We start from the raw sequence: 72,089 nt of genomic DNA, 5'->3' as shown, positions 1-72,089 counted from the left end.
GCGTCGGGATGGCCTCGGCGTCTGACTCCGAGTCATCGGGGAGGGTAATTTTGTCCCTCTTGGACGCTTCGGCTTCCAGGTCATCAGAGGCCGCCCTCTTTTTGCCCTTGCGGGAAGGATCTTCTTATTTCTCCTCCTCCTCCTCGTCGTCATCACCTTCGTGAGAGGACTGGGCATCAGCGTCTCCGAACACTTTGTCCGAAGTGCCATCCTCTCTTTTCTTCTTCTTGTCCTTCTTTGCCTGGTATGGTGTCGGGACCAGCATCCTCACTAGAAGGGGATTGGCTGCATCTTCGGAGAGCGGAGCCGGACACCGGATCTGCTTTGCCTTTTTAATCCAGACCTGTTTGGGGATGGACTGCTTAGCACCTCGGATTAACAAAGCCTATTGGTGTTCGGAGTTTTTAGAATTTACCTCGAAGGACGGATGGTTGCAGTTGAGGCCGGTGTCGTCGGAAGACCTTGGCCACGATTTCTGCTTCTTAAAAAGCAGTTTCCAGATCCCCTTATGCGTTGTGCCGTAGAACCGTTGTAGGATCCGCGGCCCTTCCGGATTGAACTCCCACATCTTGAGGGGACACCTCTGGCGGGGAAGTGCTCGGCGGATCAACATCACTTGGATTACGTCGACAAGGGTAACGCCCTTTGCTGTCATGCTCTTGACGCGTTTTGCAGCAATAGCACCTCAGGGACCGACCCCCAGTCCAGACCCTTGTCGGTCCAGGATGTAAGCCTTAGCGGGGGTCCGGATCTAAAGGCTGGCGCAGCTGCCCACTTGGAGTCGCGGGGTTCTGTGATATAAACCACTCCTGTTGCCATATTTTGGCGGTGTCCACAAAGACTCCCTTTGGCCAATTGACTTTGGGAGCTTGCTCACCATGGCGCCACCACAGTCCCCGTGTTGCCCATTGACCACCTTTGGTTTCACATTAAAAATCTTGAGCCACAAGCGTAAGTGTGGAGGGACACGGAGGAAGGCTTCACACACGACGATAAACGTCGAGATGTGAAGGAATAAATTTGGGGCCAGATCGTGAAAATCCAGCCCATAGAACATGAGAGCCCTTACAAAGGGGTGCAGGGCAAATCCGAGTCCATGGAGGAAGTGGGGGATAAACACCACCCTCTCACCGGGCTCCGGAGTGGGGATGACCTGCGCCGGATCAGGAAGCATGTGCTTGATTTTTGCGGTCAAATACCGCGCTTCCCGCAGCTCCTTGATGTTTTCCTCCATGACGGAGGAGGACACCCACTTGCCTTGAGAGCCGGCCATGGTCGGAGGAGTTATCAAGGAGAGAAAAGCTTGGAGTTTTGGGCGTTGGAGCTCGGGGACGGAGAGGCAGAGAGAATGAGGCATGGGGTGGAAGAGATGGGTTCTATCCACTTATATGGATTGCGAATATCAAGAGTCCCCCCCTCGAGCCTTAAAACTCGCCTGTTCCCAAGGGATCACGCAAACCGCGCGGTTAGGTTGCCAAAACTCGTATTGATGAGAATCATGTAATAAGGGGGCACGATCTCTGCTTTGACAAGACGTGTCGCCGGAGGTTGTGTCTCGAAACGCGAAACGGGAGGCTAAAAATGGTTTGAAATAATAAAATGACCGGACATAACGTCTCACCAGTAAAATCTTTAGAGGACAGAACTTATCCGTATTTTGCCCTTGTGATTCGCAGGTATGATTGTTGTACAAGGTCGGATACAATACTGACGATCAATTACTTTTAAGAATTTGGAGGAGGAACCCGCCTTGCAATGCTGAAGACAATCTGTGTGCCGGACACATCATCATTGAAGACTAGTTCAGGGGCTACTGAGGGAGTCCAGGATTATGGGGTCCTCGGGCGTCCAGGCTGCGTGATGTGGGCCGGACAGATGGTCCATGAAGATACAAGATAGAAGGCCTTCCCTCGTGTCCGGATGGGACTCTCCTTGGCGTGGAAGGTAAGCTTAGCATGCGGATATGAAGATTCCTTTCTCTATAAACTGACTCTGTACAAACCCTAGCCCCCTCCGATGTCTATATAAACTGGAGGGTTTAGTCCGTATGGGCAATCATAATCATATAGGCTAGACATCTAGGGTTTAGCCATTATGATCTCGTGGTAGATCAACTCTTGTAACCTCTATACTCATCAAAGTCAATCAAGCAGGAAATAGGGTATTACCTCCATCAAGAGGGCCCGAACCTGGGTAAACATCATGTCCCCTGTCTCCTGTTACCATCGATCCTTAGACACACAGCTCGGGACCCCCTACCCGAGATCTGTCGGTTTTGACACCGACAGTGATATACATTGTTGTATGAGATGATCATGTTTTGTAATATTGACAACCGGCAGGAGCCTTAGGGTTGTCTCTTAATTATTGTATGAAATGTAAGAGCCATGTAATTGCTTTACTTTATCGCTATGCATTAGCAATAGTTGGCGAGATGACCCCGATGCAACGATGGAGACCAAGATGTCGAGCCAGTGACGATGGAGATCATGGCGTTGCTTTGGAGATGGAGATCAAAAGCACAAGATGATGATGGCCATATCATGCCACATATTTTGATTGCATGTGAAGTTTATCCTTTATGCATCTTATTTTACTTAGAACAGTGGTAGCATTATAAGATGATCCCTTCACTTAATTTCAAGATAAAAGCGTTCTCCCTGAGTATGCACCATTGCCAAAGTTCATAGTTTTGAAGCACCTCGTGATGATCGGGTGTGATAGACTCTACGTTCACATACAACAGGTGTAAGACAGTTTTGCACATGCAGAATACTTGGGTTAAACTTGACGAGCCTAGCATGTGCAGACATGGTCTCGGAACATTGGAGATCAAAAGGTCGAACATGAGTCATATAGTAGATATGATAAACATAGAGATGTTCACCGTTGATGACTACCCCATCTCACGTGATGATCAGACATGGGTTAGTTGATTTGGATCATGTATCACTTAGATAACCTCAGGGATGTTTATTTAAGTGGGAGTTCGTTAGTAATTTGATTAAGCGAACTTAATTTATCATGAACTTAGTCTTAATAGTTTTGCATATCTATGTTGTAGATCAATGGCCCGTACTACCGTTCCCTTGAATTTTTGATACGTTCCTTAATGGATGCCAAAATTGTATTCCTTAATGGATTTCTTAAAGAAGAGTTGTATATGATGCAACCAAAAGGTTTTGTTGATCCTAAAGGTGCTAACAAAGTGTACAAGCTCCATCAATCCATCTATGGACGGGTGCAAGCATCTCGGAGTTGGAATATACGCTTTTATGAGGTGATCAAAGCATATGGTTTTATAAAAACTTATGGTGAAGCCTGTATTTACAAGAAAGTGAGTGGGAGCTCTGTGGCATTTCTGATATTATATGTGGATGACATATTGTTGATTGGAAATGATATAGAATTTATGGATAGCGTAAAAGGATATTGAATATGAATTTTCCAATGAAAGACCTCGGTGAAGCTGCTTATGTATTGGGCATCAATATCTATCGGGATAGATCGAGACGCTTAATAGGACTTTCACAAAGCACATACCTTGAATAAGTTCTGAAGAAGTTCAAAATGGACCAGTCAAAGAAAGGATTCTTTCATGTATTGCAACGTGTGAAGTTGAGTAAGACTCAAAGCCTGACCACGGCAGAAGATAGAGAGAGAATGAAAGTCATTCCCTATGCCTCAACCATAGGTTCTATAAAGTATGCCATGTTGTGTACCAAACCTGTTGTGTGCCTTGCCATGAGTTTGGCAAAGGGGGTACAATAGTGATCCAGGAGTGGATCACTGGACAGTGGTCAAAATTATCCTTAGTTACCTAAGAGGACTAAGGAAATGTTTCTCGGTTATGGAGGTGATAAAGAGTCCATCGTGAAGGGTTACGTAGATGCAAGCTTTGACACTGATCTAGATGACTTTGAGTCTCAATCTGGATACGTATTGAAAGTGGGAGCAATTATCTATAGTAGCTCCACGCAAAGCATTGAAGACATAGAAATTTGCAAAATACATATAGATCTGAATATGGCAGACCCATTGACTAAACCTCTCTCACAAGCAAAACATGATCACACCTTAGAACTCATTGGGTGTTAATCACATGGTGGTGTGAACTAGATTATTGACTCTAGTAAACTCTTAGGGTGTTAATCACATGGCGATGTGAACTATGGGTGTTAATCACATGGCGATGTCAACTAGATTATTGACTCTAGTGCAAGTGGGAGACTGATGGAAATATGCCCTAGAGGCAATAATAAAGTTGTTGTTATTATATTTCCTTATTCATGATAAAGGTTTATTATTCATGCTAGAATCGTATTGATCAAAAACTTAAATACATGTGTGGATACATAAACAAATATTGTGTCCCTAGTAAGCCTCTACTAGACTAGCTCGTTGATCAAACATGGTTAAGGTTTCCTAACCATAGACATGTGTTGATAATGGGATCACATCATTAGGAGAATGATGTGATGGACAAGACCCATCTGTTAGCTTAGCATATGATCGTTCGGTTTATTGTTATTGCTTTCTTAATATCAAATACATATTCCTTCGACTATGAGAACATGCAACTCCCGGATACCGGAGGAATACCATGTGTGCTATCAAACGTCACAACATAACTGGGCGATCATAAAGATGCTCTACAGGTATCCCCGAAGGTGTCTGTTGAGTTGGCATGGATCGAGATTAGGATTTGTCACTCCGTGTACCGGAGAGGTATCTCTGGGCCCTCTCGGTAATACACATCACAATAAGCTAGCAAGCAAAGTGACTAAGGAGTTAGTTATGATATGGTGTATTACGGAATGAGTAAAGAGACTTGTCGGTAACGAGATTGAACTAGGTATGAAGATACTGACGATTGAATCTCGGGCAAGTAGCATACCGACAAACAAAGGAAATTATGTATGTTGTCATAAAGGTTTGACAAATAAAGATCTTCGAAGAATATGTAGGAACCAACATGGGCATTTAGGTCCTGCTATATGTTATTGACCGGAGAAGTGTCTCGACCATGTTTACATCATTCTCGAACCCGTAGGGTCCGCACGCTTAACGTTTGTTGACGATATAGTATTATATGAGTTATCTATGTTGGCGACCAAATGTTGTTTGGAGTCCCGACTAAGATCACAGACATGACGAGGAGCTCCGGAATGGTCCGAAGGTAAAGATTGATATATGGGAAAATAGTGTTTGGCTTTCGGAAGGGTTCCGAAATTCACCTAAAGGGGTTTCAGATGTTTCTCGAAATGTTTGGGTACGAGAACACTTTATTTGGGCCAAGGGGTAAATCCCACGAGGCTTTTGGAGAGTGCAAAAGGAAGTTTTGCGGAGGCCAGGGGCCAGACGCCAGGAACCCTGGCGTCTAGTCCTAGAGTCCGAGGACTCTTGCCTTTCGGGTAAAACCGACTTTCAGGAGGCTTTTACTCCATGTTTTAACCCCAGGGCTCGACATATAAATAGAGGGGTAGGGCTAGCATCCAAGACACATCAAGATTCACCAAGCTGTGTGCCGGCAACCCCGTCCCCTCTAGTTTATCCTCCGTCATAGTTTCCATTGTGCTTGGCAAAGCCCTGCGGAGATTGTTCTTCGCCACCATCGTCACCATGTCGTCGTTCTGCCGAAACTCATCTACTACTTCGCCTCTCTTGTTGGACCGAGAAAGTGAGGACGTCATCGAGCTGAACGTGTGCTGAACGCGGAGGTGTCGTACATTCGGTACTTGATCGGGACTGGTCGTGAAGGTGTACGACTACATCAATCGTGCTGATAAACGCTTCCGCTTAGCGATCTTCAAGGGTATGAAGATGCTCTCCCCCTCTCGTAGCTATGCATCTCCATGGATAGATCTTGCGTGTGCGTAGCGATCTTCAAGGGTATGAAGATGCTCTCCCCATCTCGTAGCTATGCATCTCCATGGATAGATCTTGCGTGTGCGTAGAATTTTTTTTGTTTTCCATGCAACGTTCCCCAACAGAGGTCGCTAGATTGGGAGGCGCTGGGCTTCCATTGGTGTTGCGCGAAGGGGGACGAGGCTTGGGCACTCTAGTGAGTGTGTCTGTGCGGGAGTGTCGGCGTGAGGGGATCGAGAGAGGGTGGAGATGGGATCGGGGCTAGGTTAAGAAAGGGTGCGGCTGGGCCTAGCTGGACCTAGTGGCTGCCTAGGGTGGCTACGGCTTAGGTGCAAAGGGGCAGCTATGCTAGCCCTTTCTTTTCTCTTCTTTCATTTACGGAAAAAATAGAAAGAAAGAGAAATAGAGAAAAGAAAAGGAATTGGGCATGGGGTTTATTTCCTTGGTTTCACATAAATGAGCTTGACCCAAGAAAATAGAAGTGGGCATGTGTATGAAGTTTGAATTCAAACTCATTTGAATTAAATTCAAATGGGTTTGAATAAGAAGTGGGTGTTTGGAAGGTCCCAAAAATGTTCAGATTTTTTGTGGGACTTCGAGGAATGGAGAAATATTATTGACAAGGTTTGGAGGTCAAACTTGAAGTAGAAAAATATAGGGGATTATTTGCAAGTGTGTTCAAGGGTGATTCCATGGAATATTTTATGATAACCCTCTAATGATATTGGGAGACTTTTTATATGTTGTAAAGAGAAATCACCATGTGCATCTCCCTCGATTTAAATGGATTGAAGATCCATACAATTTATTTATTTGAATTTTAGTTGGGTTGCAAAATTAATGGCATGATGACGTGATGCAATGCAAAATAAAAAAACAAACAATATAATAGCAATCATGGAAAGAATCGGTCTCGGGCTGTCACAATTCTCCCCCACTTACAAGAGATCTCGCCCCAAGATCTAGGAATGAAAACGGAGAGAAGAGGTAAACAAAGTTGCTTCTGTGACAAACGAGTGAAACCATAAACCTTGAGAGGTTGAGCAACTTGAAAGGAGGGTACATAACAAGGACAAACGAAGTTGAAAATTCTCCTGTATGGAACAAAAATAAGGAACAACAATGATGCGGAGCATCCTACAGTGATCCCCATGGAACCTCCGTCTCCCCAAGTTCCAAGTGGACCGATGAGACGAGCATGTGCAAGAGCTCTCGAGACCTAGGTCACATCTCTAGTTATTGACATCCCGTATGACCCACATGAGACATGGCTAATACCTCAATCCGGATTGCTATGTGTGCTTAGGTACCAAGAAGACTCTCTCGGAGATACTCGGAATCACAGACAAGCCCCAAGTATAAGGATGAAGGAGCACAATGAGAGGAACCACTCCAACAGCCTAGTAGCCGAAGGAGCTACATGGCCGGGACATCCGGCTGAACCCTACAACACCGAAGCCAGAGCCAGCCCGGACACAGGACCCAAACATCCGGCTCGTCCCAAAGGCCCGGACATCCGACCCCTGTCTACGCACAGTGAACGGCCCAAAGGCCCATGTACCCATCCAACTCATCCCAACTTGTACTAGCACTGTATATAGACTACCCCCTCACCCATCTAGGGTTAGCAAAGGTTAGAGATCATTTGAGATAGAGCTTTGCTCATCCACTTACCCCTACTCCCATGGAGTTCAAGACCTCCATGTGAGAAGATCCCCCAAGTGGATTCAAGACCTCTTCATGGGAAGATCCTCGTAGGATTCAAGACCTCTCTCCTTCAAGGATTGGGATGAACTAGCTACCCATTGTATCCTCTTGTGTTGACTTTGGATCTTGTATCTCCCCTAGCTGTATGTGGATTTAGCACATGCTTGACTTGGATCTTGTTGTTTGAGTGTTTTTCCCTCATCTTCTTGTGTTCATCGCGGGATCCCCTCCATTTCATGAAAGATCAGCCCAACTCCACATCATCTTGGTATCATGACCCAGGTTTATCATGATTTTGGGGCCCCCACCATCATTTTTCTAGCCAAATTTTGCTTTGTTTTGTCCCAATTTCGAAAATCACCACAAATAGCCATACCAAAAAAATTGTGATATGTTGGTTGCATGATGTTTTGTTGGTTTTGATCCATGGATTTTGCTGTGTTTTGAGTGCATCTAGCCTTCCTACACCTTTTCCCCAATTTCCATCCACGAAATTCGTGTAATTTTGCTCGAATTTTTCTTTTCCACGAGTTCATCCATGGATCAGAGACCCCAGACGCCTAGCCTGTGTCCCCGGACATCCGGCCCGACGCCCGGACATCCGGCGCCTGGCAGCCATGACCGCCTCCACCACCACCATTTTCACAAAAAAAATTGCCAATTTTGACTGGGTTTCCACCAACTCTTCCGCAAACCACCACCGCTTTCCGCCAGCACCATCGTGTTTCCACTTCCGTTGCAAATTTTGACACGTTTTACCATCTGAGAACTTGAGTTGCGATTTCTATTTCCTAACGTGTTTCGGCTACTTAGGGAAGGTAACCTCGACAACATCACTTTTGCCACGAATTCGTCATCGGCAACGACCACTTCACCATTTTTACACCCCAACCGTAAGCAAGGACAGTAACCTCGACAACATCACTTGTACATCTCCTTTGCCATTGCATTGTTAAACTCGATCCCATTTTGCGTCACTTCCCTATCGAGACTAGCCATTTGAGTATTGCGGGCAACGCTACTTGTGCACATTAGTGATACTTGTTCTGCATAGCTATCATAGCATGCATATATCTTCGTATCATCTCTTGTGTCATACATTTTTCCCACATATACGCGAGTGCTATCCTGGTTTGATCATTTCGCATAACTCGAAATAACAAAAAAAACTTTTAAGCAAAGAGAAAACAAAGAGCTTGTAAGCAGTAGCCATAGCATCGCCACGTTGCATATCAAATTGCCATATTCGATCATCTTGGATCATTGTGAGAGAATCACCGGGAATCATACATAAATACCATACTTGGGATAGAAGTCGTTGCGTTTTGTTTCTCATAGGTTGTGCACAAGTGTCGTATCTTGCCTATTGAGCAATCGTGCTAGCGTCTCTCTAGCATTGTGCAACACGAGCGTTTTCCATGGATTCCACATTTTGAGCTCATTTCTTGGTTCCATGATCCCATTTATCCGTGTGTGTGTTTCCGTGTGCCAAATATTGCTATTGGTCTACGTGTTTCGCTTGCAAATTTGTGAATCTCTTTCAACATTATTGAATCTTGCTAATAATTGCATAAATTTTGTGCCCCCATCCTCGCCAAGCTACTCCAAAATCTTTAATTGTGTAGGTGTGAGATTGACAAGATCTGGTACCAATTGTGCTAATTCCATAATACCATATTGAGTGATCATTGATCCATCTTCAACATCGGATAAGGTACATTTGGTCTAGTTCTTTCCTTTCTTCCACTCACATATTTGCTTGAGATGATGGATAGACCAAGCATTTCTACCAACCCGCTATTCAACGAGCAAGAAGAGGAGCTGAACAACTATGTCACCAAGAATCAACTATTCAGCGCACATAGAGCTTTCCATCAAGAGAATGAAGCTTTGGGCGACCGCATCGACCAACTCGCCACCGAATTGCGACAATCTGAATGACGGACATAGGACTACCTTGATGACAAGTTATCGTCAAAAATGGAAGACTTCCATTCCTTGATGTTCAACCGCTCTTCTACAACATTGTCATCATCAAGACTGCGCCACTCGATCCGACACTCTTCGAACACTTCTTCGGATACAAGTCTTCCTCGAGCTTGTGCATCGTCGTCGAGACCATGAAGATCATCAAGATCCACAAAACCCATTTCATGGCAATGGTTTACAAGACCGCTTGAGGAACATGGGCGACATCATCGCCAAGCAAATGATCCCATGGAACAAGAGCAAGCTCAACGACGCCAACAACAACAAGAAGAAAACCAAGATGGTGACGCTCTTCGACAAGAGCAACAACGCCATGAGGAACAAGCCCTTGAAGCCCAACGTGCTCTATGTGAACTAACCCACACTGTCAATGAGCGCAATTGCCATGTGAAAGGGCATTTCCCTACTTTATGTTTTGGATGATGATGACAACCCTTTGTGGTCTAATCGTGTGCTATATGTTTCAGGTTCTCGATGCTTATGCCTTCATCGGATTGCTATTCTCTCTTATAGGAAAAGATCGAAGATGGTGTCCCCTATGCTTTTTATCTCTTTGGTCGTAGGGAACCCGTACTATCAAGAGGGAATCCTCATTAGAAAGAACTGGGGGAATCTTTTCACGTACACCTTCATCACCCCTCCTTTGTCTTTCTCAGGTGTGAGAGAGAGAGAGTTTTCCTTGTCTCTTCCCTTATCTATTTCTGCTCACTGTTTCTGCCCAGTGGTTGTACCGCTCTCTGGAGCGGTTGTTGTCGGGGAACGTTGCAGAAAACAAAAATTTTCCTACTCGTTACACCAAGATCCATCTAGGAGTTCATCTAGCAACGAGTCATCGGATGCATCTACATACCTTTGTAGATCGCGCACGGAAGCGTTCAAAGAACGGTGATGATGTAGTCGAACATGACGTGATCCAAATCACCGATGACCAAGCGCCGAACGGACGGCACCTCCGTGTTCAACACACGTACGGGACAGGAGACGTCTCCTCCTTCTTGATCCAGCAAGGGGAAAGGAGAGGTTGACGAAGATCCAGCAGCACGACGGCGTGGTGGTGGATGCAGGGCGTCACAGTAGCAGGGCTTCGCCTATACTATGAGGGAGAGATGTAACGGGGAGAGAGGGAGGCGCCAGGGGCTGGGGTGTGAAGTCCCTCCTCTCCCCACTATATATAGGGGTGCTAGGGGGGGGCGCCGGCCCTAGTAGATGGAATCTACTAGGGGGGCGGCGGCCTAGGGTGGGGGGCTTGCCCCCCAAGCAAGGGGGCGCCCCCTTTAGGGTTTCCCCTCAACCCTAGCCGCATGGGCCCTAGGGGGGTTGGCGCCCCAGCCCACTATGGGCTGGGTTCCCTCCCACTTCAGCCCATGGGGCCCTCCGGGATAGGTGGCCCCACCCGGTGGACCCCCGGGACCCTTCCGGTGGTCCCGGTACAATACCGGCGACCCCGAAACTTGTCCCGATGGCCGAAACAGCACTTCCTATATATAATTCTTTACCTCCGGACCATTCCGGGACTCCTCGTGACGTCCGGGATCTCATCCGGGACTCCGAACAACATTCGGGTTACTGCATATACATATCTTCACAACCCTAGCGTCACCGAACCTTAAGTGTGTAGACCCTACGGGTTCGGGAGACAAGCAGACATGACCGAGACGACTCTCCGGTCAATAACCAACAGCGGGATCTGGATACCCATGTTGGCTCCCACATGCTCCACGATGATCTCATCGGATGAACCACGATGTCGAGGATTCAATCAACCCCGTATGCAATTCCCTTTGTCAATCGATATGTTACTTGCCCGAGATTCGATCGTCGGTATCCCAATACCTTGTTCAATCTCGTTACCGGCAAGTCACTTTACTCGTACCGTAATGCATGATCCCGTGACCAGACACTTGGTCACTTTGAGCTCATTATGATGATGCATTACCGAGTGGGCCCAGCGATACCTCTCCGTCATACGGAGTGACAAATCCCAGTCTTGATCCATGTCAACCCAACAGACACTTTCGGAGATACCCGTAGTCTACCTTTATAGTCACCCAGTTACGTTGTGACGTTTGGTATACCCAAAGCATTCTTACGGTATCCAGGAGTTACACGATCTCATGGTCTAAGGAAAAAATACTTGACATTGGAAAAACTCTAGCAAACGAACTATACGATCTCATGCTATGTTTAGGATTGGGTCTTGTCCATCACATCATTCTCCTAATGATGTGATCTCGTTATCAATGACATCCAATGTCCATAGTCAGGAAACCATGACTATCTGTTGATCAACGAGGTAGTCAACTAGAGGCTTACTAGGGACATGTTGGTGTCTGTTATTCACACATGTATTACGATTTCCGGATAACACAATTATAGCATGAATAAAGACAATTATCATGAACAAGGAAATATAATAATAATGCTTTTATTATTGCCTCTAGGGCATATTTCCAATAGTTGTACCGCTGGGTCTTGCCGCTCATCAGCTTTGCTCGAGCGGTTGTACCACTGCCTCCAGGCGGTGGTACCGCCACCATGCTCTGCAAAAGCTAGGATGGTGGTTCCGGCCATGCACCGCTCAAGTACCGCTCGCGCTTCTGGTTTGATGCGGTTCTTGGGAGGTAGTGGCCCGGTTGGTCCGGTCGTTCCTCGATGACCGGTACCACCGGTGGTCCGAGCGATTCTTCCGCTCGGAACTTAGCCGCTCAAGAGCTCAAGGCCATGCGGTTGTTCCGGCCAGGCACCGCCCAAGTACCGGTCAAGCTTCTGTTTTGATGCGGTGGTTGTGCGGTGGCTAGGCGGTTAGTCTGGTTATTTTTCTTAGCCGGTACTACCACCTGCAGGTCTGGTTGTACCGCTTGGTAGGGTTCTGCAGATACACCGTGAGTCCCGGTTGTACCGGGACGAGGACCGGTTGTACCGCTGCAGTGCAAAAAACACAGTAACGGCTGGAATTTAGGGTTGCTATATAAGGGAGCTTCTCCCACCTACCACTACCACCTTTGACCTCTCTCACTCCACCATTAATGCACTTCAAGATCTCTTGCCCGATCTCTCTCTCTAGCCACTCAAACTTGTTGATTTGCTAGGGATTGAAGGAGGAGACCTAGATCTACACTTCCACCAAAGGATATTTGCTTCCCCCATACTCTCTTGTGTGGATTTTGTTACTCTTGGGTGTTTGAGCACCCTAGACGGTTGAGGTCACCTCGGAGCCATATTCCATTGTGGTGAAGCTTCGTGGTTTTGTTGGGAGCCTCCAATTAAGTTGTGGAGAGAGCCCCAACCTTGTTTGTAAAGGTTCGGTCACCGCCTTCAAGGGCACCAATAGTGGAATCACGGCATCTCGCATTGTGTGAGGGCGTGAGGAGAATACGGTGGCCCTAGTGGCTTCTTGGGGAGCATTGTGCCTCCACACCGCTCCAACGGAGACGTACTTCCTCTCAAAGGGAAGGAACTTCGGCAACACATCCTCGTCTCCACCGTCTCCACTCTTGGTTATCTCGTGCCTTTATTTGAGCAAGCTTATTTGTTTCATATCTCTTGCTTGCTTGTGTTCCTATCCTTGTTGCATCATATAGGTTGCTCACCTAGTTGCATATCTAGACAACCTACTTTGATGCAAAGTTTAAATTGTTAAAGAAAAGCTAAAAATTGTTAGTTGCCTATTCACCCCCCCCCCCCTCTAGTCAACCATATTGATCCTTTCACCATGTGCGTGAGCAAGAAGAGGTACTCCAACGAGAGCGACAAGAAGAAGTCACACGCATCGAGGAGCGCCAAGAAATGAGGAACCATGCAAGAATTCCACAACCTAAACGTCAAGCTAATCAAGCGGAGCACGAGGAGCAAGCAGTTGAAGACCCTCAACCGCGGCAATAGCGTCATCGCCATTGATCCAAACACAACAAAGAGCAACGCTACGGCAAGCTCAATTTCAACATGCCTAAGTTCTCCGGAATGAACGATCCCAAAGACTACCTCTCATGGGCACTGAAGGTCGACTAGATATTCCGTCTTCACAATTGGGTGACAAAGGTCCAAATCCAACAAAGGAGGATACATGATAGCTTGTTCATCCCATTCTGTGAGAAAAGAGGTGTTGAATCCACTAGGGGATTCCCACAAGGGGGTCTTGAATCCACTTGGGGGATCTTCTCCTAGGAGGTCTTGGTCTCCAATGGAGTAGGGGTCCAAGTTGATGAACAAGGCTCTATCTCCAAAATGAGCTATCACAATGCTAACCCTAATTTGTGGACGGAGTTGGAGTATATATAGTCTAGGGGGCGAAGGGGTACATGGGCCTCGGCCCAAGTCACACACGTAGGTGGAGTCTGGATGATCCAGATGGTGGTCTGGATGATCCGAGCTTTGGGAGTCCGGATGATCCGGGCGACCGTCCGGAGGCATCGTGTTGTAGGGAGTCCGGATATTCGGGTCGGCGTCCGGACGTCTGGGCTGGTCCAGATGATCTGGGGTTCGGATATCCAGCTTTGCTTGGAGGCTTGCTATAGTCTTCGGGATCAGTGTCTGGATCATCCGGACCAGGGGCCGAATCGTCTGGGCGTCGTCCTTATCATCCGGGCGCCAGTTCAGATCATTCGGGCAAGCTCTGTCTTGCTCCGTTTCTTCTCCGTCTTCGCGTATGACTTTCTCCCTCGATCGTACTTGCTCCTTAGCTTCTCCATGGCTAAGTCCTTGGTACCTGAGTATGCAAAGTGTCTCCTCTTGAGGTAGTATCCATGCCTCATGTGTTTCAAAGAGGAATTGCGAGAGGAGAGATGTCGCCTCGGTCTCGAGAGCTCTTGCACGTGCACGTGTCATAGGTCCACTTGCCACTTGGTGAGACGACGGTAGGTCCATGGGGATGGCCCTGGGATGCTCCGCATCAAAGTCCATTGAAGAATACTATAAAGAAATGGAGATTGTAATGATATGAGCCAATGTCATGAAGATGAGGAGCAAACGATGGCACGTTTCTTGAATGGACTAAACCATCCCATCAAGAAAATCATGGGTTTCCAACTGTACAAAAAGCTCCTCAAGTTAGTGTACCAGGCTACCAAGGCGGGGCGACAAGTGCAAGATGACCTCAAGTACGCCAAGTATTCTTCTGAAACCTATGGTTCATACACTCAAGCTTCAACGACTACGATGCCTTCTACCTTGACTAAAGCTTCTCCAAGCAATGATGAAAAGTCTAGTTACAAGAAACCTTCTACACCTTCGAGTCATCATTCTACTACAAGCAACTATAAGCCAAGAGCTTCATCATCAACTACTCCAAATGATGAGACCGTCAAGGCGAGTTCCATCAAGTGCTTCACATGCCAAGGCCGAGGCCACAAGACATTTGAGTGACCAACTCGGCGCACCATGATCGCCAACGACGACGGCACCTACGACTGTATGAGTGAAGAAAAAATGGAAGTGCTTGAGCACATTGCCATGCACCGTCAAGTAAATGAGGTCGAAGACGCTCAAGTCTTTTGTGATAATGATTCGAGCCCTGCTCTAGTTGTCACCAGGGTCTTGACACTCCAACAGCAACAAGATGAAGATCAGCGTATCATATCTTCCGTACCAAAGCGGGCATCAATGGACGCTCCGTCAAGGTCATCATCGACATCGAAAGTTGCCACAACTTGGCAAGCGAAAAGCTATGTACCAAGCTACAATTGGTCAAGAAGAAGCACCCTCACCCATACAAGGTCCAATGGCTTAGCGACTCGAGCACCATTCAAGTGGAGCACACCATTCATGTGTCCTTCAAGATTGGCGCGTGCATAGACACATTGGAGTGTGATGTGGTTCCCATGTCTGTATGCCACCTTCTCCTAGGAAGACCTTGTGATTAGGACATCAATACCATTGTTACACCCACAGCCCCTGCTTCTATACATACTGGACCAATTACTAGAGCTCGCGCACGCCAATTGAATTACCAGGTACTTTCGTTTCTTGGTAACGATTCTAATGTTCATGAGAATATGATGCTGCCTAAATTTGATACATTTGTTTTGCTTACAAATGAAGGGCCAAGCTTGGACAAGAAAGATGAACCTTGGAGCAAGTTCAAGCATGGAGATGATGGCATGCGCAAGGGGAACAAGAACGGAGTTACAAGTGATGATTCCAGGACTTTGAAGCCACCATAATGAGTGCATGAAGCTTTGGACGAAATATACAAGATGCCACTACATAAATTTCATCCAGAGGCTATTCTAGGTGTTGTGTCACCTTATTATTGTGCCAGGCCCATATAATTTCGAAATACCTGATTATAGGTTGTTTTTAGAGTCTGTATGTGTGGGAAACAAGAGTTAGGGTTGGTTTCGGACCCCTCCTCCAAGGGCCACGAAATTTCCCCCTCTTCCTCCATATATACAGCCCTTAGGGCATTGTTTAGACTTTGGGTTTTGTTTAGATTAAAAAAGTTCGCCATAGCTGCAACTTCGCGTACTTCGTTTATGTTCAACGACCAGACCAGGACGTCACAGAACCCCACCTTTATATGCTCTTGTTCCATGCTCTTGAGTGGGCCTATTCTAATCATGAATCTTTGAAACATATTAAAAGTCAAGCCAAAATGAATCGTAGACATGCTAAATTGGTTGAATTCATAGACTTTTCCTTATGTTATTAAACACAAGAAGGGTAAAGAAAATGTTATAGCTGATGCATTGTCTCGTCGCTATACTATGCTTTCACAACTTGACTTTAAAATATTTGGTTTGGAGACCATCAAAGATCAATATGTGCATGATGCTGATTTTAGAGATGTAATGCAGAATTGTAAAGAAGGAAGAACATGGAACAAGTTCGTCATTAATGATGGATTTGTGTTCTATGCTAACAAGCTATGCATTCCAGATAGCTCCATTCATCTTTTGTTGTTGCGGGAGGCGCATGGAGGAGGATTAATGGGACATTTTGGCATGAAGAAAATGGAGGATATACTTGCTACACATTTCTTTTGGCCAAAGATGAGACGGGATGTTGAGCGCTTTGTTGCTCGCTGCACTACATGTCAAAAAGCTAAGTCACGACTCAATCCTCATGGTTTATATATGTGTAACGCCCTCGATGTGGCTATATCTCCCACGTGTCGAAGCACGACTTAGAGGCATAACCGCATTGAAAGCAATGTCGCAAGTGAGGTAATCTTCACAACAAGCCATGTAATACATTAAGGGAAAAGGATACATAGTTGGCTTACAATCGCCACTTCACACAATTACATGAATAAAGCATTACATCAACCAGATACAATCAAGTTCCGACTACGGAACCAAAATAAAATAAGACTACCCCAAATGCTACACAGATCCCCGATCGACCCCAACTGGGCTCCACTACTGATCAACTAGAACGAAACAACACAAAGGATAAGATCTTCATCGAGCTCCTCCTTGAGCTTGGTTGCGTCACATGCTCGATAACATCGGCACCTGCAAACTGGTTTTGGAAGTATCTATGAGTCACGGGGACTCAGCAATCTCACACCCTTGTGATCAAGACTATTTAAGCTTATAGGAAGGGTAAAAGGTATGAGGTGGAGCTGCAGCAAGCGACTAACATATATGGTGGCTAACATACGCAAAAGAGAGCGAGAAGAGAAGGCAAAGCACGTTCGAGAAATATATGATCAAGAAGTGATCCTAGAACAACCTACGTCAAGCATAACTCCAACACCGTGTTCACTTCCCGGACACCGCCGGAAAGAGACCATCACGGTTACACACGCGGTTGATGCATTTCAATTAAGATCAACTTCAGGTTTTCTACAACCAGACATTAACAAATTCCCATCTGCCCATAACCGCGGGCACGGCTTTCGAAAGTTCAAATCCCTGCAAGGGAGTCCCAACTTAGCCCATCACAAGCTCTCACGGTCAACGAAGGATATTCCTTCTCCCAAGACAATCCGATCAGACTCGGCATCCCGGTTACAAGACATCCTCGACAATGGTAAAACAAGACCAGCAAAGCCACCCAGATGTGCCAACAAATCCCGATAGGAGCTGCACATATCTCGTTCTCAGGGCACACCGGATGAGCTAGACGTCGGGTGGGCCAGCCCAGAGTTGCCCCTGGTAGCTCCGGACATTGCTCAGTTGGACCAACACTTAGAGAAGCACTGGCCCGAGGGAGTTAAATAAAGATGACCCTTGAGCCGGCTGATCCAAGGGAAAGAAAAGGCTAGGTGGCAAATGGTAAAACCAATGTTGGGCCTTGCTGGAGGAGTTTTATTCAAGGCGAACTGTCAAGGGGTTCCCATTATAACCCAACCGTGTAAGGAACGCAAAAATCCGAGAACATAACACCGATATGACGGAAACTAGGGCGGCAAGAGTGGAACAAAACACCAGGCATAAGGCCGAGCCTTCCACCATTTACCAAGTATATAGATGCATTAATTAAATCAGAGATATTGTGATATCCCAACAAAATATCCATGTTCCAACAAGGAACAAGCTCCAATCTTCACCTGCAACTAACAACGTTATAAGAGGGGCTGAGCAAAGCGGTAACATAGCCAAACAATGGTTTGCTAGGACAAGGTGGGTTAGAGGCTTGGCTTAGCAATATGGGAGGCATGATAAGCAAGTGGTAGGTATCGTAGCATAGGCATAGCAATAGAGCGAGCATCTAGCAAGCAAAGATAGAAGTGATTTGAAGGGTATGGTCATCTTGCCTGAAATCCCGCAAGGAAGAAGAACGAGTCCATGAAGAAGACAAACGAACGTAGTCGAACGGGTCCTCACAACGCGACGTTATCGGAACCAACCCGAAGAAGTAACATCGGAAAGAAGCACACAACATAGTAAACAACCAACACACGAACATGGTATGATATGCGGGATGTGGTATGCGGTGCATATGCATGATTTGGAAATGAATGATTGAACCTGGCCTCAACATGGAAATCCAAGAGTGCCACTGGAAAGAGGAGGTGATTTCGGTTGAAATCGATATAAAGATCACCGGAATTGGATGCATGGCATGGAAATGGCAAGCAAAACAAATATGGCACCGGTCTGCGATAAACAGCAAGTAGCCTCCTAAATGCATCAAGATAAATATGCTACTGCACTCAAACATGGCAACAAAATACATGGCAGGGATCCACTCAAGATGCTTGACAAAAGATGCACACTGAGCTACGGCTAATTCACTCGTTAACAGGTTCAAACAAGCATGGCAAAAGTGCAAATGATAACAGGTTTCAGACTTAGTGAAATAAGCAGGATATCAGGAATTTCTCATCACGAAGCAATGTTTAGAGCACGATAACTACAAACTAAAAGAACATATCATGGCAAAGAAAGGCATGGCATGAAGCTACTCAAAGCATATAACAAAAGTCCCTTAGTGACCTTGAGCCAAAAGGGATCAGAAAATACAATTGCAAGCATGTGAACATAGCAAAAACATAAACAGATTCAGACTTAGTGAAAAACCGGAGCATGCAAAACAGATTAACAAGTAGACATGTTTACGAGCTCGATGCACTCACTACGAGGCATTGCATGATAATATAAGCATACACCCAGCAAGAAGACATGGCATATAAACTAGACATGGCAAGAAAAACAATATAGCATGCACGGATCAATAGCAACAACCTTGGCAAAATTGCTAAACATGTTAACAATCTGCCAGGAACATTTTATAGCAAAAGTAGAGCTCGATTGACTCAAGCTAGGGTGCTCCATAAATGAAAACAAATACATGGATGGATAGATCACCACAAAATTAACAAAACATCCTTACCGATCATCCTCAAAATAGGCACGGATCACTAGGAAACAACATGAACATATGGCATAACAACAAAATCAGGACAAGGACTTAGTGAAATTCTAAGTCCCTGAAATCAGTATCAACGATTACGCTACTTTGCATGCTTGTGCTAGTCACCACAAAGATCAAAAAAATACATGGCATACACCTCTGTAAAGATGGCATGGCATATAACAAAACACATGTAGAGCTCAGGGTCATAGCATGCACACGTTAATCATGGCAAAAATGACAAAAGGCCATTTGCTGAAACAGATCTGACATAATCATCACATAGCCCTTTTCCAACAGCATTTCGGGCATCAAGATGAGCTCAAATGAAAATGATGCAATGATATGAAATGATGTACTCGTCGAGACGAACATTCTGATATGCTACACGCACGAATCGGAGCAACGGTTGATGAGTTGTAATATGACGAAGAATGCACAAAAAAACTGGAATCTCAAGACTTAGCCGTTTCCAGAAAAAAACAGATGAGCGCTAAATAGGTAAAACACGCACAGGGCAAGGGGTTTGAGGGTCTCGCTCACCATGGGCTCGGCCCAGTCGAGAAAGAGGCTAGGCAGAGGCGGGCCGGAGCGAAGGGGCCGGACGGGATGCGGTGCCCCACGCGGCCCACGAGGTCAAGGCGCGTTCGTCGTCCTACCGATCCCGCCTGGATCGGGGCAAAGGCGGCGGCACCGGCGAAGCGGGACGAGGCGGCGCGGTGGTGGAACTGGCAGATCCGGTGGGGGCAAGCCGGATCCGGGCAGCGGCGCATGGCGAGGACACGCACGGGGCGACGACCCGCTCGGAGGAGGCCGACGCGGTGGTGCGCGAAGGGCGGCGGGGCCAGGTGAGCGATGGCGGCGAGGTGCAGATCGCCGGCAGTGAGCTGCGTGGTGGCGCGAGGAGGCGGCGAAGGAGAGAGTCGGGCGACGCTCGGGGCAGGGCTCCTGCGGTGCGCGGCGACGGCGAGATGGGCCGGGAGGGCCCGACCCGGGCCGCGGCGGCGCGGTGAAGTGGGCGCGGGCGGCGGCGAATCAGAGGATGCCACATGGCGGCGGATGGCGGAGCGGACGTGTCCGTCGGCGGGATTTGTGTCCGGCGCGCGAGGAGAGGGAGGGGGCTAGGGTTAGACCGCGAAATTTGGAGAGGGGCACATATTTATAGGTAGAGGGAGCTAGGAGAGTCCAAATGAGGTGCGGTTTTCGGCCACGCGATCATGATCGAACAACCGAGATGATGGAAGGGGTTTAGGTGGGTTTTGGGCCAGTTTGGAGGGGTGTTGGGCTGCGACACAAACGAGGCCTTTTTGGTCCCTCGGTTAACCGTTGGAGTATCAAACGAAGTCCAAATGGCACGAAACTTGACAGGCGGTCTACCGGTAGTAAACCAAGGCCACATAACAAGTCTTGGTACAATCCGAAAACGTTTAAGCCCCACACACGAAAAGAGGTAAAAGGGGACACCGGGTGACATAGGAGCGCCGGATAGCAAAACGGACAACGGGGAAAATGCTCGGATGCATGAGAAGAACATGTATGCAAATGAAATGCACATGATGACATGATATGAAATGCATGACACGCAAGAAATGACACGGCAACAACAGCAAAAAACTGGAGGACAACTGGCACATCGGTCTCGGGGCGTTACAATATGCCTTTGCCTGTACCTAGTGTTCCATGGGAGGATATATCTATGGACTTTGTTTTGGGTTTACCTCGAACAAAGAAGGGGAGGGATAGCATATTTGTTGTCGTGGGTAGATTCTCGAAAATGGCACACTTTATACCATGTCATAAAAGCGATGATGCTGCTAATGTTGCTGGTTTGTTCTTTCGTGAAATTATTCGCTTGCATGGTGTGCCAAATACTATTGTTTCAGGTCATGATACTAAATTTCTTAGCCACTTTTGGAGATGTTTATGGGCTAAGTTGGGGACTAAACTACTTTTTAGTACTACATGTCATCCCCAAACTGATGAAAAAACTGAAGTAGTCAATAGAACATTATCTACTATGCTTAGGGCTGTTTTGAAGAATAATAAGAAAATGTGGGAAGAATGCTTGCCTCATATTGAATTTGCTTATAATCGTTCATTGCATTCTACTACTAAGATGTGCCCTTTTCAAATTGTGTATGGTTTCCTACCTCGTGCACCTATTGATTTGTTGCCTTTTCCATCTTCGGAGAAGGTTAATTTTGATGCTAAAGAACGTGCTGAACTGATTTTAAAAATGCATGAGTTAACTAAGGAAAACATTGATCGTATGAATGTTAAATATAAACTTGCTAGAGATAAGGGTAGAAAACATGTTGTGTTTGCACCTGGAGATCTTGTTTGGTTACATTTGCGTAAGGATAGATTTCCTAATTTGCACAAATCAAAGCTAATGCCACGTGCTGATGGTCCTTTTAAGGTGTTAGAGAAAATAAATGATAATGCATATAAACTTGAGTTGCTTGCAGATTTGGGGTTAGTCCCACTTTTAACATTGCAGATTTGAAGCCTTATTTGGGTGAGGAAGGTGAGCTTCCGTCGAGGACGACTTCATTTCCAGAAGGGGAGGATGATGAGGACATCAATACCATTGTTACACCCATAGCCCCTGCTGCTATACGTATTGTACCAATTACTAGAGCTCGCGCACGCCAATTGAATTACCAGGTACTTTCGTTTCTTGGTAACGAATGTAATGTTCACGAGAATATGATGCTGTCTAAATTCGATACATTTGTTTTACTTACAAATGAAGGGCCAAGCTTGGACAAGAAAGATGAACCTTGGAGCAAGTCCAAGCATGGAGATGATGGCATGCGCAAGGGGAACAAGAACGGAGTTACAAGTGATGATTCCAGGACTTTGAAGCCACCATAATGAGTGCATGAAGCCTTGGACGAAATATACAAGATGCCACTACATAAATTTCATCCAGAGGCTATTCTAGGTATTGCGTCACCTTATTATTGTGCCAGGCCCATGTAATTTTGAAATACTTGATTATAGGCTGTTTTTTAGAGTCCGTATGTGTGGGGAAACAAGAGTTAGGGTTGGTTTAGGACCCCTCCTCCAAGGGCCATGAAATTTCCCCCTCTTCCTCCATATATACAGCCCTTAGGGCATCGTTTAGACTTTGGGTTTTGTTTAGATTAGAAGTTCGTCATAGCTGCAACGTCGCGTACTTCTTTGTGTTCAACGACCAGACCAAGATGTCACAGAACCCCACCTTCATTAAGAAAGCTTTCCTCTTATATTCGCAATATCCAGATTGCAATTTTAGTTTCTTGCTTGTTCTTCGTTTGCTTGCAGGAAATAGACCTTCGTGGTCAGGTTGATCGTGCTCCGGTGTGGTCAATAACCCCTCGAAGTTGGTTTAGCGATTGCTTAGGCACGACGTCCTCGCACGATCGTAATCGGATCGTCAAAGTCTACTCCACCAAAAACGATAGCCACCATATCATCGAAAGACGGGACACCTTCGCCTCTATCACCTTGGCAATTCGACCGTGGTGTCATCCAGAACGGATGGACCAATCAATATAGCTTCAAGATGAAGGGCAAGGAGTACGTGCTCCGGCCCATGTCAAGTCAAGTGATCATTGATAAGCAAGCTTCAAACCATCATGGAGAGAATAGTGAGTGAGTGAACCACCCAAAAGAGAGTGAGTGCCACAAGCCAAAATTGAGCGACTCCACGATGAACGATAATAAAAACTTAGTGCTTTTTAGCCACCAAAAGAGACATGAGGGATGTGAGTGAGAGTCCATCGAGTGTTCTTTGCTTTGTACTTGTGTGCAAAGATGAAGCAGTGAGGACTAATACTTCACGACATCTACCTTTGGTGTTGTCTTGTTTATTGCAGGAATTCAAGGACATATTTCCGGATGAGCTACCTCCCGGGCTTCCTCCACTTCGTGGAATCAAAAACCGCATCGACCTCATTCCCGGTGCACCTTCACCGAACAAGGCACCATACCACGTTGACCCCGATGAGACAAAAGAGATCCAACGGCAAGTCCAACATCTCATGGAGAATGGGTATGTATGCGAGAGCGTAAGTCCATGTGTCGTTTCAGTTATTCTTGTGCCTTAAAAAGATGGTAGTTATTGCATGTGTTCCGATTGTCGTCCCATAAATGATATCACCGTTCATTATGGAGACTCCATTCTACACCTTGATGATATGTTAGATGAACTTAGCGGAGCCACCATTTTCTCAAAAATTTACCTTGAAAGTGGCTACTATCAAATTCTCATTCAAGAGGGTGATGAATGTAAAATGGCTTTCAAACCTAAATTTGGCTTATATGAATGGTTAGTCATGCCTATGGGCTTATCGGAAGCACCTAGCACTTTTATGTGTGTGATGCATTAGGTTCTTCGCAAATATATTGGTATATGTGTTGTGATATACTTTGATGGCATACTTGTGTTTAGCGAATCTCTTGAAGATTATGTCATACATCTTAGGGATGTCTTGCAAGTTCTTAGAAACAAGCGACTTTATGCTAACATGGAAAAGCCCACTTTTGGTATTGACAAGCTTATTCTTACGATTTGTTGTTTCCTCTAAGGGTGTTCAAGTTGATGAGTCTAAAATTGAAGATATTAAAACTTGGTCACAACCAACCAATTTGAAATAAGTGCATAGTTTCCTTGGCCTAGCCGGTTTCTATCGCCGATTCATTAAGGACTTTAGCGATGTTGCATCACCATTACATGCATTGAGTAAGAATAATGCACCATTTGTTTCGAGACCTTCCCAAGACACATCATTCCATGAGCTTAAAAGATTGCTTACGCATGTTCCATTGCTTGCATAACCCAACTTTGATAAAAAAAATTGAAGTGCATTGTGACACTACTGGTAATGGCATGGGTGGCGTGTTAATGCAAGAGAAGCGCCCAATCGCATAGTTTAGCAGGAAACTTTCCGGAGCACAACATAATTACCCCATTTATGACAAGAAGTTATATGCCTTAGTGAGACTCTTGCATGTGAGGGAACATTATCTTCGCCCTCGTGAATTTGTCATCCATACGGATCGTGAGATGCTTAAATACCTTAAGGGCCAAACAAAATTGAATAAGTGACATTGCCAAATGGAGTGAGTTCATTGAGTCATTTCCTTATGTGATCAAGTACACCAAAGGTAAGGAAAATGTTGTGACGGACACTCTTTCCCGCAAATGCATGCTTGTAATTCAACTTGAATTGATCTCAAAAAAAATCTCAACTTGAATTGAATGTCATAGGTTTGAGCACATTAAAAACTTGTATGCGCATGATGTTTCATTTGCAACTCCTTATGCTAAGTGCCAAGCAAAACAATTTTGGCAGCGATATTATCTCAAAGATGGCTACCTTATACGGACTAACAAGCTTTGCACACCCAAGTCTTCTCTTCTATGTTGCTTTTGCAAGAAGCTCGTGGTGGAGAATTAATGGGACACTTCAACTGCAACAAGACTTATGCCACGCTCTCGAACAACTACTTGTGGCCCAAGATGCTTCGCGACGTCCGACACTACACCAACCGATGCTCTACATGTCACAAAGCTGAGTCTACCGCTCAATCACATGGTCTCAATATGCCACTTCCCATTCCATATCACCCATGGGAAAGACATTATTATGGATTTTGTGCTTACTTTGCCACGAACTCAAAACGGCAAAGACTCGGTATTTGTTGTTGTGGGCTGTTTCTCTAAGATAGCACACTTTATCCCGTGCAACAAGATTGATGATGTTTCACATGTTGCAAATCTCTTTTATAGGGAAATCCTGAGATTGCATAGAGTGCCCAAAACAATTATGTCAGACCACGACATCAAGTTCCTAAGCTACTTTTGGAAGATACTATGGGCCAAGTTCGGAATCAAGCTACTCTTCTCATCAGCATACCATCCACAAATCAACGGCCAAACAAAGGGCACCAACCGTTATCTACTCTCCTCCGCATGTTAATCAAGAAGAACATCAAGGAGTGGGAGGAAATACTTACCCATCGCCGAGTACGCCTACAATCAAGCAAGACACTCTACTACCAGCAAGTCCCCCTTCGAGGTCGTCTACGGATTCAACTTGTTGTCCCCATTGGACATCCTACCGCTTCCACTACATGAGCACATCAACATGGGCGCGAGTGCACCAGCAAGCTATCTCAAAAAGATGCATGAAGATACAAGACACATCATCGAGCGCCAAATACAACGACTCGCGACCAAGATCAACATCACCAAGCACCCCATGCTATTCAACCCCGGAGATCTTGTGTGGCTACACCTCTAAAAAGACCGCTTCCCCAATGAACGAAGGTCCAAACTACTACCTCCAGCCGATGGACCGTTCAAGGTGGTAGCACTACAACAACAACGCCTACAAGATCGACATACCGCGCGACAAGTATAACATGAGCGACATATTCAATGTCAAGTATCTATCTCCCTTCCATGGTGATGAGGTTTTCGATCCGAGGTCGGATCTTTCCCAATGGGAGGGGTGATCCGAAGCATTCTACGGTTATCCCCATGGACCTGCCTCCGTCTCTCCAAGTGCCAAGTGAACCGATGACACAAGCATATGCAAGAGCTCTCGAGACCAAGGCGACATCTCTCATTAGTGACATTCCATATGACCCACATGAGACATTGCTACTACCTCAATCCGGAATGCTATGTGTGCTTAGGTACCAAGAAGACCCTCTGGAAGATGATCGGAATCATGAACAAGCCCCAAGTACAAGGATGGAGCACAATGAGAGGAACCGCTGCAAATCCTCATCTGCTCCGCTTCTGAATCTAATCAGAAAATATGAAATAGGATACAGTACAACGATTATCCATCTGAAGCCTGTCTGGTTTCACCCCTACATGTCAAACTCCGTTTATAAACCTATAATATGCATAAAGGTGGTCAAGTATATATCATAATGCAATAGGATAAATGATAGGATTCACGTGAACCCGCGTGGAGCCAAAGTCATGGTGATGACCCGGGTGCTCCGCAGGGGGTGTTCTGCTTGTTGGAGATCTTCGGTTAGCCATTTCCACACCCATTGCTTGTCACCTTCATCTCATGGTCTATTTTGCGAGAAACTCCAAATGTATTTTAACTTCAAACGCAGAGTTTGGGATTCCTTAATCAATGATGCCTTGTTTCAAAATAAAACTAAGACAACAACACTTTTTCTTATACCTTTGAGAAATTGGTCATTTCAGTACGATCTCCGAGAGAAAGAGGCTAGATCAAAATCGACATGTTCTCAGGACATACACGAAATCAATATGCCAGACTACCCTTTAAAAAAATGTAAGCCAGACTAAATTGATTCCCACTAATCTGCTTCCCATTTTTGGACTGTTATCAACGTCTCACCTTCACCTTGGTTCAGGTTTGGTCTGATTCAAAAACTGTCTGAAACAGATCTGAGCAGAGATTTCAGGAGCTTCCTCAACATAGGCAGATGGCTTCAAACAAAAAAATCAAGAATTATTTTGGTGAGGAAGACTTTTTTCTTTTTTTGATAACTTTATTTCCTCTTTATTAACTACGCCCTCTGTCCCATAATGTAAGACATACACTGATGTCCAGAAACGTCTTACATTATGAGACGGAGGGAGTAGTAACCAGGTTTACACCTTTGATCAATAGAGGAAGTAGCTCATTAGGCATCTTCAGTCCACTCCTCACAAAACGACGATCCAGCTATTTTGGCTAATTCATGCACAACAACATTAGCTTCTCTCAGACAACTAGTATTCCATGAGCCTAAAGAGTGATAATTTTGAACTTTGACCAAGTAAAATCGTGAGACAATGCTGCATTAATAGTAAAAAATTGCTGGACGGCATAACAAGTGACTACCCAATGCGCCCAACATCAGTCTAGTTCTTGGTTGACGCAGCCTGGGCAAGGTGAGATTGGATTCTATTTGTGAAGTAGGCCTCGAGCCTGCATGATCAAAATGAACAAAAGCAATTAACACAAGAAGCTGGGTGCTGAGATCTAAAAGCTAACGATGTTCTCAAACCCAGCTAGCTGAGGACATTACTGAGTATACCAACTTGAAAGATGCACAGAAAACGAATAAAGCAGGAACAACTATGTAAACGACCATTAGTGTGTGGTTTCAAACTCCGCCAGAAGGAATATTCAGATAACATAAATACCCCTGACAGGCAGGGTGATCACTGGACATGCAGCGACAACTATATTAGTTACTCACCGGGTGGAGCATTTGAAATAGATCGTATCAGGAGAGTTGTAGGTTCTCGCATTAATGAACATTCTCTTTAAGTCGGCTACAAACATCTCTAAGGTCACATAATACTGCTCCGACTCGACTCTTCTGGACATTGTCTTCAAATCTGCAGGCAAGCTTGTGCTCAGCAGCTGATCAACTTAAACTAGCACGATACAGATCTTTCAGATGGTGGATGACACAAGAAAATAGAGCCAATAAATCATTTAAGCTCACCAATAGGATCTTTGATAATATCATAATAATCTGGAACATCACGTGAATCCACCGGCTCTTTGAATGGCCAAGCATCGGCATGATCGACCAAACTCTGCAATACTGGCAATCCTTGTTAAAAATGACAGGCTATTTGATATATCTCTTTAATTTTACACCAGTATGCACTGGCTCTTTCCAGATTTGCCATCTCTTTGCTATTAAATGGGAGTTGACGGTGGTTCGTCCACACACACCTCCCTGTTTCCTTTTATCTTGCTAAAAAAATCTCAAACAAAAATTAACAAGCTAACTTATCACTTCCTAAAAAATCACTCACGAAACCAAGCACAAACAAATGCCACATGCAGAACCCAGAAAAAAAAAAGCAATGGCAAGCAAACCCAGAGTAGTATGAGTATGTCTCCCTCTGATCCTTGTGTCTACTTGGCACTGATCTTGATCATTCAATCATTGTGGTGAGCTCATGGAAACAGACTCGCCCTAATCCCTTCATTAGGATGTCTGCGAGCTGGTCCTTGGTGCCAACAAAATCAGTAGAGATGCTCCCATTCTCCACGCAATCGCGGATGAAACGATACCGGACGTCGATATGCTTGCTCTGCTCATGGAAAACTGGGTTCTTGCTGAGCGCCAGTGCGGACATGTCCATCTTCAGCTTGAAGGTGTCCGCTTTCTCCCCCTTCAGATCACCGAGCAACCGTGCTAGCCAAATGGCTTGGGTTGCCACCGTTGCTGCAGCGACACACTCTGCTTCACAGCAAGATGCAGCCACAACTCGCTACCTGGCTGATTGCCGGCTTATCAGCCTGCCGGCACTCTTCCTCGTGTCAACTCGCTACCTGGCTGATTGCCAGCTTATCAGCCAGTCAGCACTCCTCCTTGTGTCGACGTCGCCGGTGTGGTCATTGTCTGAATATCCAACTAGTTTTGCCTCCTGTGAACCACGTGGGTAGGAGAGACCATAGTCGCTACCTGGCTGATTGCCAGCTTATCAGCCTGTCGGCACCTGGGAGCTTTTGGATCTATCAACGCATGGTAGATCCAAAAGCTCCCAGGTGCCATTCCGCTGCACGGCGTTCATTTCTTCCTTCATGGCTGCACGCCATGCTGCGTCGCGCTCAGCCTCGTCAAAGGAGCTCGGCTCTCCTTCACACACAAGCTAGAGCGTGTCGTCGACAAGCTCAACTGTACAACAAGGGTGCTGCCGATCGCCTTGTCAATGCCCCGATAGCGCAGCAGTGTGTCATCATGAGTTGTGTCCAACCGCTCGTTGTCATCAGGTGGCGGTGACATGAACTCAAGCTGCGTTGCCTGTGGAGATTGGCTTGATGTTGTTGGCAGCGATGCTGGAGATGGCTGTGCAGCAGGAGATGGTGCAGGGACAGGGGAAGGTGCCCCCCCTGCAGCTGCACTTGGTGTGGAAGGAGCAGCTTGCTGGATCTTCATGATGATGAAGTCACTGCACGGCCATCCAATCCCAGCTGGCCTCTTCATCAAAGATGACATCACAAGTGATATATGGACACGCTTGTTCGTATGTGCAGTAGCCCTTGACGCGCTTGTCGTAGCCGATGAAGACCATGGCGGAGCTGCGATCATCGGGCTTGCGAAGCTGAGGGCGTGCGTCCTTGACGTACACCACACACCCAAAGGTGCGCAGGTGCTGGACTGCAGGCTTCCTCCCGTGGCTGTCATGCCAGCCATACTTTTGGACGGGCTCGATTCAGCAGGAAAACCGCAGTTGTGACCGCCTCCCCCCAAAATTTTGCTGGCAACTTCCTTTGTTTCAACAGGGCATGAGCAGTGGCAAGGACAGTCTGATTCCGGCATTCCACATTCTGCTGTGGGGAAAAGGGCAACATGAACTGACGTTGCACACTTTGCTCCTCACAATGGTGTGCAAACTCCAACGAGGTGAATTCGCCGCCACTGTGGTGCGGAAGACATGGAATGGCCGTCCACACTCTGCTTCAGCCACCGCTTGGACTCGCTGAATTGAAGCAACGGTGTGCAGTCATCAACCAGCAGCAGGAAATAGCGACGACCGCCATCGGTTGCAGGGCTGATAGGTGCGGAAGATATGGAATGGCCGTCCACACTCTGCTTCAGCCACCGCTTGGACTCGCTGAATTGAAACAATGGTGCAGTCATCAACCAGCAGCAGGAAATAGCGACGACCGCCATCGGTTGCAGGGCTGATAGGCCCACACACGTTTCCATGGACGAGTTCGAGGCCTCCTTCAGCCCTGAAGTTAGCCTTCTTGGGAAAGGGAGTGTGCCGAAGCTTGCCGGTTAGTGCGGAGCATCCTAGGGTCATTACCATGGCTTTGGCTCCATCACCAAGGGACACACGCATTGCATATACTAAAAGATGAAACTTATCCTTTTTGCGTGTTTACTTGTTCCCTGTGAGGATGGTATACTACTTGACCCTCCTTCGTGCATCTATAGGTTTGAGCAGAGCTTCAGACATGACGAGGACGACTACAAGCAGAAGAGTTCACCTACACCATCCGCGAGGGAAGCTTGGAAGCGGAGACGAAAAAAAGTAGAGGAAGAAGTGTTGCCGATGCTACAGTAGACGGACGTCCGGACAGCAACTCGGACTGTTCGGACGTCCAGCTTGAGGAGACCGCAACATAAGTCTCGTTTTCGGTTATGCCAGGCGTCCACCTTGCTACCCGGACGTCCAACCCCTGGAGCCTGTGCCGAGCAAGTCGCAGGCAAGACGAGCATCAGCCTCCGGACGTCCAGCCAGCTACCCGACCGGTCCAGTCGAAGCCCGAAAATCTGACCATGAACCTCGACGTCCAGCCAGCAGGCATGCAGAATTTGGGAAAAGCCCATTGCACCTATATATACCTCCTCCCCTCCTTCATTTTAGGGTTAGCAAAGCATGTTAGAACTACTTGAGAGAGCTTTGCCCATCTACCCTTCTCTACTAGAGACCAAGGCCTCCATTGGGAGAAGAATCCCAAGGGATTACCAAGACCTCAATCTCACCTAGAGATTTGGGGAACATTTATCTCTCAAGATCTCACTTCTTAGAGATTTGTGAAGAACTACCTAGTTATCATTAGAAGGGGAGCCTTGGCGCAGTGGTCAAGCTGCTGCCTTGTGACCATGAGGTCGCGGGTTCAAGTCCTGGAAACAGCCTTTTGCAGAAATGTAGGGAAAGGCTGCGTACAATAGACCCAAAGTGGTTCGACCCTTCCCCGGACCCTGCGCAAACAGGAGCTACGTGCACTGGGTTGCCCTTTTTTTACCTAGTTATCTTTACTTTCCTTTCTTGTTGTTGAATGCTTGAGATCCACCAGTTTGCCTTGTGATTTGAGTACTTTTGTGTGGATCTTCTCCAACAGAGTGTTTTTCTCTTGTACTTCCCAAATTCCCCTTGTGTTCATGTAATTCCTCAAATCCACCTCCAATTCGTGAAGATCAGGCAAACCTAGGACTTAGTCCTACATCAGTGGTGATGCAGGCATTGCAGAGCTGGCCAATATGCTCAAGCTCCGGCAGCCCACACCATTTTGTTGCGAGACATGCGTCTCAGCGTGTGGAAGGAGATGTGGCCAAACCTATCGTGCCATCGCCAGGCCACGACATCGTGGCGTGCGGCAAGGCACATAGGGTGAGTGATGTTGAAGTGCACCACATATAGTCGGTTGCGTTCACGTGGCACCGAGGCAAGAAGACGCTCTTGCTTGTCCCAGATATGAAGGATTTCTCACTTGATGTGGATGGCAGCGCTGTTTTCGTCTAGCTACCGCAGGCTCACGATGTTGCGGAGCCTGGGAATGTAGTAGACACACGTCAGGACCTTGTGCACGCCTAGCTCACTGGTTTTAAAGCGTCGCTTAAGCGTCAAAGCGCTCCCAGGAGATGAGGCGTCGACCTCGCCTTAGACAGGTCAGTAAAGCGCCCGCTTTAGGTGTTTCGTCCAGATCATCCGCTTAGGCGTCCTTGCTCGCTTTAGGCTAGGCCCGCAGGGTTCAGGCGGAAAACCTGCCTCGTGAAGGAACACACGGGCAGGAAAGATCCCTTGCGCACGAATCTAATCTAAACAAACAGAACGAGAGGGCTCTCTCCTCTCTGGACTTTTCGCGGCGATGGGCGAGAGCAGATCGCCATATCCCCCATCTCCAGAAGGCAGCAGCTTCTCTGGCAGCTCATCCCTCCATCTCCAGCAGGCAGCAGCTTGTTCCTCTCCAACAAGCAGCAAGGGTATGGATCCCCCCTCTTCCTCCTCTCATGCACTTCTAGTTGTGCTGCCTGCTTTGTTATGCAACTCTGCTCAGTGCTCAGTGCTCACTGCCTCTCTTGTATTAGATGAGTAGGATGCTTGTGACTTAGTGGATGGTTAGATTGATTAGAATAATGCATGATGGGCTCTCCGATTGATTAGAATAATGATGCATGGTGGGATGGGTATATATATGGTGGGATGGTGATTAGAATAATGATGCATGGTTAGTGATTAGTTTACTGGCTAATGATGTGCTGCTTTCATGGGACACCTATCAATGCACGCTGATTAGTGAGCAAACAATCATTGCTTGTTTGCTGATGCCATGTTGCACGGCAGCCAAAAAACCCTGCCATGGCTGTAGGCTGTTTGATTGTTTTGGTTGGTTACTTAATATTCTTTTGTGTTTGGTTGTTTGCTGCAGTAGAAGTGTAGCAACATGGCTGCAAATGGAGGGGCTGATGGGGGGATGAGCCCAGCCACGGTTCAATGAAAGATCAAGCACGGAAGCCACTACGGTCAAATGATCCAGGGTGGAAATATGGATATTGGCATGCTCCTCCCCATCAGAAAAGTGTCGTGTGCAATCTTTGTGGCAAGATAACCACTTGATGGAACAAGAGGCACAAGGAGCATCTTGCTGGCTTAAGTGGAGATGTGATTGGTTGTCCTAAGGCTACCACACTAGTCAGGAGAGAGATGGCAGAATATTTGGAGCAGAACAGGAGGATCAAGGGGGTAGATGTAGGAGGTTGAGGAGGTGAATGCAGATGGAACAATGTCCCCAATACCAGGCCAAGCTCAGGGACAGCAGCCAAGAACAAGAGAGCATTTGTTGCCAACATGCAAGGAAGAGGCAAGAAGTCTACCGCTGCTTCCACCAATAGTTTAAAACCAATTGTTGCCGTGATTTGAAGAACACCTGAGGATCTTGTAGATGAAAGACACTCAGGGTGTTCTCAAAGCACCATGGAGTCCTGCACAAAGACTAAAGAAGAGAGGCACTATGTGAATATGCAGTGGGCATTGTTCTTCTATGGGTGTGGCATTCCATTCAATGCTGCAAGCAGTAGACAGTTTGAGGTTGCAATTGAAACCTCCTGTCAATACGGTTCAGGTTACAGGCTTCCTAGTGGCTATGAGCTGAGAGACCCATTGTTTAATGATTGTGTCAAGGAAACGAGTACTACTTTAAGGAAGCAGCATGAGGCAGCATGGAAACAATATGGATGCGCCCTCATGTCAGATGGCTGGTCAGATAGAAGGGGCCGCCCTTTGATTAACTTCCTTGTTAACAGTCCGGAGGGCACTTTCTTCTTGGGAGTCGATTGATGCCTCAAGTGAATCACATGATGCTCAAATGATCGCTGATTTGCTAGACAACAGAATTGAGGAAGTTGGGAAAGATAATGCCGTGCAAGTTGTCACCGACAATGGTGCTAACTACAAGGCAGCTGGCCACCTTTTAGAGTCGAGGATCTCTGCACTATATTGGAGTCCTTGTGCATGCCATTGCTTGGATCTAATGCTTGAAGACATAGGGAAGTTGAAGGCATTCAAGAAACCTATTGCACAGGCTAGAGGTGTCACAACTTTCATCTATAGTCATGGGAGAATTCTTAGTCTAATGAGGAAGGCGACGAATGGGATAGATCTTGTGAGACCAGCAGGCAGCAGCCACTTGTTTCGCCACAGCCTTCCTTCACTAAAGAGTTTGGTCAAGCACAAGGCAGCTTTGACGAGTATATTTTACATGTGCAGCATGGGTTGGAAGCAAAGTGGCAAAAACACAAGCTGGCTTGACTGTGCTTTCAGCTGACTGACGGCATTCAATTGAGGACTGCCTTAGAGCTTCAACACCGCTTTTTCGAGTGTTTAGGGTGGCGGGTGCTGATGAGAAGCCTGCCATGCCAGAGATTATAACACTTATGATTTATGCAAAGGAGAGGATCAATCAAAGTTTCCCCGAACAAAAAAAGCAACCTTTGCTCAAGAAGATCTTGTGCATTGTTGAGAAGCGTTGGGAGACTCAAATGGCCCGACCATTGTATATGACTGCTCTTTTTTTGAACCCGGGAAAGTTTTTCCCTATTGTAAACAGGAATGGCGATGCCTTAGTTGGAGAGCTAAGGAGCTGCTTTAATGTTGTGCTTGCAGAAACAGTACTTGATGCCAATACTTGAAGCAATATTGATCAACAAGCTGTGCTCTACGAGGCCCATCGAGGAGTCTTTTCTAATGCGTTGGCAATTGAAAATATTGAGGAAAAGGGCCCTTGTAAGTATTGTTAATTGCAACATGTTAATTTCAGCATGTTTGCTCTTCATAAGTTCATGTGTTTTTGACTGTCCCCTTTTATCACTTTAGTTGATTGGTGGTGTTCATATGGTGGTCGGGCCACTGAGATACAAAAATTTGCAAAGTGCATTGTCAGCCTCTGTGCATCATCATCCGGGTGTGAGAGGAATTGGAGTGAATTTGAATTTGTGAGTAAAGTAAACTCTTGGTTCTTTTCAATGGTACTTCCAGCAAGCCATTTACTCATTTTCTTTTGCTGATAGATCCATATGAAGAGAAGGAACAAGCTGAGTGGAAAAGGTTGAATGCTTGTGTTTAAGGAGGCCACAACTACGGCATCTGGCACAATCGTCATCCTTTGCTCCTTCCTTGGCAACGGGTGTGCTGCTCATCTTCTTTCGCGCACCACGAGGGCATCGCCGCCCATTGATCGGCTTCGGAGGACTAGAGCTAACCTCCAACCCGCCTTTGCATCATCCTGGAGAGCCGCTACTCCTCGAAGAATTAGAGCTTGCCGCCGGACAAGAGAGGTTGCTCCGACTTGGGCGGCTCATAGCGATCGTCAAGAGGTGCAATCTGCCAATACTTCCGAGGAACAACGCGAAGCATCTTCTCACGGCTCTCTTTCGTCGACGAGATTGTTGTGCATGGTCCAAAAAGGCGGAGCGCAAAGTCGTCGAGAGAAAGTGAGCAGCTCCCACTCCCGGCGCAGCTTCTGCACCGTGGACTTGCCGACACGAATCGCCTCCCAAGCCTCCTTGGTTGTCCCCTTGACAACCAGGGTGCGGATCATCTCCGACAGCATGGGATCTTCCTAGTGATTTGCGTCGCCAAATTCGACAATATCTCACAAATTACAGGCCTCCATCTTCACCATCAAGAGGAGGCTCCAATCCTCATGAGGGTGCTCCAATCCTCATAGTTGCTCCGAGTCAGCTGCGGGAATGGCAAATCACCGACTTCCTTCACCATGCGTCGGACGATCACCTCTGGACCGTCATGGCGCCGCCCGTGCCTTGCTTGCATGGAAGAAAGGGAACGACGGCGACAGACGCGCCGCTGTGGGCTGCGACCGGTGCCTCCATCCACCGAAGCTGACATGGTCTTGGCTCAAAACCTCACTCTGATGTCAAATGTTAGAAATAGACTTAAAAGTAGAGGAGCAAAGGGGAGATGGAGCTGAACACAGGATAGTTTTGATTTCTTGAAGCTGTTTCTTGTATTGCTGCCCTTGGCTCTATATATAGTACATGGGGAAGTCGATTTCTATGCTAAACCGACCATGCAGCTCTAGCAGCTGCTGGTGCATGCAAAACCAAATTGACTACTGCTGTCTAGATGATGCATACACTACCTCTTACTAAGGAGCTCCAGCCGACCTACTACTACTACCTAGCTAAGTAAATATAACATAAGGATTACTGCTAACAAGGTAGTCTTTGGAATAGAAGGATGCATATCTTATGGTTGGCAATAGAAAGTGCAAGTTATCTAATGCAATCAACTTACGCAACACACGTCATATAAACAGATTAATGATAGAAGACTTGCCTTCAACAACATCCGCATAAGGCTAGTAAGCTGCTGTCTGTAAGTGTTATAATCCGAGGAAAATGTTGAACGTGATTTGGAATGCCCCCACTGGTCAGGAGTCCACCCAGCTTCCCCTGCATAACATTAACAGTTCTGTCAGATTTGCATCAATACTAGAACTACAAGAAAGAAAAGCAGACAGCCAAAGTTAGAACAACAAGAAAGAAAAAACCAAACATCATTAAATATTCTAGTCTCCTCTTAGCTCTTTACTACGAGTTTTGTTTACATAAACCTGCGAATAGTTTGTAATCCAAACCAAACCCAGTCCAACTCATACATGTACAAGTATACCAACCAAACCAATCCAAACCAACCCAAACAATAAGTTGCTACAATAAAAATCAAACCGAACTGTTTGGTTTTCAAGCCAAACCCATCCAGTGCATTCTCCCAATACGGTCTGAGTCCAAAGTTATAAACTATGGACATGTGCACGTGGATAGTTGTTGGTGCATGCATACGCATTTCCATCCCTGAACTTTGCTGCCCCGCTGGCACTATAGGAGTGAAGCCATTGAATGTTCTCCTTGTGCGCCACAGCCCGCTGGCCATGGCACGCACAATGCACACTGACACGGGCTATGGTGGCAGCTCCCTGACTGCCATACCCATAGGGCGGCTGCCAAAACCTCCGACTCAGCTGCCTCGCATACAGACTGCTGGTCATACGAGCTCGGCGGCTCGTACCATATCTCATCAAGCTTCTGGAGGAGCTCGGTCGGGCCCTGCTACTTCAGCTGGGCCTAGTCCACTGCATAGTCCACCGCACCATCCCCGTTGCCATTGCGTCCAGCTCCGATGCCCTGACCAAAGCACGAGAGGTGGATCGCCTACGTGACCAAGCACCACGCCGAGCCTTGCATGGAGATTGCTTGGCAACTCCTTCACCCTCACCAATGAGTCACACAGCCCTAGAGCCAAAAACCAAGACGCAGCATGCACGGACCACGGGGGCCTGCGACCAGCGGGCCGTGGCGCACAAGGAGAACAGTCCATGGCTTCGCTCCTTCAGTGCCAACTGGGCAGCAAAGTTCAGTGGTGAAACTGCACATGCATGCATCAACAGCTATCCACGTGCGCATGTGCACATGTGCACATGTCCATAGCTTGTAACTTTGGACTCAAACGGTATTGGGAGAATGGAATGGATGGGTTTGGCTTGAAAATCCAAGCAGTTTGGTTTGATTTGGATTCTAGCACTTATTGTTTGGGTTGGTTTCGTTTGGTTGGTGTACTTGACTGGGCTTGGTTTGCATTACAAACTATTCCCAGGTTACTTGTACCCAAGTTTGTTTGGTCACTATTGGGTGGTATGCACTATTACTAATGTACTTATGGGATTTCAAAACTAGTTGCCAGTCTGCCAGAATTACTATTGGAACACCTGGACATCTCCAGGTAACACCAATTTGAGGGGTTTACAGATTTGGAGTGAAAACTGAAAAGAAAGTATGTGCGACCCTAAACAATTTTGGAGATTGGTGTTATGAAAGCAACTTATCTCTATTGAAAAGCCCAAGGGGCATATATACATTACACAAGACTTGAGGTGCAAGGTAAGGGAACATAGTCCAATACTAATACTTAAGAGTGTTGTCGTCGCATGAAGAGTCTTCAAAATCTGTTGAGTCAAGCCAAAGGGGATAAAGAAGAGATGGCACATCTGAGGAAGACACCGCATCAATAGAAGATACAAGAGAAGCATCAAAAGAATATGGGATGTCATAAGAAGATGGAACATTAAGAGAATAAAGCATTGCACGAAAAATCATAGCCCACGACAAACGATGGCGAAAGAAGCTAGGCGGCTAAGACAATGGGCATAGATCGACAACGCAGAAAGAGTCCACGAAAACAACAAGGACAAGTAGGCCACAAAAGTTTTGTATAGAAAGGACCAAGATGAGAGAAAGGCTGACGGACAAAGTCACAAAGGTATCGTGGACTCGCATGGCATGAGAAACACAAAATAGCAACGGATTTGGTGGACGCGGCGGAAAACAAAGAAAACTAGAAAGCACATACTAGACTAGATGCAATGTGTGACGCCCCAAGACCGGGGCTTCAGATGCCTTCAAGGGTTTCTAAGATTCGTCATGTGATTTGTTTGGTTCGTTTCTTTCATCTTTGCATCATGTCATCATGCCATCATGTCTTTTCTTTTTTTTAACTCAACTAAATAAATGGCATGGATCTTTGATCCATTTAAATCGAGGGAATTCACATGGTGAGTTCTCTTTATAACATACCCTCCCGATATTTAGGGAGATATTATAAAATAGTCCATTGTTTTGGAATCACCCATGAACCCACTTGCATATTAAATCCCTTGGCCTTTTTCTTCTTCAAGTTTCGACTCTCTAGCCTTGCCAATAATTCTTTTACCATTTTCCGGAGCTCTACCAAAATTCTCAACATTTTTGGATACTCCTAAAACCTCGTCCTAGTTCAAACCCATTTGAATTAAATTCAAATGAGTTTGAATTCTTATCGTTCGATCTGGCCTTTTCTAATTTTCTCGGACCGAGCATATTTTGGTGAGTCCAAGAAAATTAACCACATGCCCAAATTCTTCCTCTAACCTTCTCTTCTCTCTTTTCCTTTCTCTTATTTCGCTGTTAATGTAAAGAGAAGGAAGTAGGGGGGAGAGAGAGCCCAGCCATGCCATTTGGGCCTCCTGCGGCCCATTTGGCCCAAGGCTTCCCGCAGCCCAGCCGGCACCCCTTCTCAACCCTAGCTCGATCCACCTCTCCTCGATCCCCATCTCCCTCGCGCCGCCACCCACGGGACCCCGACGCGCCCCTTCTCTCCCTCCTCTCGCTCTTTTCCTCACGCAACAGGGAGTCGCGCCGGACGCCCCAGCCTCTCCTTCCTCGCGCCGCGCCACCATGGAGGCCCAAGCTGCCGACCTCGACTTTCAGCTATCATCTTCGAACGCAGCCGTGCCAGGACCTCCTCGTCAGCTCCGTCGCCAGGGGAGGAGCCCCTCGACCCGTTCCCTTCGGCCTCGACTCCGGCGAGGGCCGCCCTGCCAGCTCTCCTCTCAGCCGGCCTCCTTCCTCCATGGCGCCTCCTCGCGCCCGAAGCCCGTGCTCCGGCGCCCGCACGTCGCCCCGTCGAGCTCCGCCCATCCCTTCTCCTTCTCGGGTTCGTCTCCAGCGCCGCATCGCCAGGGACGCCGAGCGCCACCGCGCAACGCCGCCGGCGACCTCGACCTCCAACGAGGCCCCTTTGCCTCCTCCTCGTCGCTTGGCCGCCGTCCCGCCGCATCCTCCCTATCCTCCGTGGCCGCGTGCCGCTCCGGCCGGCGAGCCCATGCTCCGGCGCCGCGCCGCTACGACCAGGAGCTCCTCGCCCCGACACGCCCCTGGCCCTGCTTCTCCTCCTTGCGCCATGGCATTGGCCCCTCTGCTCCGTCCGTCGCCTCTGCTGCCCTCCTCGACGTCCTGCGCGACCTCTCTGTGGGCCACGGACGTGTGCTGTAGCCTGCCTTGTTGCTGCCCACCCGAGGCCTCCTTGGTCTTGCTTCGATTTGGATTCGACCGGCAAGTTCCTCTTCACAGAACGTCCACATGACCGCAACCGGGACCTTGTTCTGCTACGTTTTGGTCACGCCGAGTTTCTCAAAGGCCACCGATGCCTAGTATGTCTCAAGACCCGGACCGACAAGTACCATGACGCCCGGAGCCCTCGGATCCATCAAGTTCGACTACCTTTGTGTGTACCACTACCGTCGCCCCGAAGACGTTGGAGTCATCAAGTACCTCTCTAAACGAACGTGAACGACTACCGTCGCAAGAACGGGACCGGCAAGTCCGAAGACCCCAAGTACCACGACACCGATGACATGAACATCTACGGAATGTGTACGACTACGCGATGTGACGCCAAGTTAGATGACGACCGTGTACCACTACCACTCCTCGAACATGAACGACTACTTCCTCTTCGACTTGTGAACCTCTACTTCCACTACGACCTCGAAACGTCGCAAAACCGCACGCTACGAAGGTATAACCCCAAGACGACGCCCGTGAACGAATGAATGCATGTTGGATGAGATGCACCCTTTGTCTACATCGTGTCTGTATTGTCACTCGTTTCCATGCCACTAACCCGTGGGAACCCGGTAGTCGGGAGCACCCCACCATCTTGCTCAACTCGCTCACGCCCCATCTTTTTCACCGGCATCCCAATCGAGTTACCGGAACCGAAACGTTGCCGTGGCACCGTTTTTGTTATCGTCGCTGTGGCACCCTTTCTTTCCACCACGGTGACAAATGCTTCATTATATGCTCATGTCTACTTTTAATAAAAATTGCATAAACTTGAACATGTCATCCGCATCATGATAATAACATTTAAAATGGTTAACGTTGTTGTTGCATTAAATTGCTAAAGCACATGAGGACTTACCGGAATTGTTGTTTGATGTTTCCGGCCTCATTTAAAATGCCTAACTGTGTATTTTACTTATGCTTCACCCTCTTGGCATGTTTAACAACATTTAATATTGTTGGGTACATAACCGGGAGTGAACTAAATAATTGATGTGGTCTTTCGTCAATAAGCAACTCGTTGCATATTGAGCTCCACTTAATTTGTAGTATTGTTTGTTGCACTTTGCCATGCCATGCATAATTAAACCAAACATGCATCATACTTGGTTGTGCATCATGCCATGTTTATGTGATGGTTGTTTACTATGTTGCCTGCTTCTTTCCAGGTAGCTTCTCTCGTTAGCTTCAGTTCCATTCCGGAGTTATGAGGATCCGTTCGACTACGTCCGTTTGTCTTCTTCATGGACCCGTTCTTCTTCCTTGCGGGATTTCAGGCAAAATGACCATACCCTCAAAACACTTCTATCTTTGCTTGCTAGTTGCTCGCTCTATTGCTATGCCGCGATACCTACCACTTGCTATATCATGCCTCCCATATTGCCATGTCAAGCCTCTAACCCACCTTTCCTAGCAAACCGTTGTTTGGCTATGTTACCGCTTTGCTCAGCCCCTCTTATAGCGTTGCTAGTTTCAGGTGAAGTTTAAGTTTGTTCCTTGTTGGAACATGAATTTGTTGGGATATCACAATATCTCTTACTTAATTAATGCATCTATATACTTGGTAAAGGGTGGAAGGCTCGGCCTTATGCCTGGTGTTTTTTTCCACTCTTGCCGCCCTAGTTTCCGTCATACCGGTGTTATGTTCCTTGATTTTGCGTTCCTTACACGGTTGGGTGTTATAGGGACCCCTTGACAGTTTGCTTTGAATAAAACTCCTCCAGCAAAGCCCAACCTTGGTTTTACCATTTGCCTCACCACCACCTACTTTTTCCTTGGAGTCGCGCTCCCGAGGGTCATCTTTATTTTAACCCCCCCCCTCCCCCGGGCCAGTGCTTCTCTAAGTGTTGGTCCGAACCGAGCCGCCTGCGGGGCCACCTCGGGGAAACTCGAGGGCTGGTTTTACTCGTAGCCTGTCTCATCTGGTGTTGCCCTGAGAACGAGATACGTGCGACTCCTATCGGGATTGTCGACACATTGGGTGGCTTTGCTGGTCTTGTTTTACCATTGTCGAAATGTCTTGTAACCGGGATTCCGAGTCTGATCGGGTCTTCCTAGGAGAAGAAATATCCTTCGTTGACCGTGAGAGCTTGTGATGGGCTAAGTTGGGACACCCCTGCAGGGTTTAAACTTTCGAAAGTCGTGCCCGCGGTTATGTGGCAGATGGGAATTTGTTAATGTCCGGTTGTAGAGAACTTGACACTTAACTTAATTAAAATGAATCAACCGCGTGTGTAGCCGTGATGGTCTCTTTCCGGCGGAGTCCGGGAAGTGAACACGGTTCTTGTGTTATGCTTGAACGTAAGTAGTTTCAGGATCACTTTTTGATCACTTCTAGTTCACGACCGTTGCGTTGCTTCTCTTCTCGCTCTTATTTGCGTAAGTTAGCCACCATATATGCTTAGTGCTTGCTGCAGCTCCACCTCACTACCCTTTCCTACCCATAAGCTTAAATAGTCTTGATCTCGAGAGTGTGAGATTGCTGAGTCCTCGTGGCTCACAGATACTTCCAAACAGTTGCAGGTGCCGATGATGCCAGTGCAGGTGACGCAACCCAGCTCAAGTGGGAGCTCGATGAAGATCTTGTTCGTTGTGTTGTTTTGTTTCCGATTGATCAGTAGTGGAGCCCAGTTGGGACGATCGGGGATCTAGCATTTGGGGTGGTCTTTCTTTATTTTGGTTCCGTAGTCGGACCTTTGATTGTACCTTGGATGATGTATGATATATTTATGTATTGTGTGAAGTGGCGAGTGTAAGCCAACACTTTATCCCTTTCTTATTCAGTACATGGGATGTGTAAAGATTACCCCTCTTGCGACATGCCTACCATGCGGCTATGCCTCTAAATTGTGCCCCGACACGTGGGAGATATAGCCGCATCGTGGGTGTTACACAATGGTAGTGGAAGAGCACACAACACAGAAAGAAGATGCATGTGCGAGATGGGACCAATATAGGAAACACCATCAAGAGTTAGCGAGCAGTGAGGAAGATGCATACCTGACGAGAACATTGTATCTGTTTTATTTAGATGAGATAAGACAGTAGCTAGACGGTATAGTAGACCATGGAACGGGAGGAACAGGAGCACCACGTAGCAGCAGGAAGCAACTGGTATGTGAGGACAACAGCACATGTGCAAGAAGCAGCAGCGGACAAGCATGCAGGAAAAAGGCAGTCGTTGTCCACGAGCGTGGCGGAAGGCATGCATGCTGTAGAACGAGAGGCATACCCGCATACATGTGGTTTGGTGTGTCTGGCGGCTCACTTCTACTCCGGTGTGTCACACACGCATATAACTCTGGTTGCTTTCATCTAGGTCACACACATGGGCTTGGGCCCTATACCAACAGTGAAGATGGGCTAGGCCCTCATACCAGTCAACACTCCCCCTCAAGATGGGCTAGGCCTCTTGTCACACGCTGAACTGCATTCTCTAGTTCCCAGTCCTTTAGTCAAGCAATCTGCAATTTGTTGTCCTGAACTCACATACTCTATCTTGATAATCCCAGCATCTAGTTTTTCTTTGATAAAGAATTTGTCAATCTCCACATGTTTGGTTCTATCATGTTGAACTAGGTTGTTTGCTATGTTAATTGCCAACTTGTGGTCGCACCATACATTCATACAACTGGTCTTCAATATCTTCAACTCTCCTAATAGATTTCTTGTCCATAACAACTCACTCAATCCCTGAGACATGGCTCTGTATTCAGCCTCTGCGGTTGATTTGGAAACAACAGGTTGTTTCTTGCTTCTCCAAGACACTAGATTTCCTCCTGCGAAAACACAATGGCCTGAGGTTGATCTCCTGTCATCCAGACAGCTAGCCCAATCAGCATCACAATAATCATCCACGACAAGGTGTCCATGACTCTTGTATATCAATCCTTTCCCAGGAGAACCCTTCAAGTATCTCAGGATTCTATATACTGCCTCGAGATGTTCACTCCTAGGCTCATGCATATATCTGCTCACAACACTTACTACAAATGCAATGTCTGGTCGTGTATGACACAAGTACAACAATCTTCCCACCAATCGTTAATATTTTTCTTTATCCACCAGATCACCTGATTGGGCAGTCACTTTATGATTATGATCAATTCGGGTTCCAGCAGCTCGACAACCCAACATGCCAACATCACAGAGGAGATCCAAAGTATACTTTCTTTGAGAAAGAGCTATTCCTTTTCCAGACCTTGCCACTTCTATACCAAGGAAGTACTTCAGTCGACCAAGATCTTTAACTTCGAATGCCTTACTCAGACACCCCTTTAACCTTGCTATCTCTACGTCATCATCGCCGGTGATAATGATGTCATCAACATAAACTGCAAGGATGGTCATTTTTCCTTTAGTGTTTATAAAACAATGTAGGGTCACCATTGCATTGTTCATACCCCATGCCACACACAGCCCGTCTAAACCTGTCAAGCCAAGCTCTTTGAGACTGTTTCAGCCCATAAAGAGCTTTCTTTAGCCTGCATACCTTACCAGCAGTCTCAGAAGTTGAGAACACAGGTGGAATATCCATGTATACCTCCTCCTTCAAGTCCGCATGCAAGAAGGCATTCTTCACATCAAGTTGGTGTAAAAGCCACCCGAAATTTGCTGCACAGGAGATCAGAATCCTCACAGTGTTCATCTTTGCTACCGGAGCAAAGGTCTCATCCTAGTCAATGTCGTAGGTCTGGTTGTACCTTTCAATCTTCCCTTCTGCATTCTGCTTCACGGTATACCCACTTGCAGCTAACTGCCTTCTTTCCTCTTGGAAGAGGTAATGTATTGTTCTTACTTAATGCCTCCAACTCCTCCTCTATCATAGTTGCTCGCCACTTTGGATCCACTTTGGCTGCCTTCCAATCAGTTGGAAGAGACACCAGCTGAAGAGAAGCAACAAATGATTTGTGGGCTGGAGATAATGCTTCATACGAAACATAATTTCCAATATCATTGGCATCGAACCCACACTTTGGCTCGGGTATCCCTGCTTTTTCTCGAGTACCTTTTCTCAAAGCAATTGGCAAGTCCTCTGTGTCAACTGAGCTTGCATTGCTGCCTTGTTGCTCCCCCTGCATCTGTGCTGGCTGCTCCCCCGGAATATCACCCTCAATTGGTTGCTGCAGTACTGAATCGACACCACTACAATTATCATTATCACTATCACTGCTTTCCCCCTCTTGACCAATTTCCGGTTGGAGACATTGGTCAAGTTCTTCAAACAAGACGCTTAGCTCAGTTTTCTCACCATAAAAGGGTTCCAATTCACGCAACGTAACATCCATGCTCACAAATGTCCTCCTCTCAGACGGACTCCAGCATTTGTACCCTCTTTGTCCTGAAGAATACCCAATAAAAATACACTTGACTGCCCGTGGATCCAGTTTGTTGACTGATGGCCTGTGATCACGAACAAAACAAGGGCAACCGAACACCTTGGGAGGAACTGGGAATTTGTTTTCTGTGAAAACCAACTCACACGGTGATTTCATACCCATCACCCGGGATGGTGTGCGGTTGATCAAGAAGGTGGCCATCATGACAGCTTCACTCCACAGGAACTTGGGCACATTCATGGTGAACATCAATGCACGGGCCACCTCCAGCAGGTGGCGACTTTTCCTCTCTGCCACCCCATTTTGAGGAGGTGTGTCCGAGCAAGATGTTTGATGCAAGATGCCCTTGTCTGACATGAAGGAACCAATGGCCTTGTTAACATATTCGGTGCCATTGTCAGATCTGAGTGCTTGAATTTTCACATTAAATTGAGCCTGAACAAGTGCATAAAAGACTTTGAAACACTGAAACACTTCATCTTTATGTTTCATAAGATAGACCCAAGTCATCCGAGAATGACAATCAATGAACATAACAAAGTACTTCATACCACTGACAGATAACACTGGACATGTCCATACATCAGAGTGGATCAACACAAAAGGAGAGATGCTCCTGATCCCTTTACTCACATACGAGTTTCTGGTATGTTTAGCAAACTCACACGCATCACATTTCAGCTTGCTCTTGTCCACACCACTCATTACATCAGGAAATACTTGATACATTTTGTCAAAAGACACATGTCCCATCCTACAGTGATGGATCAATGCTCTAATCTCCTTATCCTCCAGGCCCGACATGCTGCGGTCCATGTACCACAGCCCCCTACGCCTTGTTCCAGTCCCAAGACTCCTGCCCGTCAATCTCTCCTCAATCAAGAACACAACCTTTTCAAGAATTATCCGGCAATCTATTTGGTCAACCAAAGCACTCAAGGACACTAAGTTCACAGGAAAAGCGGGCACATGCAACACTGAGGATAATTCAAGACTCGGCATGCAGTTGACTGTCCCAACACCTATGATGGGTTGGGTTGTGCCATCTGCTATGTGAATGTTTTTCTGATGTGCAAGAGAGTGTGGAACATAAGATGTAAACTCATTAAAGTCTCCAGCAACATGTTGTGATGCTCCAGAGTCAAGCACCCATTCAGAGTTTATTTTATGGGTTGCGATTGATGCGTGTTCAACTTACCTTCATTTGTATCAACAAAGTTGGCATAGCTGGGAGCAGTCTCCTGTTCTCCTACAGGCTGCTTCCCTGCAGCTTAAGCAGCTACATTTGCCTTAGGAGCATTCCAATGAGTACTCCAAGAACCGCCACTCCCATTCCGACCACAACTCACATTCCAACCACCTCGGCTGCTACTGCCACCACTGTACCCTCGGCCTCTGACGTTCCTAGGTCTGATATGCCCTGGTTGACCACAATTGTGACACACCCCTCGCTGGTCAGCCACCCTGTAAGCAGATTCATTTCCAACTCCCCTTCTCGACTACAAGCGTACCTCTTCTTGGGACATCGCAGCAATGGCCTCATCAAGGGTCACAAGTGTCGGCTGATGTAGCATTGCAGCATGTCTACTCTCATAAGCTTGATCTAGGCCCTTTAGAAACTGCACCACACGCCTGCGCTCAACCCACTTCCTGGCAAGCTCCATGGACTCTGCATGTGGAATCTCAAGGGGATCACACTGATCCAGATCTGCCCAAAGGTGTTGCAGCTCATTCACATACACCAGCACGCTTCTGTCACCTTGACGAACAGCATGAATCTTGTCTTCCATTTGAGACATGAGCATCGGGTTTCCCTTACCGGAATACCTTGTGGACAACATGCTCCACACAGCAGAAGCAGTTGGCAATGCCTCAACAGACATGGCAATGGATGGAATCAAGGAGTTCAACATCTAGGCCAAAACTAGAGAGTCGGTGACACTCCACTTCTTCCATTCTGGACTCGCCTTGTCAGACAGTTCTTCAACCGTTCCAAGAACATACTCCATCCTTTGTCTTCAAGATCAACAAGGCGCGCCTCGACCAGCTCAGGTAGCTGCTCCCGCCATTCAGCTTGACATCATTTGGCATGAGCTCAAGCTTGAACACCTGATCCATGTGGGGCACAACGATGGCGCCACTTGCAGGAGGTAACCCCTCGGCCTTCGCAGTCATGAGCTGCGCAAGTTTCTCTAGAGCAGCAATGAGTTCAGCCCCCATGATTGCCTCCCCTCTTCTTCTTCAATCAGCAGCGTTAAAAAAAACTTACACCAACAGCACCCAGCACCTTCAAGCAGCAGCACCACCTGCAGTTCAGCCAGCCTCTTACACCAACAGCACCCAGGACCTTCAAGCAGCAGCACCACCTGCAGTTCAGCCAGCCTCCTCTGGCGAGCAGCAGCAATGTCACCACCTCTTCTTCCTCTACCAATCCTCAGCAGCAGAAGCACAAATGACTGTACTAGATCGAGCCAGTGCCCCCAACAGCAACCGCACCCTTCTCTCTGCCGCAGCTACAAGCAGCACTTCTCCACTAGCACCAGCGGCGATGCTGCAACAGCTCCACATGCACACACCTCACTGCACCTCCGCGCAGCCGTGCCACGTGCTCCTCTAGTTCCCGCGCAGCCCGCAGCCTCCAGCAGCACGCAGCCAGCCGCCGGTCACCTCCAGTTCCAGCGTCGCCCGCAGCGCGTGCTCCTCTCCAGCAGCCCGCGCCCAGCTCCGCCGCCTTCGTCCTCCGCCGGACCCCGCCGCCTCGCTGGCGACTCTACCGCCGGCGCCTTCCTCTGTCGCCCCAGCTCTCCGATACCATGTAGAACGAGAGAGGCCTGCCCGCATACATGTGGTTTGGTGTGTCTGGCAGCTCACTTCTACTCCGGTGTGTCACACGCGCATATAACTCTGGTTGCTCTCATCTAGGTCACACACATGGGATTGGGCCCTATACCAACAGTGAAGATGGGCCAGGCCCTCATACCGGTCAACACATGCACATTGGCATAAAGTAGCAGCTCTTGGGTGGAAGGACGAAAAGCAGCCACGGGCGTTGCCCATGTCCATCCAGATCAATCTTCGTCGGCTGGAGCAGCAACCTTCATATGCAGCCGAGCACTGGCCCGAGCGGAGAGCGGGGAGGCTGACAAGACAGCCGGGTGTCTCTCGATCTGGATGAGGAAACATCGATGGAGAGCAGGCCGGCAGAAGCGGCGATCTGGAATAGCGCTGCCATGCGGACTTCAATCTTGAGAGTTGAGTCAATGCTCACTGTCGGGTCTGGCGGACGAATCCGGCAGGCGGCGGCGGAGCTGCGCATCCAGGAGCAGCGGCCGACGAAGGTCAACCGAGTCAATGCAAGACGCGGACCTGCGCGTCCAAGAGCAGCCGGATTGAGGCAGCACGTTAAGGAGCAACAGCAGATCTGACGCACATGAGCAGGCTGTGAGAGCCGAACGAGGCGGACCGAGAGGCAGCCGTGCGGCCCGTTCTAGAGACGTGGAGGCGTTGACCATCGGGAAGAAGACCGAAAAAAAAACGATCGATCTGGAACAACGCCGCCATGCGGGCTTCGATCTTGAGAGCTGGGTCAATGCTCGCTGTCGGGTTTGGCAGACGAATCCGGCGGACGGTGGCGAATCAGGCAAGCGGCGGCGGAGCTGCGCGTCTAGGAGCAGCGGCTGACGAAGGTCAACCGAGTCAATGCAGGGCATGGACCTGCGCGTCCAAGAGCAGACGGATTGAGGCAGCACGTTAGGGAGCAGCAGCCAATCTGACACACGTGAGCAGGCGGTGAGAGCCAAACGAGGCAGACGGAGAGGCAGCCGCGCAGCCCGTTCGAGATGATCGAAAGAAGACCGAAAAAAAATCGATCATGAGGCAAGTTGCAGTGCCAGAGAGGACCTAAACCTAGGCTCTAATACCATGTTATGAGAGAGAGAGAGAGATGCATGCATGCATATCTATACTCTTAGACCAATACTATCTTCCTAACAATTAACACCAACTTAAGTTTTTGAGTTGGTTTAAGACGTCCAGCTGTAGCAGGCTAAGAAAAGCGTGAATACATATGGTGTTCAGGATAGACAGGACTATCAGAACACATAGGTATAGGGCGCGAGCAAAGGAAAAATGATCTGGACAGAATATTACTTACTCAACCCAGGGATATCTTCTGGTTTCATCAGTCTTCTTGGAATACCAGCTTCTTTCTGAAAGAAAGAAATGGACTCGATGAACACCATGTTGAACAACCTGATACAGAAGTGTGCAAGGACATCCGAATATGTAACTTATTTATCTTTTCTTCATTTTTGCATGTCTAGTACAGAACCCAAAAGGACAAACGTAATGAGACAAATAACACACAGTAAACAAAAAATCCCATATTTACCACGAAAGATGTCATTGATTAATACTCAAGCTTTACTCGCTACAAAGGTAGTTATTCCAAAATGAAAACAACATGCCCAGTATAAGACAGAATCATCTATGCAACAGACCAAATTATATGCATTCATGGGCATAGGGCAGAACTATTCACTATCAGCAGTGAAAAATAGAGATGAGATATATTTTTCAAGGAAATCTAAGAAAAATAGTCCCTTTTTACCTAGCACCCTCATAGTTTTCCATACCAACAATTTTTTATACAGCACAATTTCCACCGGAAACATTGCCTTAGGAAAAGCTAACCTTTTGAAAATCAATTCCTGAATAAACAATATGGCAGTTAGAAAGCTCTCTGATCTTCTCATCAATTGCCTGCAGAGTTCAGTCATTTGTCATATTGGATGCTAGAAGGATGAAAACAGAAGTCATAACATGACAAAATGGCAATATTCATCAGGAAACTGGAAGTTGGAAAATGGAAGCAGGACGGACTAAAACTTGAAATTGAGGTAAACAAGTGAGAACTGGTAAGTAAAAATTAACATTTGTGTTTTGCCAATTTCTAAGTCAGTTGGGCTGGCAATTAAGTAATGTGTATAAGCTAACAAATAATCTACATGCCTACTGGAATATCACTCAGATGTAAATCTGTAATATTAGTAGTACAATTAATTCCCTGTGTCCAAAACAAAAAGAGAAGCATTAACATATATCAGTGATATAACTATGCCATGTCACTTGTTATGGGCCTTATGGGTTATGGCCATGGGTTCCATTTCCTGATGCTTTGTGTGGAATTCCATCCTTACGGTACAGGGACAGGAAATTCTGAGTGCATTATGGGAACCCGAACAACAGCAACGGTGGGGAACGGAAGGGCGGCTCCCTAAGCTAGTTATGGGGTGTGGCGAGTAGGGAGAAATATATCGATAGCAGTGTATCAAGGTCTTTCTTCAACACCCCCCCCCCCCCAGGACATCTCTGTTGCTTCTTGCCATCCTGCCATTCCTACTTGTTACTGAAAATCTTCAGAAAAGACCTATTGTTAGTGTCGTTTGACTAAATATTAAAATGATTGAACCAAAGGCTTATACATACTAGTGTTTGACCTAGACTTATTTTAGAGCATTGTGCTGTGAGCTGGATTGACCAGTCATTACAAATGTCCTGAACATGTCACGTTAAGTTCCTGAGAGGGTAGTTATGGGAGGTGGGAGAGCGAGGGCGAGGATGTCTGGGCTTCGGCGTCGTTGTGCCAAGGAGGAAGAGATAGGGCTGCGGAGGTAAACTCCCTTTTTATGTGTTTATTATTCAATACTCCCCAACAGCATTGATCGCCAAGCTTTATTGATAGCTGGCTCCTAACATAATCGTACTAGGACTCCCATCTTTCCTAACTAACACGATTTTTCACAAAGCTAACTGACGTGGGAATAAGGCAAAGGCAACTAAACAAATCTAAAGGAAGGCTAATCTGAGAGATGGTTTGGTTTGCATCCACGGTGGTGTGCCTGGGCAACAGTGCTGCCTGGTGTGGTCATGAAATATTCATGAAATTTTGCCTGGTCAGGCAGCCCAGACCTAAAGGCGTTTGGTTGCTTGCCTGGCCTGGAGAGTTTTCTAGCTTCTTAAAACAGCACATTAGCCAGTCCACCAATAACTATTGATGTAGTCAGCGTCCCATACAGCTATTTATGGTCACCAGGCATGGGATTCGGTGCGTGTGGACCAGGCTAACCACTACCTGGATTCTCCTGCCAGGCTAAGTACTTCTTTTGGTCACTCAGGCCAGGCTACCCCAGGTCCCTCAAGGATGGTATCCAAACAAGTAGATAGAAACAGCCAGATGCTCCAGGCCAGGCTCGATGGCAGCAGGTCAAGAACCAAACTGGCCTTGAATCTGTGTAGGACTCTCCTACTGTGTCCCCCTTTGGCTTGGCATGGCGGGTGTAATGCTGGCTCCACATCACATCACCTCCGCCTCCTCCACCTCCATCAACAGCTCGTCCTCGAGCTGAAATGCTGGGTACATCTTGGAACTCTTTGAGGTCCTCCCAAGAAGCTTCAGATGCTGCACTGTCCGCACTGTGTACTAGGATCTAGCGAGCACCTCGACTGAGGCAAACCTTAAGTGCCTTCAGAGGTTTAGGAACAACTTTGCCATGGTGAACTTCTGGAAGGAGAGGTGGTGCCTTCAGAGGTTTAGGAACAACTTTGCCATGGTGAACTTCTGGAAGGAGAGGTGGTGCTGTGGGGGGTTCTCCATGGAAAGCCCTGAGCTGACTGACATGAAACACGTCGTGAAGCCGGGAGCTGGAGCCGATACTAGACCAACTTTCTCGGTCATTATCCATGGAAACCTGTAGAGAGCTTGCCCCGTTTGACTCCTAAGAATGCCACTAGGCGGTGGTTGGAGCGTAGCCAGACCCACTGGTCAACCATAAAGAGAACTTCGTGATGGTTGGCATCATAGAACTTCTTGTCACGCGGCTGTGCTTGGAGGAGATGGTTCCTAACTTCACGAATGAACTCATCACAATCCTTGGCTAAGACCTCCACGGCTTGCACACAAGCAGCACCTGGCTGATAGGAGTGCATTGCTGGGGGATCTCAGCCAAATACCACCTTCTTCTTGTCACGTGGCTGTGCTTGGAGGAGATGATTCCTAACTTCACGAATTAACTCATCACGATCCTTGGCTAAGAACTCCACGGCTTGCACATGAGCAGCTCCTGGCTGATAGGAGTGCATTGCTGGGGGATCTCAGCCATATAGCACCTTAAATGGCGTATCATGGAGTGTTGTCTAGAAGGAAGTGTTATAGCAGTATTCCGCCCAAAGGCAGCCCTGCTGTAGTCAAGTGTGTGGCCTGTCCCCAGTCATGCAGCGGAGATACATGACAATAATACAGTTTACAACTGTGGGTGAAAGGCTGAACCCATGTAGAGGTGTACACTGGTCAAGCGAAATAGTTCAGACCAAAAGTTGCTGGTGAAGACCGGTTCCCCATTGAAGACGACAGACTCATGTAGGCCATGTAGACGGACAATCTCTGTGCAGAAGGCCTGTGCTACAGCCGCAGCAGTGTATGGGTGGGCAAGCAGTATGAAGTGTGCTGCCTTCAAGAAGCGATCCACCACTGACAAGAGCACAGTCTTGCCACGGAATTTGGGAAGGCCCTCGATGAAGTCCATGGAAATGTCTACCCACACTTGAGATGGCGCCTGAAGTGGTTGTACAAGGCCAGCTGGCAGCAACTGCTCAATTTTGTTGCGCTGACAAATGGTGCAAGAACGAACAAATTCCTCCACAACAGCACGGTCCCATGGCACATGGAAATCACGGCAGAGCCGATGCAGAGTCTTTTGTATCCCTTCGTGCCCTGTGTGTGGCTGCCAAGATAGCAGGCAACAAGTGGGAAGTGTCCAACACATAGACCCGATTGTTGAATGTAATAAAACCATCGATGTATCCCCACTTGGCAGCCAGCTCACCAACCTCGAGCTTCTGGTGCAGCGAGACCAGGGTTGGATCAGCCGCTGTTTCAGCCCGCAGATCCTCATAGAGGGTAAATGAGGGGGACTGAGATCATTGTTCAAGAAGGCGCTATTAGGCGCTCGCCTAGGTGCGCATAAGCGTTTGGCGTTGGCATAACGCCTCGCTTTGGCCCTAGGCGCTCAAAAAAGCGGCCGGAGAGGTTCTCCGGCGAGGAATCACATTCCTCAGGCAAGAAAGCAATCTCCCCTGCGAGGATTCGTCCTTGCCGGCGAGGATTCGTCCTTGCCGGCGAGGATTCAACCACTCTGACGACGAATCGAGATTCTCCGACGAGGGATCGAGCTTCTCCGGCGAGATATCGATGGAGGGGTAGAGGAAGAAGGAGAGAGGCCGCATTATGCAAAAGGGAGAGAGGACGAGGGGAAGAGGCGGTGTGAGGACGAAACCTAGCTTTCTGTCGACTGTGCACATATTAGAGGTTTAGTAGGAGAATAGGAAGATGGGCATGTGGTTTAATGGGCTAGGCCAGTCCATCAAGCTTATTTCTTCAAGTTACAGTACTAAACGCCTAATTTCGCCTAATCACGCCTAAGCTAGAAAAGCACAAGTAGGTGGCCAAATGCATAATTAACGCCTAGCGCTTTTTTGAACTTTGACTGAGATTGCCAACGATGCACCATGGTCCTCCTCCCGGCGACAGAGAGCATCTGGCACCGTGTTAAGTCTTCCTGGCCTGAACTCGACGACAAAGTCATACCCGAGTAAAATTTGCTAACTCAATTGTTCTGTGAGATTGTTGATAGGCGCTGATCAAGCATGTACTTCAAGCTGAAATGATTTGTGCGTACCCGAAATGACCACCCCCATAGATATGGCCTCCAATGCCACATAGCATGGACTAGCCAAATGAGCTCACGCTCGTAAGCCGCCAACTTGGCATGGCTCGCAAGCCACCACTCCTTCTCCCTGATGGAGCACCGCTCCAAATCTGGATCTAGAGGCATCAAAATGGACGACAAATGGCTTGGTGAAGTTTGACATGTGTAGCACCAACGAAGAAGTGAGTGCCTCCTCCTTTAGAGCCTCAAAGGCACTCATCGCATTGTTCGTCCAACTATAGCCCTCTTAAGGAGGTTGGTGAGGGGGGCGGTGATGGAGCCAAAGTCACACATGAACATGAACTTGCAATAGTATACTACAAGGCGAATGAAACCATGAAGAGCATGCACCGTCAGTGGCGTCGGCTAGTCCTTGACCACCTGAACCTTGGTTGGGTCCATTGCGACTCCTACCTCAGAGATGATGTGGCCCAAGTATGCCACCTTCGATGCACATGGAGTGTTTGAGGACCAATTGATGCTCCTTCAAAACCTGGAAAACTGCACGAACATGGCACACATGGTCAGCCATGTTGGACTGTGTAAATGAGGATGTCATCAAAAAATACGAGGACAAAGTGCTGGAGAAGTGGTCATAGGACGGTGTTCAGGAGCACCTGGAACATTGTCTGTGCGTTGGTAAGGCCGGTGCGTTGGTAAGGCCGAATGGTGTAACCACAAACTCAAAAAGCCCCTGATGCATCCAGAATGTCGTCTTGTGGATGTCATCATCGTGCATGCGCATTTGATGATAGCCTGAACAAAGATCCAGCTTAGTGAAGAATCGGCCCCACGAAGCTCGTCCAGAAGCTCATCAACCATCGGGGTGGGGAACTTGTCCTTTTCACCTCCGCTCATTGAGAGCACGATACTCATGGTAGGGTAGAGGTGAAACCCATAAGATCTCGCGACCAACTCATGGTTTTGGCACATGGATAGCAAGCTTCCACGCACCCTTGTCCATAGCTAGTTCTTTGGTGATACTCCAATCCTTCAGATCTCTCTTTACGGACTCCTCCCATGTTAAATTCAGTCTACCCTGACCTTTCTTGACATTATCCGCACGCTTTAGCCATCCGCTATCCGCTATGCGCTGGAGCTTCTGGAGGCCTGCGCTGAATATGCCCAAACCATCTCAGACGATGTTGGACAAGCTTCTCTTCAATTGGTGCTACCCCAACTCTATCTCGTATATTATCATTCCGGACTCAATCCTTCCTCATGTGGACACACATCCATCTCAACATGCACATCTCCGCCACACCTAACTGTTGAACATGTCACCTTTTAGTCGGCCAACACTCAGCGCCATACAACATTGCGGGTCGAACCGCCGTCCTATAGAACTTGCCTTTTTAACTTTTGTGGCACTCTTGTCACAGAGAATGCGAGAAGCTTGGCGCCACTTCATCCATCCGGCTTTGATGCGATGGTTCACATCTTCATCAATACGCCCATCCTTCTGCAACATTGACCCCGGTGTCCTTCTGAGGCACCACCTGCCTATCAAGGCTAACCTCCTCGTGCCTAGTAGTAGTGAAACCGCACCTCATGTACTCGGTTTTAGTTCTACTAAGCCTAAAACCTTTCGAATCCAAGGTTTGTCTCCATAACTCCTATTGACCCCCGTCCGGCTATCGTAACTAGCACCACATCATCCGCAAAGAGCATACACCATGGGACCCTGGTGCGGTCCTGTCTTAATGTGACCTCATCCATCACCAAGGCAAAAAGATAAGGGCTCAAAGTTGTCCTCTGATGCAGTCCGATCTTAATCGGGAAGTCATCAATGTTGACATCACTTATTCGAACAGTTGTCACAACATTACCGTACATGTCCTTGATGAGGGTAATGTACTTTGCTGTCACTATGTGTTTCTCCAAGGCCCACCACATGACATTTCGCGGAATCTTATCATAGGCCTTCTCCAAGTCAATGAACACAAATGCAAGTCCTTCTTTTGCTCCTTGTATCTCTCCATAAGTTGTCGTACCAAGAAAATGACTTCCATGTTCGACCTCCAAGGCATGAAACCAAACTGATTTTTGGTGACGCTTGTCATTCTTCTTAAGTTGTGCTCAACGACTCTCTCTCCCATAGCTTCATTGTATGGCTCATCAGCTTAATTCCACAGTAATTAGTACAACTCTGAACATCCCCCTTGTTCTTGAAGATTACTCCGTCTCCATTCTTCTGGCATCTTGTTTGCCCGAAAAATGAGGTTGAAAAGCTTGGTTAGCCATACTATAGCTATGTCCCTGAGGCCTTTCCGCACCTCAATGAGGATACAATCAGGGCCCATCGCCTTGCCTCCTTTCATCCTTTTTAAAGCCTCCTTGACCTCAGACTCCTGGATTCGCCGCACAAAACGCCTGCTGGTCTCATCAAAGGAGTCCTTCAGTTCAATGGTAGAACTCTCATTCTCCCCATTGAACAGCTTGTTGAAGTACTCCCGCCATCTATGCTTAATCTCCTCGTCCTTCACCAGGAGTTGGTCTAATCCGTCCTTGATGCACATTTGACTTGGCTAACATCCCTCGTCTGCCTCTCTCGGATCTTGGCCATCTTATAGATGTCCCTTTCGCCTTCCTTCATACCTAACCGCTAGTAGAGGTCCTCACATGCTTAACCCCTTGCTTCACCGACAGCTCGCTTTGCGGCCTTCTTCGCCATCTTGTACTTCTCTATGTTGTCTTCAGTCCTATCCAGGTATAGGCGTCTGAAACAATCTTTCTTCTCCTTAATCGCCTTATGGACATCATCATTCCACCACCAGGTATCCTTACCTTCGCTTCTTCCCCTGGACACTCCAAACTCCTCTGAGGCCACCTTACGAATGCAAGTCGCCATCTTCATCCACACAATGTCCTCATCCCCTCCTTCCTCCCAAGGGCCCTCCTTGAACACCTGAGCTACCTCCCCCTTGAGCTTCCACCACTTCGTTCTAGCAACTTTGGCATGCTTATCCTGCTGGACACGAATCCGAAAGCAAAAGTCTACAACCACTAGCTTATGCTGAGGGAGAACACTCTCTCCAGGTATCACCTTACAATCTAGGCACGCACGCCTATCTTCTCTTCTCGAGAGGATGAAATCAATCTGGCTAGAGTGTTGACCACTACTAAAAGTCACCAGATGTGATTCTCTCTTTTTAAAAAGGGTGTTAGCAAGATAATCAAGCAAAAACGCCAAGACTTATCTCGTTTCTTCACAAGTAGTACTAGAGAGGAAAACTCAGAATGACTTGGGAGAATTAGTCTGTGTTCTAGCATGTCAATACATTGCAAGGCTGCCTTCTAGGATGAAAAAACTTGGCTACAGCAGGGCTGCCTTATAGGATGAAAAAACTTGGCTCGCCTCATACCATCTGACAGGCAAGGCAATTCTATAGTAGTGTGAGCTTGAAATCGAGTCAACCAGGGTAGTGAATCCTCCTTGCTATCGTAGATTGCAAATTCCAGTTTATGAAATTTTGGCATGGCGCCGCCTGCCTTCTTGGAGCAATCACCATACTAGGAGTTGGTGTCGTTGGAGTGCTCAGCCTCTGTTTTGGTTGGGGCATTAGACGAAGCAGACATTTCCAAGTGAGCAATGGCGCATCGCTGGGCTAATGCCTGCTGCTTGAGGTCATTGATGTCGGTCTCAATCTTCTCAAGCTTGAGGTTCAGGTTGGCGTCCGTGGTGTTCCCCAGGAGCTTCTTCATGTCATCAAAGGTAACGGGGGAACCCATGGTAGCGGATGCGGAGCCAAGGATCTGACCTCCTAATACCAAGTTGTCACATGTTAAGTTCCTGAGAGGGTAGTTAGGCTTTGGTACCATTGCCCTTTGGCTTGGCATGGCAGGTGTAATTCCGGCCCCACATCACAAAACAACTCACTATTCATTAACCACCTGACTAAAGGCCAGTAAATAGAATATACCGGGTAAACAGATGGTTAACCCGGCCTCTTAAAACCTGTTGACCACCTGGTTTTGCATACTCAAAGGGGGGCGGGCTGTTATGGGTATTTTGCCGGGTACCCGGTCTAATAGATCTGCTTCTAGAACATTGCACCTACTTTACTAGTGTCTTAACATCACATCTACATGTTTTCAATTGGAGGGTTGGCAGGAGCTAATTACTCGCAGTTCATGGTCAGGGCAGCTATTAGTCTGGCACTACACCTGTCTTTGGCGCCGAATCATTGTTGCTAGATCAACATACGGAAGCTTTTGATCAATTTTGCACTCCATCAGTATTCCTCCATCATAGTCCTTGATGTACCTAGAACCAGCAAGCTGTTAATATGTAAGGTACAATTAGATAGATCAATAGCATACTCTTTAGGGAACATAATAACCTGACAAGCCAAAATAATTTACAAAGATATGCTGTAGACCAGACTTACCCCTGCCATCTTTCTTTGTCGAATGTGATCTCCTTTGTGAAACCCTGCAAATGGAAAATAACTATTTATGTCCTTTTCTATAAAAAAATATTCATTTTGTGAGGCTGAGGTGTAACTTCATTTTATAATGGATGGGAATTTAGTTTTTCATGTTAGACTATTCATTTTCCTTTGTGAAATCCTGCAAAATGGAAAATATTGATTTTATAAAATACATGATGCTTCAAATATTCACACATAATAAATGGGACTTTAGTTTTTTAGCACTAACACATGATACATAAATTTTAGAGTAAGTTATACAAGGTCAGATGGCCACACCTGCTTTACAAAATAACCAACAGCATTGTTATCTGCATAAGTTAAGAAATGAGTGAGGCCATCAGCATCTCGGGCATGTTGCTTCAGATGATTCATTAGCCTTGTTCCGTAGCCTTTAACTTGTTCATCAGCTGTAATTGCACAAAATGCTATTTCTCCGAACCTCTGGCTACAGTTTTTGAAAGCACGATTAGGCCACTAACTAATGCACCAGGCTTCTGACACTAACTTATGAAGCAGAAAAGGAAGATCACTGACATGGTGCTAAACAGAGTATAGTATAAACAAAACCAACATAGAGAAATAAATGTAAACATACCATCCTGCAATCTAACCTGGTAAATGCTTGAGACCATTGATTGAAAGATAGATTCCAAGAGTAAATACAGTTGTATGAGACACTCAGATCATTACAAATCACTAAATGATAATCTGGTTAGACCGAAGAAATGCTAGCTCTGAAAATGGCAACATTACCTTGCATAAGGGCGGTAAGTAATGCCTCCTACAACATTATTATTCCTGATAACCATCATTGACTTGTGAGTTCTGCAAAACAAAATACAGTTAGTTAACTTTGTAAGTACTATTTAGGAATCAAGAAATTTAAGCAACCCTCAAAAAATAAACCACAGTGGCATTATCTAAATTATAAACCATACACACATTAGATTGGGCATTACCTATCCATAACAAGTCGGACTATATACTCCTTGGGCATATTAGGGAGCTGCCGTGCAAAGATATTCTTCAAACCTACCAACCTGGGGAAGACATAGCAGTCAATAACAAGTACCATCATAATTCATAAGTTCGAAGCTATGAAATGAATTAGAATGCGCACCAGATCATATGTTCGTCGACTCCATCGTTAGAATAACAGAGAAATTTCAGCTTCCCTGTATCTTCCTGCAGAATAAATTAACCCCCTTAGCAAATTCATTCTAATGAACCCTAACACGGTTAACAACAATCAAACGAAGTAACTCAAAGCTAAGTTTTCACCTCACGCTTGAGACCCTCCTCGCGGGCGCTGTAAGCGCCACTAGTCTGGATATTGTCCGTGAACAGCCCCTTGGAGTCCTCCTTCCCGTCTCCAGCCGCCGCGGACGCGGCATCGGGCTTAGGAGCCGCCGCTGTGACGGCAGATGCGGACGACGAGTCGGGCTTCGGAGGCCTGCCGGATGAGGATGCAGGTGCGGCATCGAGGCGAGCGGCGGTGAAGGTGGTAAGGGAGTCGTCGTCATCCTCGTCAGAATGGGAGGAGGACGGAGACGACGGGCGGGAAGGCGAGGATAGGGAGGTGGCGGGGGACGACGGCGCCGTGGTGTCGTCGTCCTCGTCGGCGGTGGCGTCAGAGAGGGATGGTGGCGGAAGCTTCCGCTTGCGGTGGGAGGCGCCGCCGCCCGACGTGGCGCCGGAGTGGGAGGGTGAGGGCGCCGCGAGGCCGTCCATGGAGGTTCTAGAAGTTCGAGGGGTTAGGGTTTCGAGGAGATCTGGAATCCAGAAGGTTCTGTGTCTTCTGCCGTTTGCGTAGGTATTCGAAATCGGCCGAATTCTATCGTCTCACTGGCAGTAGGACCATGTATTTTGTTGCAGAAACTAATGTTAGTCAGCGGACGCGAAACTTCGGTTCTGTGGCGCTTCTCCAACGGCTTCCCGAGAAAATCTTCGTTAACTACTCACTACAAATATGCTCATGCATTGTACCGGAAGAAAACAAATCACATATTTTTTTAAAACGGACACTTAAATCACCGGCAAAGAATCAGAGTCGTTCAAACATATTTTACCGTATTTTACCATCTGATGCAGACCTCTGTTTATATATAGACGCGACCACTTATCTGACATCGGGCAAATCTAAAGCAAACCTACGAGACGTTTGTGGGAGTGTAGACGGCCGCCAAACAAAAGCAGCCATAAATCCCATGCTTAGATGTGTTGTGATGGAAAGCGGATGCTATTTGGCGAAAAGTGGATTGACTTGTATTTGACAAACGGTGGTTTTTATCTTCCTGGCGGCTCGGAGGAGAAAAAACCCTAGCCGCCGCGACTCCTCCCCCTCCCCTCCTAGTCTCGCCGTCACCGGAGGGGTCTCCCTGGCAAAGGCCGGGCGGCCCTGAGGAAGATGGCGGCGGGACAACGATTCCCTTGTGGTGACGCAGGCATGTGAGAGCTCTGCGCGCGACAGAGGAGTTGCGGACGGTGGCGGCCACCGCCGCGGGACGGGAAAAGCACGACGATTCGGTTGGCCTGGCGATGCGGGCGCATCGTGCGTGGAGACAGTGTGGCCTACAACCTACTTGGCGGCTTGGATCTGGGGCTCCTGATCTGGGTCGGGCATCCAGGTTGGGGCTTTGCCCGGTGTAACGGCGACGGCCGCTGTGCTGCGTGCTGGCTTGTTGGTGGTGGCCGGCCAGGAGGCGGCGGTGGATCTGGCTTCAGATCTGTCCGGTGACGAGTTTGGAGCGGCAAGACTTCCGGTGAAAACCGAGCCTCGACTACGGTCATGGTGGACGATAGCGGCGTCTTTTGGCGTCATTACCTTATCGAAGGCATCGTCATAGCAAGTCACGTCACTCCTTTCGACCTGCTCTGGGGGAAACCCTAGATCTTTTTTCACGGATCGGATGATGGCGAAGTCAGGCGTCGCGCTCCTTGCTGGAGGCATCGTTTTGGAGCAGGTACCGACTAGGTGGACAGGTGGTGAAGTGGCGTGGTATCTACCGCGTCATAGACTACTGGTCTCGGCGGCGTGGCGCAACGGGGTCTCGCCGACAGATGCTGTCGATTGACGCGCACAGGGAGGTGGCGATGTCTGGCGTCGTGGTGGCGTCGACGGCAGCTAGACAGAGTAAGGTAGATGCAGCAGTACAGCACTGAAGATAGATTGGTGGCAGGTGGTTGCGGCGGCCTCATACCCAGCAGGCGTCCTGGTTGAGGAGTGCGCCGAACAGTTGGGTGCCCCATACCCGGCAGGCGTTCTGGTTCGGACCTCAGGTTTTTGATGTTAGGTTTGGCTGCGAAGTCTGTGGTATTAGGTCTACACTATCAACATCCCTTCATCAACTGGATAGGAGTAGCGGCAGATGTTGTCTAGATAGTGGCTTTAGTCTTACTGTTGTATGACTTTGTAAAGTCTTGTATAAATAATTAATAAAATGGTTGCATGCATCGTCTAGATGCAGAGGCTGGGATCCTCCTCTTTTTCAAAAAAAATTGAAAAGTGAAATTCATTTGGTGGAAGGTGGCTTAACTGGATTTTATTTGGCAGAAAGTAGTGGAAAGTAGTTTTGACCGATTTATTTCATGGTTACATTTTTTAAAATTAATAAAAGTGGACGTTTGGGAACGATTGGACGGCCGGTTTCTATATTTATAGTCAGACATCATCCTTGATTGGTCCGCAAACAAATACTATGTTTGTTTTAGGGTCTGTACTGGAGATGCCTTAATCATAAATTAAAAACTCAGTTCCACGTTCTCTATTTTACCAAGACAACCCGTTTAAAATTTGTAGCTAAACCCATCTAAAAATAGTAGCCAGTTCGAAGTTATTTACTTAGATACTAACTCATTAATCCCTCTACAAGAAAATTAGTAGATTAATTCTTAAACCTTTTGAATAATAATGCTCTCTTTTGTGATGTTTCAATTGGATGGTGAATGGTGAACTTTAGAAACTCACCTCATTTATCTTTTTTCCTAACGTATACCCCTTTGCTAGTCAAATAGTTGGAAGTTACAAATAGAATGTTTTTGTTTGATCGTATACCAAATCAGTGACATGACACTACATCACAAAAAAATTGATTAGATCTATTCGGATATATCATGATGCAAGAAGCGTCTGGCATACACCGAGAAGCAAACACAATCTTAATAAAAAATTATGAGGAAAATTTCAATCTATTCATCAAATGTCAAAGTAGTACAAAAAACATCAAAAGTAAAAATACATCTAGGTTCGTAGATCACCTAGCTACGACTATAAGCACTAGAGCAAATCGAAGGCACGCTGCCGTCATTGCCCCTCTCTCATCGAAGCCGGACAAACCTTGTTGTAGTAGACAGTCGGGAAGTCGTCATGCTAAGGCCCCATAGGACCAGCACACCAGGGCAGCAACCTCCGCTGATAGAGAGATTCTTATATCAGAAGGATCCAACCTATAAACACATGAACACGAGATGAGCGAAGATCGGATCCACATGGATCCATCAAAGACAAATGCCGATCGAATCCCATGAGATCCCTCGAAGACAAACCTCCACACACCCTCCGACGATGCTACAAACACCACCTGGATGAGGGCTAAGCGAGGAGTATTTTATTCCATCTCCAAAGAGTCTCCGTCGTCTCGCCTCTCTGAGCAGAACACAAACCCTAACAAAACTCAAAAAATCATTTGAAAACGAAGCCCTCCCGTCAGCAAGGGCTAGGATCCACTGCGCTTCCATGGCCCTAGGACCATAGAAGATGAGATAGACTGGCGGCAATGCCAATGGGAGGCACAAGAAACCCTGGGGCTTAGGATGCCCTCACGGACAAGAGCGAAGGGGTATGCCACCAGTTGTACGTGTAAACACAATCTTAGTATTAATCATGCATAAGTTTTATCCACATTCTACCGTAGGGATTTAGCTGCTCCAATATCTGTGATATGCGACACTACTTTCGATATGTCAACCAGCAAATCTCATAATAGGTAGTGTTACCCACACATGTGCGTCAGAGTTGAAACATATGCTTCATGTCCACGGGTGTCATAGATCATGGTACGTGCAGCCAATGGCATCATTATGATGATTGACATTTCGATGAAGCTGGTCGAATCTAGATATGTAGATGCGTGCCAGTAATTTCTTACAAAAAAATATGTGTGTAAGCAATTGAATTTTTTTCACAAAGCAGATGTAGCCTTGCGGTGGTCTGTACAATAGTGCAATTCGTCCTCCATGACGCATAGTTTTATTGGTCGGCAGGGACGGAGCCAGGATTTAAACATGACGGGGGAGAAGACGACAATGGAGATACATAAGTTTCTTTTCCTCGAAGACATGTTTAAATGGGTGTTGCTTTGTTGTAAAGGTGCTCTACAGGTGTCTCCAAAGGTACATGTTGGGTTGGCGTATTTCGAGATTAGGATTTGTCACTCCGATTGTCGGAGAGGTATCTCTGGGCCCTCTCGGTAATGCACATCACATAAGCCTTGCAAGCATTGCAACTAATGAGTTAGTTGTGAGATGATGTATTAGGAACGAGTAAAGAGACTTGCCGGTAACGAGATTGAACTAGGTATTGAGATACCGACGATCGAATCTCGGGCAAGTAACATACCGATGACAAAGGGAACAACGTATGTTGTTATGCGCCCTGACCGATAAAGATCTTCGTAGAATATGTAGGAGCCAATATGAGCATCCAGGTTCCGCTATTGGTTATTGACCGGAGACGTGTCTCGGTCATGTCTACATTGTTCTCGAACCCGTAGGGTCCGCACGCTTAAGGTTTCGATGACAGTTATATTATGAGTTTATGAGTTTTGATGTACCGAAGGAGTTCAGAGTCCCGGATGAGATCGGGGACATAACGAGGAGTCTCAAAATGGTCGAGACATAAAGATTGATATATTGGACGGCTATATTCGGACACCGGAAGTGTTCCGAGGAAGTTTCGGATAAAACCGGAGTACCGGGGGGTTACCGAAACCCCCCGGGGGGTTGATGGGCCTCATGGGCCTAAAGTGGAGAAGAGGAGGGGCTGCCAGGGCAGGCCGCGCGCCCCCTCTCCCCCTAGTCCGAATTGGACAAGGAGGGAGGGGCGGCGCCCCCCTTTCCTTCCTCTCCTCTCTCCCTTCCTTCCCCCTCTCCTACTTGGACAAGGAAAGGGACGGGAGTCCTACTCCCGGTAGGAGTAGGACTCCTCCTGCGCGCCTCCTACTAGGGTAGGACGCACCCCCCCTTGGCTCCTTTATATACGGAGGCAGGAGGCACCCCTAGACACACAAGTTGATCCACGTGATCGTTTTCTTAGCCGTGTGCGGTGCCCCCTTCCACCATAATCCTCGATAATATTGTAGCAGTGCTTAGGCGAAGCCCTGCGACGGTAGAACATCAAGATCGTCACTACGCCGTCGTGCTTACGGAACTCTTCCCCGAAACTTTGCTGGATCGGAGTCCGGGGATCGTCATCGAGCTGAACGTGTGCTAAAACTCGGAGGTGCCGTAGTTTCGGTGCTTGATCGGTCGGGCCGTGAAGACGGACGACTACATCAACTGCGTTGTCATAACGCTTCCGCTATCGGTCTACGAGGGTACATAGACAACACTCTCCCCTCTCGTTGCTATGCATCACCATGATCTTGCGTGTGCGTCGGAATTTTTTTGAAATTACTACGTTCCCCAACAGTGGTATCAGAGCCTAGGTTTTATGGTTTGATGTTATATGCACGAGTAGAACACAAGTGAGTTGTGGGTGATATAAGTCATACTGCTTACCAGCATGTCATACTTTGGTTCGGCGGTATTGTTGGATGAAGCGGCCCGGACCGACATTACGCGTACGCTTACGCGAGACTGGTTCTACCGCCGTGCTTTGCACACAGGTGGCTGGCGGGTGTCAGTTTCTCCAACTTCAGTTGAACCGAGTGTGGCTACGCCCGGTCCTTGCGAAGGTTAAAACAACACCAACTTGACAAACTATCGTTGTGGTTTTGATGCGTAGGTAAGATTGGTTCTTGCTTAAACCCGTAGCAGCCACGTAAAACTTGCAACGAACAAAGTAGAGGACGTCTAACTTGTTTTTGCAGGGCATGTTGTGATGTGATATGGTCAAGGCATGATGCTAAATTTTATTGTATGAGATGATCATATTTTGTAACCAAGTTATCGGCAACTGGCAGGAGCCATATGGTTGTCGCTTTATTGTATGCAATGCAATCGCCCTGTAATGCTTTACTTTATCACTAAGCGGTAGCGATAGTCGTAGAAGCATAAGATTGGCGAGACGACAACGATGCTACGATGGAGATCAAGGTGTCGCGCCGGTGACGATGGTGATCATGACGGTGCTTCGGAGATGGAGATCACAAGCACAAGATGATGATGGCCATATCATATCACTTATATTGATTGCATGTGATGTTTATATTTTATGCATCTTATCTTGCTTTGATTGACGGTAGCATTATAAGATGATCTCTCACTAAATTTCAAGATAAAAGTGTTCTCCCTGAGTATGCACCGTTGCCAAAGTTCGTCGTGCCCAGACACCACGTGATGATCGGGTGTGATAAGCTCTACGTCCATCTACAACGGGTGCAAGCCAATTTTGCACACGCAGAATACTCAGGTTAAACTTGACGAGCCTAGCATATGCAGATATGGCCTCGGAACACTGAGACCGAAAGGTCGAGCGTGAATCATATAGTAGATATGATCAACATAGCGATGTTCACCATTGAAAACTACTCCATTTCACGTGATGATCGGTTATGGTTTAGTTGATTTGGATCACGTGATCACTTAGAGGATTAGAGGGATGTCTATCTAAGTGGGAGTTCTTAAGTAATATGATTAATTGAACTTAAATTTATCATGAACTTAGTCCTGGTAGTATTTTGTAAATCATGTTGTAGATCAATAGCTCGCGTTGTTGCTTCCCTGTGTTTATTTTGATATGTTCCTAGAGAAAATTGTATTGAAAGATATTAGTAGCAATGATGCGGATTGGATCCGTGATCTGAGGTTTATCCTCATTGCTGCACAGAAGAATTATGTCCTTGATGCACCGCTAGGTGACAGACCTATTGCAGGAGCAGATGCATACGTTATGAAAGTTTCGCTAGCTCAATATGATGACGACTTGATAGTTTAGTGCACCATGCCTAATGGCTTAGAATCGGGACTTCAAAGACGTTTTGAACGTCATGGACCATATGAGATGTTTCAGGAGTTGAAGATAATATTTCAAGCAAATACCCGAGTTGAGACATATGAAGTCTCCAACAAAGTTCTATAGCTAAAAGATGGAGGAGAATCGCTCAACTAGTGAGCATGTGCTTAGATTGTCTGGGTACTACAATCGCTTGAATCAAGTGGGAGTTAATCTTCCAGATAAGATAGTGATTGACAGAATTCTCTAGTCACCATCACCAAGTTAGTAGAACTTCGTGATGAACTATAATATGCAAGGGATAACAGAAATGATTCCCAAGCTTTTCGTGATGCTGAAATTGACGAAGGTAGAAATCAAGAAAAACATCAAGTGTTGATGGTTGACGAAACCACTAGTTTCAAGAAAAGGGCAAAGGGAAGAAGGGGAACTTCAAGAAGAACGACAAGCAAGTTGCTGCTCAAGTGAAGAAGCCCAAGTCTGGTCCTAAGCCTGAGACTAAGTGCTTCTACTGCAAAGGGACTGGTCACTGGAAGCAGAACTGCCCCAAGTATTTGGCGGATAAGAAGGATGGCAAAATAAACAAAGGTATATTTGATATACAGATTACTGATGTGTACTTTACTAGTGTTCGTAGCAACCCCTCGTTATTTGATACTGGTTCAGTTGCTAAGAGTAGTAACTCGAAACGGGAGTTGCAGAATGAACAGAGACTAGTTAAGGGTGAAGTGACGATGTGTGTTGGAAGTGGTTCCAAGATTGATATGATCATCATCGCACACTCCCTATACTTTCGGGATTAGTGTTGAACCTAAATAAGTGTTATTTGGTGTTTGCGTTGAGCATGAATATGATTTGATCATGTTTATTGCAATACGGTTATTCATTTAAGTAAGAGAATAAATTGTTGTTCTGTTTACATGAATAAAACCTTCTATGGTCATACACCCAATGAAAATGGTTCGTTGGATCTCGATCATAGTGACACACATATTCATAATATTGAAACCAAAAGATGCAAAGTTAATAATGATAGTGCACCTTATTTGTGGCACTGCCGTTTAGGTCATATTGGTGTAAAGCGCATGAAGAAACTCCATGCTGATGGGATTTTGGAATCACTTGATTATGAATCACTTGATGCTTGCGAACCATGCCTCATGGGCAAGATGACTAAGACTCCGTTCTCCAGAACAATGGAGCGAGCAACTGACTTATTGGAAATAATACATACTGATGTATGCGATCCGATGAGTGTTAAGGCTCGCGGCGGGTATCATTATTTTCCGACCTTCACAGATGATTTGAACAGATATGGGTATATCTACTTGATGAAACATAAGTCTGAAACATTTGAAAAGTTCAAAGAATTTCAAAGTGAAGTGGAAAATCATCGTGACAAGAAAATAAAGTTTCTACAATCTAATCGCAGAGACGAATATTTGAGTTATGAGTTTGGTCTTCAATTAAAACAATGTGGAATAGTTTCACAAACTCATGCCACCTGGAACACCACAGCATAATGGTGTGTCCAAACGTCATAACCGTACTTTATTGGATATAGTGCAATCTATGATGTTTTCTACCGATTTACCACTATCATTTTGGGGTTATGCATTAGAGACAGTTGCATTCACGTTAAATAGGGCACCATCTAAATCCGTTGAGACGACACTATATGAACTGTGGTTTAACAAGAAACCAAAGTTGTCGTTTCTTAAAATTTGGGGTTGTGATGCTTATGTGAAAAAGCTTCAACCTGATAAGCTCGAACCCAAATCGGAGAAATGTGTCTTCATAGGATACCCAAAGGAGACGGTTGGGTACACCTTCTATCACAGATCCGAAGGCAAGTTATTCGTTGCTTAGAATGGATCCTTTCTGGAGAAGGAGTTTCTCTCGAAAGAAGTGAGTGGGAGGAAAGTAGAACTTGATGAGGTAGCTGTACCTGCTCCCTTATTGGAAAGTAGTTCATCACAGAAAACGGTTTCTATGACACCTACACCAATTAGTGAGGAAGTTAATGATGATGATCATGAAACTTCAGATCAAGTTATTACCGAACCTCGTAGATCAACCAGAGTAAGATCCGCACCAGAGTGGTACGAAAATCCTGTTCTGGAAATCATGCTACTAGATCATGATGAACCTACGAACTATGAAGAAGCGATGGTGAGCCCAGATTCCGCAAAATGGCTTGAAGCCATGAAATCTGAGATGGGATCCATGTATGAAAACAAAGTATGGACTTTGGTTGACTTGCCCATTGATCGGAAGCAATTGAAAATAAATGGATCTTCAAGAGGAAGATGGATGCTGATAGTAGTGTTATTATCTACAAAGCTAGAATTGTCGAAAAAGGTTTTTGACAAAGTTCAAGGTGTTGACTACGATGGAATTTTTCTCACTCGTAGCGATGCTTAAGTCTGTCCAAATCATGTTAGCAAGTGCCGCATTTTTATGAAATCTGGCAAATGGATAAACAAAACTACACTCCTTAACGGATTTAAAGAAGAGTTGTATATGATGCAACCAGAAGGTTTTTGTCAATCCTAAAGGTGCTAACAAAATATGCAAGCTCCAGCGATCCATCTATGGACTGGTGCAAGCATCTCGGAGTTGGAATATGCGCTTTGATGAGATGATCAAAGTATATAGTTTTATACAGACTTGTGGTGAAGCCTGTATTTACAAGAAAGTGAGTGGGAGCACTACAACATTTCTGACAAGTATATGTGAATGACATATTATTGATCGGAAATAATATAGAATTATTATGCAAAGCATAAAGGAGTGTTTGAAAGAAGTTTTTCAAAGAAAGACCTCGGTGAAGCTGCTTACATATTGAGCATCAAGATCTATAGAGATAGATCAAGATGCTTGATAAGTTTTTCAATAAGTACATACCTTGACAAGATTTTGAAGTAGTTCAAAATGGAACAGTCAAAGAAAGAGCTCTTGCCTATGTAACAAGGTGTGAAATTGAGTAAGACTCAAAGCCCGACCATGGCAGAAGATAGAAAGAGAATGAAAGTCATTCCCTATGCCTCAATCATAGGTTCTATAAAGTATGCCATGTTGTGTACCTATTGTATACCCTACACTGTTTTTGGCAAGGGAGTACAATAGTGATCTAGGAGTAGATCACTGGACAGCGGTCAAAATTATCCTTAGTGGAATAAGGAAATATTTCTCAATTATGGTGGTGACAAAAGGTTCGTCGTAAAGAGTTACGTCGATGCAAGCTTTGACACAGATCTGGATGACTCTAAGTCTCGATCTAGATACATATTGAAATTGGGAGCAATTAGCTAGAGTAGCTCCATGCAGAGCATTGTTGACATAGATATTTGCAAAATACTTACGGATCTGAATATGACAAACCCGTTGACTAAAATTATCTCACAAGCAAATCATGATCACACCTTATTACTCTTTGGGTGTTAATCACATAGCGATGTGAACTAGATTACTGACTCTAGTAAACCTTTTGGGTGTTGGTCACATTTCAATGTGAACTATGGGTGTTAATCACATAAAGATGTGAACTATTGATGTTAGATCACATGGCGATGTGAACTAGATTATTGACTCTAGTGCAAGTGGGAGACTGAAGGAAATATGCCCTAGAGGCAATAATAAAGTTATTATTTATTTCCTTATTTCATTATAAATGTTTATTATTCATGCTAGAATTGTATTATCCGGAAACATAATACTTGTGTGAATACATAGACAAACTAAACGTCACTAGTATGCCTCTACTTGACTAGCTCGTTAATCAAAGATGGTTATGTTTCCTAACCATAGACATGTGTTGTCATTTGATTAACGGGATCACATTATTAGGTGAATGATCTGATTGACATGACCCATTCCATTAGCTTAGCACCCGATCGTTTAGTATGTTGCTATTGCTTTCTTCATGACTTATACATGTTCCTATGACTATGAGATTATGCAACTCCCGTTTGCCAGAGGAACACTTTGTGTGCTACCAAACGTCACAACGTAATTGGGTGATTATAAAGGTGCTCTACAGGTGTCTCCAAAGGTACATGTTGGGTTGGCGTATTTCGAGATTAGGATTTGTCACTCCGATTGTCGGAGAGGTATCTCTGGGCCCTCTCGGTAATGCACATCACATAAGCCTTGCAAGCATTGCAACTAATGAGTTAGTTGTGAGATGATGTATTACGGAACGAGTAAAGAGACTTGCCGGTAACGAGATTGAACTAGGTATTGAGATACCGACGATCGAATCTCGGGCAAGTAACATACCGATGACAAAGGGAACAACGTATGTTGTTATGCGCTCTGACCGATAAAGATCTTCGTAGAATATGTAGGAGCCAATATGAGCATCCAGGTTCCGCTATTGGTTATTGACTGGAGACGTGTCTCGGTCATGTCTACATTGTTCTCGAACCCGTAGGGTCCGCACGCTTAAGGTTTCGATGACAGTTATATTATGAGTTTATGAGTTTTGATGTACCGAAGGAGTTCGGAGTCCCGGATGAGATCGGGGACATAACGAGGAGTCTCGAAATGGTCGAGACATAAAGATTGATATATTGGACGGCTATATTCGGACACCGGAAGTGTTCCGGGGAAGTTTCGGATAAAACCGGAGTACCGGGGGGTTACCGGAACCCCCCGGGTGTTAATGGGCCTCATGGGCCTAAAGTGGAGAAGAGGAGGGGCTGCCAGGGCAGGCCGCGCGCCCCCTCTCCCCCTAGTCCGAATTGGACAAGGAGGGAGGGGCGGCGCCCCCCTTTCCTTCCTCTCCTCTCTCCCTTCCTTCCCCCTCTCCTACTTGGACAAGGAAAGGGAGGGGAGTCCTACTCCCGGTAGGAGTAGGACTCCTCCTGCGCGCCTCCTACTACGGCCGGACGCACCCCCCCTTGGCTCCTTTATATACGGAGGCAGGGGGCACCCCTAGACACACAAGTTGATCCACGTGATCGTTTTCTTAGCCGTGTGCGGTGCCCCCTTCCACCATAATCCTCGATAATATTGTAGCGGTGCTTAGGCGAAGCCTTGCGACGGTAGAACATCAAGATCATCACTACGCCGTCGTGCTGACGGAACTCTTCCCCGACACTTTGCTGGATCGGAGTCCGGGGATCGTCATCGAGCTGAACGTGTGCTAAAACTCGGAGGTGCCGTAGTTTCGGTGCTTGACCGGTCAGGCCGTGAAGACGTACGACTACATCAACCGCGTTGTCATAATGCTTCCGCTATCGGTCTACGAGGGTACGTAGACAACACTCTCCCCTCTCGTTGCTATGCATCACCATGATGTTGCGTGTGCGTAGGAATTTTTTTGAAATTACTACGTTCCCCAACACATCCGGCCCCGCAAGCCCGGACATCCGACACTTCCCGAGGTCCCGGACATCCGCCCCCCTGTCTGGAAATCCGGACCCCCCTGAACCCGAGAGCAACATGGCCAGCTTCACCAGCCCGGACATCCGGCCCTTCGCGAACGCCCGGACATCCGGCCCGACGCCCGGACGTCCGGCCTCCCTGTCTGCGCACAGTAAAGGGCCAAGGCCCGTGTACCCCTTCTACCCCCTAGACTATATATACTCCATCCCGTACAACTTTCTAGGGTTAGCAAAGGATTAGCTCATATTTTGTGTGAGAGCTTTGCTCATCCACTTGGTTACCTTCTCCTCGGAGATTCGAGCCTCCACCGGAGAAGATCCCCCAAGCGGATTCAAGACCCCTCTTTAGGGAAGAACATCAAGACCTCTGAAAGAACATGCAGTGCCCCCATGTTTGGTTTTGGTAATTGATGACAATCTCTATGGACTAATGGTTGCCTTGA

The 72,089-nt window shown here is 46.8% G+C and overlaps 1 protein-coding gene across 3 annotated transcripts; it reads right to left on the bottom strand.

Annotated features, from left to right (window-relative positions):
• Nucleotides 1-27,014: 27,014 nt before the first annotated feature.
• Nucleotides 27,015-59,927, bottom strand: LOC125553687 (histone acetyltransferase GCN5). 3 transcript variants are annotated; one of them, XM_048717432.1, is made up of 13 exons: nucleotides 59,365-59,922; nucleotides 59,204-59,268; nucleotides 59,043-59,123; nucleotides 58,837-58,908; nucleotides 58,360-58,528; nucleotides 58,039-58,082; nucleotides 57,815-57,914; nucleotides 49,575-49,643; nucleotides 49,036-49,090; nucleotides 35,942-36,057; nucleotides 27,844-27,937; nucleotides 27,592-27,733; nucleotides 27,015-27,317 (listed from the first exon to the last, which is right to left on the bottom strand). In XM_048717432.1, exons 1-13 carry the CDS (start codon nucleotides 59,812-59,814, stop codon nucleotides 27,251-27,253), a joined length of 1,524 nt encoding a protein of 507 aa, XP_048573389.1. In that variant the 5' UTR covers nucleotides 59,815-59,922; the 3' UTR covers nucleotides 27,015-27,250. The 3 variants fall into 3 exon arrangements, 1 of the variants encoding a protein (XP_048573389.1); XR_007304156.1 differs by lacking the exon at nucleotides 27,015-27,317 and having other exon boundaries at nucleotides 27,611-27,733; nucleotides 49,036-49,133; nucleotides 59,365-59,927; XR_007304157.1 differs by lacking the exon at nucleotides 27,015-27,317 and having other exon boundaries at nucleotides 27,611-27,733; nucleotides 49,032-49,090; nucleotides 59,365-59,926.
• Between the last annotated feature and the right edge of the window lie 12,162 nt (nucleotides 59,928-72,089).

This window comes from Triticum urartu, chromosome 1 (genome assembly GCF_003073215.2).
Source record: "Triticum urartu cultivar G1812 chromosome 1, Tu2.1, whole genome shotgun sequence".
NCBI classification, from domain to species: domain Eukaryota; kingdom Viridiplantae; phylum Streptophyta; class Magnoliopsida; order Poales; family Poaceae; genus Triticum; species Triticum urartu.
The sequence above is the reverse complement of the archived record's forward strand: the minus strand, read 5'-3'. Positions and strand labels throughout refer to the sequence as shown.

Bases quoted from the DNA above. Each gene is read 5' to 3' on its own strand.
- LOC125553687 (XM_048717432.1), bottom strand. From the start codon at position 59,814: ATGGACGGCCTCGCGGCGCCCTCACCCTCCCACTCCGGCGCCACGTCG. The intron at 58,909-59,042 runs GTAATGCCCAAT...TTTGTTTTGCAG, and splicing joins GTCCGACTTGTTATGGATAG to AACTCACAAGTCAATGATGG. The intron at 27,938-35,941 runs GCAAGTCTTCTA...CCAGTATTGCAG, and splicing joins TTATGCGGATGTTGTTGAAG to AGTTTGGTCGATCATGCCGA.